Raw genomic sequence first — 72089 nt, 5'->3', positions numbered from 1 at the left:
TTTTCATCGTTTCGAAACTTCTATTATTTGCTGCTGCAGTTGTATGTCTGATAGTTCAGACTCGTCTAGCCCCTCAATCACCTCTATTGCCTCTCGAAGACGCCGTGTGAAATCTGTGGTGATGTCGACACTGAAGCAAAAGGGGAAAGGGAAGAGGGTTGTTGAGACCACATCGGAGGAAGTAGGGAGGACCAAGGCCACCAAAAGGTGGAATGAAATCCCCTGCAAATTGAAGCAGGCCGATCTCGACAGCCTCATCGCCTCTCAGGGCTTTCTCCCCCTGTTTGGCTGCATGTTGCCTGGGGCCGGGCAAACGGCGGCGGACCCGCCTGCCGGCTATATATCCCTATATAGCCACTTTTTCACCCATTGCAACCTTCGTCTCCCGATAACAAGGTTTGTGGGTGCACTGCTGAAGTTCTATGGGATTCATATATCCCAAGTCCATCCGTTTGGACTCGTGCGCGTGACTCACTTTGAGTTCATGTGCAAATCCCAACGCGAGGAGCCGACTCCTCGGCGCTTTCAGTATTTTTACAAGCCCAAGATCCAAGACAATTGGATCTCTTTTATTCCTCGCAGTCATTCAAGAGCCTTCATGACTGGTCTGAGAGGTTCTTTTACATAAGGGCTGGTGTGATCCCCATCCGCATGACCATGCGCTCTATCTCCTCTGCGCCTGCGGATGAGGGTGTCCTCAAGAACCCAACTGGCGCCTGGGTTAAGAAACTGACCGCCGAACCATCCCCCGCGAAGAAAATTCGCGAGGAGGCGCTAGTGGGGGTCGGCATGAGTAAGCTATGGGCCGACAGCGCGCTTGAACCCGTTATCCAAGTCGACGGTTTGTGTAAGTTTATTTCATTGCTTTATTTCTTTTTCTGCGCGAACATAATTATTTTGCTGATATCACTTGACTTGTTTTTGCGCAGTCACCAAGGATTATGTCCTTGCCGCTTATGATGAACAAGTGGAGGGTGGCTCCGTCGCGCTTGGCGCTGGGGAGGTTGGTTTCCCAGATCGCTTCAATGACATGTTCATCCCAGTGGATCTGGAATTCGACTTTGACAGTGACGCGCCTGGTAAGCCTTCGCACTTATGCTCATTCCTTTAGAATACCCAAGTTTATTAACAGTTCTGTTGGTTGTTTTTGCAGATGCGCTTGAAAACTACGAGCTGGAGCTCGCGGAAGAGGAGGAGGAGGAAGAGGAGGCGCCCCTACTAAAGCGCAAAGCTAAGGGGAAATCTGGCGCAGGGGCCAGTAAGAAACAGAAGAAAAATGACACCCCTGTTGCTCATCCCCATGCTCAAACGAAGGGACCTAAGGAAACCCAGGTGTTTACCACCAAGGTTTCTTTAGCTTCCCTGCCTGTGAGAGTGGGCAGACCTCCTGTCCACTTGAGGTATGGTGGCGTCACCTCCTCCGTTCGCGCGGCTGAAGAGAGAAGCAGTGCCGCGCCTGCAACAGGTATACTTTGTTTGTCTTCATCTGGTTGAATTGTTATTAAACCTTTGCTCCTTTGACTGTTTGCAGAACCGGCGACTGTAGCAGATCAGCCGCAGGCGCCACAAGGTGCTGAGGCTGCGCCGGGGGCTGCTTCGGAGTCCCCTGTTCTACCCTCTGAAAAGGGTAGAATGAACTTTAAGGCGATGTTCGCCGCGCGAACAGAATTGCGCCAAGGTATGTTTTGCACATTTGTCTTCTGATTTTTTTCTTTTGGATTCAGTCATAAACCATTTTTCCTTGTTGATTTGTTCATAGGAGTTGTAGCTGGCGTACAAGTTGCCGGTGACACTCCTGGCGCCGTTGGCGGCGCCGCTGGTTCTGGTCCTGCTCCTGCTAGTGCTGATTCTCCCCTTATTGGGGTTACAAAGGAGCAGGAAGCCGTATTGCGCGCCGAACTGGCGGCGTCGAGACCTCCCTCGCCTCCTCCTACGCGCAGCCCTCTCCGCGAGGCTGGTTTGGAGCCCCCCAGGTCGCAGGAGAAGAGGCCTATTCAAGAAGATGAGGAGGATGAGGGGGCTCAAGCTGAGGACTCCTTGGGAGACCGCGCCAGCCCTGCGATGCCACAAGTCTTCGCAGCGCATACTTCTGGTGGGGCTGGTGCTGACTTTTCTGCTTCATCCCCGCAGGTATGTTTTAATTTGTTGCTCCGCTGTGCGTACCTCCATATAAGTATGTTTATGACTTAGAACATTTCTTGTGTTTTGTAGGAAGGTGACCACGTTTATCGCCCGAGATGGAATATTAATGAAGACAGTTCCTTCCAATCCATGGGCGTATGCGAGGACTTCTGGGCTCATGCCGTGCCTCCTACTGAAAGGAGGTATCAGGAGGAGCGCACCCGCGCTGACTTGCTCAACGATCATATTTTCGCTGGGTCAGCTTTCTTTGCTGCCTCCCAAGAGCTTCATCGCGATTATATTAAAGTACGCGATGCTCTTGTGGCAGCCCAGCAAGAGGCTAAGGTGGCTGCCTGGAACCTTTCTGATGCTCGCGCACGAGCTGAGAAACTCCAGGCGGAGCTCAGCGAAAACCGAGCAAGTGCCAACACCGCCTATATTAAGCGCGGGCATGAGCTCCAAGCTGCGCGGGAGAAGCAGCAGTTGGCGGAGGCCGAAGTTGCCAAGTACGCGCGTAGAGTGCGTGTCTTGGAACAGCAGGCTGAGGCGCGTGACCAAGCTATCGTCCAGAGTATCACTGAGAAATCATCACTGGAGAGCGAGGTTGCGCGCCTGAAGAGGGAGTTGGCGGCCGCGCAGGCCGATAGAGATGAGGCCTTGGCGACGGCAGCGTCCAGCCAGGAAGCACTTGGTGCTGCGCAGGCGGAGAAAGAAAAAATTTTGGCGGCAGCAGCGTCTGATAAGGAGGAGCTAAAAAAGACCAAGGAAACCGTTGAGTTATTAAACTCCCAGGTTCCTGCCATCGAGACGTCTGTTGCTGGCCTCGCGCAGGATCGCCAATGGCTGGTGTCACAGGGCATGACTCGTTGCGCTTTGGCGATGAAATATTCCGCCGAGTTTCAGGCCCTTGTGATGGACTGCAATGCTGCCGCGCGCTTGGTGGGTCGCGCTGAAGGGTTTATGGATGGGTATGAATATGGCATGTTGAAGAAGAACCCATCCGAGTACCCTTACAAGAGCGACGCGGCCTGCGCGGACATGGCCGCGGTGGGGGGGAAGTACATGAATACTCCCATCCCCATCCTTATGCAGGTACCTTGACCTTAATGAGTTTTACTTGATTAATTTTCCAAGTGTTTTGTACTCAATACTTTTCTATTGATTTTGCAGATAGCTGCGCTTGCTGACCAGCCCGACCTCGGCGCGCTAAAGAAGTTGCTCGATGAATGCGAGAGGGCTGGTAGCGATGATGGTGGCGCGGGGGATGTTGCCCCTGCCAGCGGCTCTGGCGCTGCGAAAAAATCTGCTCCTGACACCGTCGTGATAGAAGACTCCAATGAGGAGGAAGAACTTGACTATGGTCAGTTCGGAGATGAGGAGCAAGCCACGCCAGATGCTGCGGGAGATGATGAGGGTGATGAAGTGGCTGACGTCGACGTGGAGACTTGAGAAGCCCTTCATGAAATTTTATAATTTTTTTTTTTATACTTGTAATTTGTAACTCATCATACTTGTAAATTTCAATGCTATGGAATGAAACTTGTTTTCTCTTTTTTACATCTTGCGCATTTCCATTCATCTCTTCATGTTTGCTTGTATAGATATAAGATATGCTTGCACGTTAAAATAAGAACAAGGTTGTAAGGAAATTATTCACTTAACCATAGTCCTATTTTGTAAGTGGTTTCGCAGTATCTTGTTTATGCTGACATGCGCGATAACTTTTCACAATTCCTTTTTCGCGCGTCGTTTTCGCGCGGTTTTATATGGAAGTATGAGTTTTAGCCATTACATGTCAGCATGTGTTACTCAGATACCCACTATGATTCCGAGCGCGACCTCGACCTGAGACCTTAACAACTATAATATGGCATGTACTTTGCCTTAGTTGTGTTTAAGGATTTTTATGATCAGGCTGCGCGGGATGTAAGATGGATGTTTGTGAGTGTTTTGAGCTAAGGCTCTTTGTTTTGGGCTAAGGCCCTGACGCTTTAGAGTTAAGACTCATTAACGTGTTTGAGCTAAGGCTCGCGCATGTATGTTTTACTTCGTTTTATTTTGTTTTGAAGTCAATATAGTGTTGTCATATTGCTCCAAATTAATAAAGGAAGTGTGAAACATGTATGCAAAGTTAATAGAACAAATATTGAAAGGTACCGCGAATCATCATTCATGATGGCTTAAAAGCCTTGATTACATATTTGAACTTTTACATGAAGCATTTTCTAAGCTGTGCCGCGTTCCACGCGCGCGGTATCTTTTTTCCATTCAAATCTTTTAAAGTGTACGCGCCTTTCCCCAAATCTTCTGAAATTTGATAAGGTCCCTCCCAATTGGGGGACATTTTTCCTGGGGGTATCGCGCGGCTAGCTTCATTGTTTCGAAGGACAAAATCATATTTCTTGAAGTGGCATTCTTTAACGCGCTGATTATAATATTTTTCCAGCTTTTTCTTGTATTTGGCTTCATTGATGATAGCCGCTTTTCTGCGCCCTTCAAGCAAGTTGAGGTCCAATCTTCTTTCGCGCTCGTTATCAGTCTTGCTCATCATGAGTACCCTATGGGATGGGCATCCAATTTCTGCTGGGATCATAGCCTCTGTCCCATAGGTTAGGCTGAATGGAGATTCGCCATTGCTAGTTTTGCTTAATGTCCTGTGCGCCCATCAGGACATTAGGTAACTCTTCGACCCAAGAATGGGATTCTCCCTCCAACCTTTTCTTCAGCCCATTTAACAAACTTTGATTCGCGCGCTCCACTTGGCCATTCCCCTGAGGGTGGTAGACCGAAGTGAAGATTTGGTTGATGTGCAATTCTTTGAGCCAGCTGGATATCTTCCTGTCAGTGAATTGTTTTCCATTGTCGCTCACAATTTCCATAGGAAGGCCAAAACGGCAAATGATGTGGCTCCAGATAAATTGCTTCATCGCCTCAGCTGTGATTTTTGCTAGTGGCTTGGCTTCGACCCATTTTGTGAAATAGTCTACTGCCACTACCAAAAATTTCACTCGCCCTTGCGCTTGCGGCAGGGGCCCCACAATATCAATGGCCCATTTGTGGAAAGGCCATGCGGAGGTCACTGGAATCAAGTTGTTCTTTGGCCGCATGGTGTTTGGCGCGTGGCTCTGACATGCCTTGCATTTTTGAATTTCTTTTAGCGCATCCAAGTACATGCCTGGCCAATAGTAGCCTGCGCTCATTGCTTTGGCAACCACCATGCGCGGGCCAGCGTGTATTCCGCAGATTCCTTCGTGAATCTCCCTAATCACATAGCTTGCGTCTTCAGCATCCAGGCATTTCATGAGCGGTCCAAGATAAGAGCGTCGATATAATGTACCCTCAAGTAGTTCATAGTTCTGCGCCTTGTGTCTTATCTTCCTCGCCTGCGCGCGATCGTCCGGTAACTTCCCCTCCTTCAGGAATTCCATTATTGGAGTTATCCAGGATGAAGGGGTTGTATGAATTACAAGGACCGATTGCGTTTGCACTGACGGGCTGCTCATTACTTCCACCCTGACATCTTTGCCAAAGTGATCAAAATTAGTTGACGCCATTTTACACAACGCGTCAGCGGACTTGTTTTCGCTGCGCGAGATGTGTATGATTCTGAAGAAGTCAAACTGCTCAACGAGCTTTTTTGCCTGCTCTAGATATAGAGGCATTGTGTTCTCCTTGGCGTCATATAGGCCGTTGACCTGAGCAGCTACCAAGTAAGAATCAACATGGGCCTCTAGCCTTTTAACTCCAAACTTGCGCGCAATGCGCAGACCAGCCAGCAGGGCTTCATACTCTGCCTCATTGTTGGTACTCTTGAAGTCCAACCTAATAGCATAAGTATATTCATGATTATCAGGGTCCACCAGTTTGAGGCCTGCGCCGGACCCTTCGCTGTTGGAGGCTCCATCAGTGAATAGCCTCCAAACATCTTCTTCATCATTTGCTCGCGGAGGGTCTACCTCGCGCTGAGCGTCTTCAATCTTTCCCCGTGATGAAATCCGCTAAAACTTGACCCTTTATTGCTGGACGGGGCTTATAGGTGATCGTGTGTTCACCTAATTCCAGCGCCCACTTTGTCAGCCTTCCGGAGAGCGCAGGGCGTCGCAAGACTTGCTGGATGTTGTAACCAGTCAGAACTTCAATAGGATGACCATTGAAGTATCTATGGAGCTTGCGCGACGCGTGTGTTAGTGACAAAACTAACTTTTCCATGATGGAATAGCGCGTCTCAGGGTCTGTGAGCACCCGACTCACATAGTATATTGGCGTTTGGATCCCCTTGCGATCCACCAATAATACTGCGCCGATGGCGCGATCTCCAGCTGACAAGTACAATGTAAGGGTTTCGCCAGGAAGTGGAGCTGTGAGCGCGGGCAGCTTTATGAGACATTCTTTTATCTCACTGAAAGCTTGCTCAGCCTCAGGCGTCCACTTGAATTGGCTCTTCTTCAAGCAGTTCCTCAAAGTGTTAACGAATGGAGTAGATTTGCTGGCGTGGTTCGCTAGGAACCTGTTGATTGACACCAATCTACCATTCAGCTTCTGAACCTCTTTCATGGTGGATGGTGAAGGCATGTCAAGGATGGCTTCCACCTTTTCAGGGTTCACCTTGAAACCATCCTTAGTGACCATTACACCAAGAAATTTCCCCTCTTCCGCGCCAAAAGTACATTTGCTCGGGTTGAGCTTCATGTTAACTTCCGTTAGGCGCTGAAGAGTTTCCTCGATGTCTTTAAGCATTTGTCTCTCCTCCCTGCTCTTGATCACCAAATCATCAACGTAGACTTCTAGATTTCTTCCGATCTGTTCACTGAAAACTGAATCCATAAGTCTCTGATAGGTTGCGCCTGCATTCTTTAAACCAAAGGGCATTTTTGTGTAACAAAAAACACCCTTGTCGGTTCTGAAGGCAGTATTGTCTTCGTCCTGTGGTGCCATTTGAATCTGGTGATAGCCTTTGTAGGCATCCAGGAAACATTTGAGCTTGAATGGCGCCACGGAGTCCACCTTTGCGTCGATGTTTGGGAGGGGGTAACAGTCTTTCGGACATGCTTTGTTGAGGTCCTTGAAGTCAATACACATCCTCCATGACCCGTTGCTTTTCTTTACCATCACAGGATTGGCTACCCACGTCTGGTATCGGATCGGGCGGATGATGTTTGCGCGCAACAGGTCCTCAACTTGCTCATTCATGGCCTTCGCCTTTTCATCCCCCATGATTCTCTTTTTCTGAGCAATTGGCTCCACCGACTTGAACGTGTTAAGAGAATGTTGCGCCAAGTCTCGCGGGACCCCCGTCATATCGGAGTGTTGCCACGCGAAAACCGACGTGTATTTTGTGAGCAACCTTTTCATTCTTAATCTCGTTTTGTCTGAAATGGTAGCGCCAATTGTGACCGTTTGCTCGGGGAATTTTGGGTTTAAAATCCACTTCTCTGGCGCATTGTCTGTCATTGGAAGTTTCATTCTCCCTTCCCGCGGCGTACTTGTCACTGCGCACAAATGATCGCGGTAAACAAATGTTACGCCTGTTGGTGTAGGGAACCCCAATGCGCCGTGCGCTGGCGACGGTACAGCATTAAACTGGGCAATCGTTCCCCTACCCAGGATCATATTGTGGCATGACGTGGTGGGCAAGACCAAGAAGTTGACTACTTCGGCTCGCTTGTGCTCATCATCCCCCATAGTTAATTCAAACTGAATCTGGCCTAGGGGATGGATGATTTCATTTGAAACACCACAGATTGGTGCGTTCACAATTTCGAGCCGCGCTTGGTCTGCCGGGTCTAACTTTCTGAAACATTGCTCATACATAATGTCAGATTCGCTTCCAGTGTCCACCAGGACCTTTGACACTTCGTAATGAGCAATGTGTGTGGTGATGACGAGAGGACTGCTTATTGAAGGGCCTCCCCTGATTCTTGGGAAGATGACCTGCTGCTCGCGCCAATCTCCGTGGATTTGCGCGCTTCTCTTTTTTGACGTCTGCCCTTGTCGTCCCCCCTCAGCCACACAGATTCTTTTGTATTTCTTGCTGGCAGAGGCTCCTTCCGGTTGCTCATCTTCTATTCTTTGGTTTTTCACCAAGTGAGCCAGCCTGCCTGACTTTACATCCTTCTCGATCGCATCCTTTAAATGATGGCATGCGTCGGTGTTGTGGCCCGGGGACCTGTGAAATTCACAATATTTGCCACTGTTTTGCGGTCCCTTATAGTGTAGTTGCTTGGGAGGCTTGAATTGAACATTCTCAGTACTTAACACCTGTGAAGGTGTTTTAGTGAGGGGTGTCCATATTCTTGGCAGAGGTCTGCTGGGATCTCTGCCGCCCTCCCTCTTGTCACCCTCCCCGCGATTACGAACTTCTTTTTGGGGCTGGGGTGAGCTTGGTTGCGCTTGTTTTTCCGCGGAAGAAAAACTTGTTGGCTGCAACCTGGACCATACAGAGTTCTGTTTGGCCCTCTTCTCTTTGCTGCGCGGTGATTCTGCCTGATGCGCTCTTTCTCTTGCCCTATCTTGGGCAATCTGTTTTTCATTTCTCGCGAAAACTCGCGATGCCTCCATTAGTTTTGCCCAAGTGGTGGGCATACCATCTTTGCTTACGAGAGCCCGGCGGAGTTGATCATTGTGCGCGCCTTGTATAAAGGCCACGCGCAGGAGCTGCTCAGTTATACCCCCGATTGCCAGGGATTCCTGATTGAAACGAGTGATGTAATCTTCAATCGTTTCATCATTCCTGCGTATGCAGTGCATGATGTCATCAGGATCGCGCGTGTGCCTGCGCTGCTGTACGAAGTGGGCTTGGAACTTTTCTAATAGTTCCTCGAACCCATCAATTTGCCCTGTCGGCAAGCTCTCGAACCATACCCGCGCTGCGCCCGTGAGGCAGCGAGCAAACATATGACACCATGTTGGCATCGTCCAGCTCTCTAGGTTTCCCGTGTTATAGAAACCTTGCAAAAAGTCATCTGGATCTGTTGTGCCATCATATTTGCCCAGACCACTTGGCATCTTGGTCTTGTGCTGGATGGGAGCCTGCGCGATGCGCGCAGTAAACTTTGAGTGTTTTACCAGGATGGCTGGTCTGTAGGGCGTGGTTACGTCCACTTGCCCTCTGACCGGTGGGCTGTACGGCATGTGCAGATCCAGATCTGCTCTGGCTCCAGGCGCCATGTTCATAGGCGCGCGGAGCTGCGAGCCTCCTGCATGAGTATCCCGTGTCTTCCTCATGCTATGCACTTCTTCATCACTGAACTCAGTGTGTGCAGTGTGAACAGAATGTCCTTCTTCCGGCGCGCGCGGCCTTTTTGTAGTCTGCTTATCAAAAGCTTGCCTTTGTGTTTGGTCGGCTAGCTTCTTCTGCTTGACCATTTCATTGTACTTTTCCATCAGACGCCGCTGCTCGCTTATGAGCCATTCATTCGGATCATTTGTCTCTTCTTCTGGACCCATTGGTCCTTTTAGTTTCGCGCCGGCCATATTTTGTAACGTGAGATCGTCTGGAGGAGTTTCAGTCTGGCCGTGAGGGGTTGTGACGAAGGGACGATTGCTGGTGGTACGCGTAGAATCACGCGGAACCCTCAGAACCTGCTGTCCGTCGTTAACACCCTCACGTTCAATATCCTCCAGAGCTTGATCAACGTTACGAACGCCAGAAACCATGGTGATTGATTTTTTTTTTATAGATCTGATGAGATCTGATTGCCGTTTGTTGTAATAGCGGATGGCGCCAATGAAGAAACGTGGATCTACTCACTGGTAGCAGATCTACTTTCCTCGGGTGTGATTATACTATTTCACCGATGGTTCTTCTGGATCTGTGTTCTTCCACCTACAAAATGAACAGCGCCGTTACTTACCCCTCAGAAAGGGACAGAGGGGTCCTCTTTGGGGTAACCCTCCGGCGTGAGAATCAGTATATTGTGGAGAAGATGATAATGTGTGTAAAGGAATCTCAAGGGTATTGCTGAATAGCTCAATACCCTCTGATTGTGAGACTGTGTGTTTGTATGTAACTGATTGTGAGTGAATGTAATTCAATATGATTGAATGTGATATCACTGCTTGTAACTGTCAATGATTGAGTATGAATGTGTCATCAAAGTGGAGTTGATGCTGTATTTATAATGCTAGGGTTTCCACTGATTGGGCTCAACCTCGTTGGCCTCCTCCAATCGCACTGCGCCACGTGTCCTCTGGGACACCTGGCGCTTTCTCGTTGGTTGTAATCACGTGGTAACACATGTGTCATGCTGAGTTGTCGACCTTTCATTTGGCAGCTGTCAACATCAGCATATTCTTTCTCCTTAAAAAGATGCCCTCTGGAAGGTTGTCTGATGTGCACAATCAAGGTTGCCCTAATCCTGATTTGGATAAGGACGAGGTTGATTATGTGCACGTATGATATGCGCCCACCCTGAGGATGCGCGAGGTCTTCTCTTTATTCTCACGCGCAGATATTTCATGCGCAGATGTGATATGCACGAGCATGTGATATGCGCCGCGCGCTGATGCGTTGCGCGCATATGTGATGCGCGAGCATATGTGTGCCTGGGCAGATGTGATATGCACGGGCATGTGATATGCGCCGCGCGCATATGCGATGCGCGAGCATATGTGTGCCTGGGCATATGATGCCTGAGCATGTTTTGTATGCGCCATGCGCATAGGTTTTGGCTTTGTGCCTTCATAATGTCTTTATCTTGTGGGTTGACCCGCCTTGCTCGGTGTTGAGGCGGGTACATACCTCTTCATATTGGAATAGACATGCACTCACCAGTGCGCGCATCTTCTTTGCTATTCCATGTTCTCTAGCTAACTTCACAACGAAATTGAGAGAGAGAAACCGAAATCCTATTTTATCTTATCTACGTGTCACCCTTAATAATGATGAAGCCCATAGTGTGAAGCATAGTTTGATGACGGCGAATGAATTTTCAATTAAGTATTACAAATTCTTTGTAAACTTATTCTCATTTAAGTAAATTGTTAAATGGTCATATTACATATATTTAATTGAGTTTTTAATGTATGTTAGCAAAAAAGATCGCACGCCTTACAATTTGGTAACCAACAAACCACTATTGTAACTTTTAAAAAGAACCATCCTTGTAATTTATACACACCAGTAGGCTATTGCTAATTTGCTATGCTGCTCTAGAGAATTGTGTAAGACAACATGAAATTTTAGGTGTTAAGAAAAAAGTGTGGCTTGAAAACAAGAGTTCCTGTAATTAAATCTAAAAGAAATATGAAGATTAGGAAAAAGGAAAAGAATATATAGCTTTTACTTTCAAAATAAAGTTTTTAATAACAATATTAACTTAATACATCGAAATATCAGCATCTCGTGTGTTATTTGTTAGATTTTGTATTTCACATTTGTTATTAGAGTTATACACATCATTTGTTGTATTTGTTCACCTCATGAAAAACGAGACTCGTATAAGAACTATCTCAAGTACCTATGAGGAGTTTATATCTTAAAAGTAATTAAAATAAGATAATAATAAATTCTAGTAATGTTATGCTATTAGTTGTGTATCGTTTAGAATATGTCCAAGTGTAATAAGTAAAAAAATAATGAAGTAAGATTGACATTTAGAAAGAAACTAGTAGCATTCCTTACTCAAACTTCACTCTTGATCTCTATTTTTTTCGCTCATTGGCACACAAGTTTGTTAATGGCAATAAGCAACTAAAAATTATTATACAAAATATAGACAATTATTATACAATAGACGACTAAAAATTGTTCTTTCAATTGTATCAAAGTACCTAGCTACAAGTTTGTTAATGGCGCCCACCAAATAATATAAGCAGGTTGTACAAACCATGATGCAAGGAGTGTCACACTCTAATCTAAGGCGGAAACGCCGGGGCGTGATTCGATTATTCACAGCTCGAAGATACTATCATAATATAAAAGTGACAATATCTAAATTAATTATTTTATTTCAAATATACACACAAGTTTACAAACATTACAAAGCATTTCAAATAAATGATTATAAACATTATTTAACGATTGTCTTCATTATAACCTATGGTCTTGACTAAATATCCATACTTCAATTCAAGCAACCTGTATATGCGTAGAAAACAGAGTTTGTTAGCATAAAGTTGAGTAAGAATATCACGTTGCACGTCAATATAAATAAGCATAACGTAGTAAATGCGGTAAATGATCAAACCATAAACAAGTAATGAGACTGTTGCCAAATGAATCGGGAGTTGGTCAATAGCATGAGCACCCAATACATGGGAATACGATAGACTTCTCCGAATATACGAATGAATGAATATTAACACAATATACAAATGAATGAATATTAACACAAGTAAGCATGTAACACATATATTTGATTAAGTCACTCACAATTACACGCATGCATTTGTTTGATATATATATATATAGTATGAAATACGGATAGGTACGCACATGTCCCCAAAACGTTTAGAAAAGTTGGTAAAATAGGGGAATGATAAACTCACCTTAGATTAACGACAAACGAATATAAATACTAATAAGCGAGTTAACGAATAAGCGAGTTGTCCACTACACGTCAAACGCTATAAGCAATTCAAAATCTGAGACTTTAGGATATGATAATATAAATAAAAACAAACTCATTGCTGCTGGAATCAATCCAAACGGACGTTTAGAATTTAAGTTATGTTTGTTTTAAGATTTAAGCAAGCTGGTACTGACCAGAATTCGAACAACGAGTCGGAAGTTGGATTTTGGTCAGTAGCCTTAAAATTACGTTACGAGAATAAAAGTCTTCTGGACTGAATGCTGAATCCGACCAGAAGTATGAGAAAACGTTAAGTCAAACTAGTTGACTGATTTGCCCTTTAACGAGTTTTAAACAAATTGATCAGTCAACACCCTTCAACCACCGAAATTGATTGAAGTTTACTGACTAAGGAATGTATATGAATGATTTTACATTACAACTTACCCGGAAAATGAAAGAATAAAGAGATATAGCGAGTCAACGTCCACACGCATGCAAAGTCAAACGTCTAAGAGTATGTCTTCAACCAAACAAGCAAAACCGAGAAGAATGATGACGTACAGAGGTAGGACGGCTGAGAAAGATCCTCTAGGTTTTGTGAAAAGTCTTATGGTAGGAGATTAGGGGTTGTTTATATAGGAATATAAAAAACGAACCATATTTGAAAGATTTACTCGTTTAGGAAACCGAATCGAGTTTTATTGATCAAATCACTAAAATAAACCAAAAGATTTGTTCTTGGTCAGTAAGAAACGACTTGGGACTTGTATTTTAGTTATAATATGTTTTCTTGGACCTTAATTCACTCAAATATGCCTAATATACTTGATTTGCATGCCAAAAACGAACTAGGAAAAGATAACACTTTAAACGATCTGATCAGCGACTTCACGGCGGCGCGCGGTGGGCATAGGCCACCCCAACGCGTGGCGCTCTGGCCAAAAGGAGGAGAATTTTCAGTTTTTACAAGTTTAGTCCCTATAGTTTGGAAAAAGGTTAATTATTGAACTATTTATGTTTAAAATAAGAAATAAACATTATCTAAAGTTTGAGGGGTAAGATGTGAACATTAGAAACTTAAATATTTGATTATTGATTAATATTAATAATCTAAAATATTCCCGGGTCGGGTTATGAGTAAATGAATACGGTTTAGAAAATCCAAAATGTTACAAGGAGCAACCCCTATAATTGACCGCCACACCACCATCGCCTAGGGTTCCCAAAACGGAACGCCATAACAGCCCAAATCGGAGCCTCAGACGATGCACAACGTCATGTAAAACTCCTTTTGTTCATCTCCCTACATAACACCACCTTCAAACTTCCTCCACCAGCAACCCAACACTACCGTCACCTAGGGTTGTAACCTGACAACTGTAGTAATAAAAAAAAACGTATAACAGCAAGCACAACTCCCAACACTACACCACCACACCACTGTCACCTAGGGTTCCAAAATGGAACCCTTTAACAGCCGAAATCGGAAGCAATCGAACCTCATCATTTCATAATTCAATCACAAACCAATAATATCCAAATATTACACGGGAATCGATGATGAATTTGGGTGAAAACTTACCGAGATAAAAAGGATCAAGTGTGAGAACAGGACAACGATCAAGTCCGATAACACATATAGATGTGCCACAACATCAATGCCACCACCACATATGTGTATTATATTGAGATACAATATAGCAAATATAATGGAGAAGAAAACTTGAAGATGAAACCTAATTTATATTAGACATTAATAAGCAGAATAATATATATATATATATATATATATATATATATATATATAAAAGTTATCAATTTGATTAGATTTTTTTTATTATTATTTGAGGGTTAAGCTAATTTACAAAGGGGGACAAAAATAAGAAGGATTTGTAGCCACATAAAAAAACCGCTAAAAATTTAAAAAATTAATAAAAAAACCACAACTCAAAATTTAATAAACAAACGAAAAAAGTAAAAACACAAAAATACTTCCACCGTCTTTCTCCTTCTCAAAAAAGAAAAAAAAATCCCAATGTTGAGTGAAAAACATCATTGTGCCTTTTTTGTTTATCATTGTGTATTGTGTTTATTTTCGTCATTGATTGTGTCTTTTTTCTTTGACATTGCGTCTGTTTTTTTCTTTATATTTTGTTATATTACTCAACATTATGTTATATTTTGTTTGGCGTTGTGTTATATTTTGCGATCGATTGTGTCTTTTTTAGTTATAATTGTGTCTTTTGTTCATTTTCGTCATTATGTCTTTGATCTCGGCATTGCGTCTTTTCGTTAGTTTTTTTTTATGGGAGAAATATTTTAAATTTTTAAATTTTTTCATTTTTAATTTATATTTTGACTTTTGATTTTTTTATTATTTTTTTTGAATTTATTTTAAGAAATTTTTTTGTATGGTCACAAATTATTCTCGCACTTCTCATTTTTGTCTTCCTTTGTATTTTAACTTTATCCCATTATTCGATCTCCTGTTTATGATGATGCTTACTTTAATTAATTATATGTTTATTGTACTTTATATTATATTTTATGTTTATTTTTTCATTAAACAATTATTAAACTTTATAAAAGTTTTCTAGTCAATTATCATGTTGTTAATCGTTTTCATAAAGGCCATTAGATTTTAAGATCAGAATGGATTACATTCGAGTATCATTTTCACCATTATAACTTTTACCTACTAATTAAATCGTTTCATTGTTTCAAAGGGTTTTATGTTTCAATAAAACTTAGCCAGGTAAGCGTGTGCAAATAAATGACGGGCCCCACAGTAAGTTAGACAGTGTTCCATACTGTTTTAATAAATTTCAATAAAGTGTGTCTTAATTATTAAATCTCAGCTCGAGCTCGAAGACTAATTCATGCTTTGCCAATTACTAATGTTATTATTTTACTATGAGTGGTTACTCTATCAATTAATTGATATGAATACATATTTATTCATAGTAATAAATCAAACATGAAAACTAAATTCATTTGCGTATAAGCAACTTAAAAGAAAACCTAAAACTACAATAGGGAAGGATCCATATGTAAGTCAGCGAAAGCACCAAACCTTATAAGTTAGGTTACAAGTCAGACAACATAAGGTACAATAGTTTAATGCGAGAGAAGTTCATAAAAAAAAAAGACTATTAATCGTTACAAGCAAGCAACAAGTACTGAAAATCTGAAACAATGACAGTGTCACACCTTCTGGTAACATTTTAGATCACACCGAGTGAGTACAACCGAACAGAACAGAACAGAAGAGATGCAACGATCCACCCAATCAACCATCATGAGATCAATTGAATCCCGACACTGACGGAACGACAGCCGATCAAATCGCAACTTTTAATTTCACTCCAATTTCAACCTTCACAAACAATCGCATGGCCAATTGCTTAGCTCAGTTTCTGTCTATCAAAAACTCATGCGAACGCGTCGTCATTGCTGGTACATTCGATTAATTAATTAATTCACTGGTTATGTGTTGTTGCTAGCCCTTATTTGTGCTCCTATGATTTCATAGTTAACTTCAACTGATCAGATCAAATTACTCTTGTATTGTTAATCAATTGTGTTTACATTGCAGAATTGTAAACCCTAGTATAATTACATTGAGCATTTGAATTCATTATTCAGCCCTAGTACTTTTGAAATCAAACTTCATATTAATATGTTTAGGTTTTTGCTACAAGTTTTGCTTACATTTCTCACTATTGATTATTTGGGAATTGAGACATAGGCTATCGCGGTGGGATATCGGTGATTTTAATATCATGGAGAATTGATATATGTAGCAATTTAAAACAATTCAGTAGGAAGTAGGAGCTGATTAAGACCTAAGATACTATCATTAGACACTAACAATTGACAATTAACACTTAAAACACTCTAATAGCAGCAATAAGAAGAAAGACGAATGGAAGAACTAAGAAGAAAGGTAGTGATATAGGGAAAATTGGTGATATATCGGTCACTGATATTATCGGTAGTCGGTACCAAGTATTTCACATGGGGACCGGTAAACGATATAGAACCAATATTAAATGCATATTGAAATCTAAAAAACTTGAAATTTAATCAATTCCAGTTAAAGATGTAAGTGATTTGTGTAAATGTAAACCCTAGTATAATTACATTGAACTTTTTGAATCCTTATCCAGGCCTAGTACTTTTAAACTCAAAATCTGTATACATATATTTAGGTTTTGGCTACTAAATTTCCAGATTGTAATGATTTTTTTATAGGTTAATGTTGTGTGTCAAAATATCAAGTTGATTTTTTATTAGTTTGCTATTTGCTCATATGTTGTTTTGATACTGAAATGTTAAAAACTTGTAATTTAATTGATTCCAGTTGAAGATGTAAGTGATTTGTGGCCACTTGTCAAGAAAGGATTTGAAGAAAGACTTCCTTTTAAAAGAGCTACATTGAATAACAAAACGCGTAATCCGGTTTTCGTGGAAAATCTGCCAGCTGAGTTTATACTAACAACTGACGCACGGCTTCGCAGTCGGTTCCCACAAGAACAGTTATTATTTTCATTCCGAGAACCGTATGCAACTGTGGTTCTTGTGACTTGTGAGGTGACTTACATTTCGTATTTTTGGGAGTTAACTTTGTAAAGGTTTGGTTTCATATCGTTGTGTTTCAACAGGATCTGGATGAGTTCAAGACAATCCTAAAACCACGTCTAAAGTTAATCGTGCAAAATGATGAACGAGAGTGGTTTATTGTCTTTGTGTCCCGGGCCCCACCCCATAATGACCAAGCAACGAAAATGGCAAAAAAAGTTTATGCTAAACTTGAAGTTGATTTTAGCTCAAAGAAGCGGGAAAGGTAAAGTTGTGAAGCTAATAAATGTACATAAATCATGTATTTAGATTGTATTCTGTATAAAGGTGTAACATTAGATTAAAATCCTTGTTGTAGGTGTTGTAAACTGGATTTAAATGGACCTGAAGCAGGTTTTTGGGAAGATTTGGAATCCAAAATCACCGAGTGTATTAGAAACACTCTTGATAGGCGCATCCAGTTTTATGAGGAGGAAATTCGTAAGCTTAGTGAACAACGTTTTAAGCCTGTTTGGAGCTTCTGTAACTTTTTCATTCTAAAGGTAAACTGTAACAATCATTAAGTTTATTGAGGTTTTATATTCGTTAATCAATTAATCAATAAATTGTTAATTTGAATATAGGAGAGCTTGGCGTTTATGTTTGAGATGGCTCATCTTCATGAGGATTCGTTACGGGAATATGATGAACTAGAGCTCTGCTACTTGGAAACAGGTGTTTAATGATTTATATGAAGTTACATTTCTATTAATTGAAGTCGGTTATTTTAATATGCTAACTTATTTGACAATGTGGACTTATGAAATCTATTACTTTATGTGCAATCAGTTAACATAGGCAAACACAGGGATTTTGGAGGAATGGAACATGGAGATGATCAGGCTGCACTGTTGAATCCTGCCAAAAAACCACTAACACAGATTGTTCTAGATGATTCCTTTAGGGAGTTTGAATTTCGACAATATCTATTTGCTTGTCAAGCAAAGGTAGGTAGGATTTAATCTGACCGTTTTTAGTAATCAGGTAATTAATACATAATGGAACCTCTTGCAGCTATTGTTTAAGCTAAACCGTCCGTTTGAAGTTGCAGCAAGGGGATATTCATTTGTAATTAGCTTCTCAAAAGCATTGGCTCTTCATGAGGTCTGCCATCCTCTTTAAACTCACCACTAAATGTTTTTTATTTTATTTCTGATTAGTTTTCTTGCTTCTTGTTTATGGCTTCTGCAACAGAGTATATTACCTTTTTGTTTGCGTGAAGTTTGGATTATCACTTCTTGCTTGAGTTTAGCAAATGCAACAGCTGCTCATTATAGTAGTGGACTTGTAGCACTTGATATTGAAAAAGAATATTATCGTGTGCGTGGGGAGTTATATTCTCTGTGTCGAGCTAAGGTAAGACTAACAGGTTACAAAACATCAGTTTTAAATAAAAATGCGCATTTTCAGAAACATATGACAATGAAAACATTGTTGAAATTGGCAGTTCATGAGGCTTGCGTATTTAGTTGGCTATGGTTCTGCTATAGAAAGAAGTCCTGTCAACAGGTAGGCACTTTGTTTTATATAAATTTTACTTTCTGTTTCTTTCATTTATGGTAAAATATTTTGTTTTTCGTGTACAGTGCTTCACTTAGCATGCTTCCTTGGCCTAAACCAGCAATCTGGCCTTCTGTTCCCCCAGATGCATCATCTGAAGTTCTTGCTAAAGAAAAGGTATGTAGTGCTATGTTATTATTTAAATTTTAAATCCCTTTTGATAAAAAAAATATATGTTATTATAGATGAATCTTCAAGTTACAACAAGAGTCAAGCATTTTGGTATTCAGAGGAAACCGTTACCACTCGAGCCTAACTTTCTTTTGAGAGAGGCTAACCGCCGGAGAGCTTCTCTATCTGTTGGAAACGCTTCTGAAATATTTGATGGGTATGGAATAGCCAACTGTAACTATTACTATTACTATTACTACTACTACTATTATTATTATTATTATTATTATTATGTGTTGAAACACTACTCTGATCCACTTGTCATATGCTGCCAGCTCAGGATCATTTCCTGCCATGTCACGGACCAATTCTACACCTGGAAACTTTGAAAGCTCAATTGACCTACCTATGAAACTTGCAGAAATCTTTGTTGCTGCTGAACACGCTCTTCAAAAAACAATTTCTGATCCTGATTTATGGGCATCATTTTCATCCTTAGATGAATTTGAGGTATATGATTCAGAAACTCTTTATCATCAAATAGTGTGCATGGGTTGGTTTGGGTCGGTTTTGGGCTCAAACTGAAAATTCGGTTTTTGAGTTTCTGAAATTCGTTCGGCTTTTCAGTTTTGGTTTTAACATTAATTTTTGGGCTCAAAAAATGAACTTGGGCCTAAAACTTTGGGCTAAATCTTTTTGTTAATTAAAGATTAATTGATTATTATACATTTGGGGCTAAAATATATGGGTTACACTATTTATAAATTTTTAATACTTACGTAATATTTAAAATGAAAAATGTAATATGAAAATCCAAAAATTTGTTTTAGTTTGGTTTGTCCAATTTTTACAATAACATTAAACCAAACTATCGGTTTTATCTGGGTTTGGTTTTTTCGGATCGATTTTTTTTTGGTTTATTGGTTAAAGATCGATGTTTTCGGTTTCATGTGCACCCCTATTCAAAATTGGTACATATCATCTCATTTCATCATTTGTGTTCATCAGAAAAAATATCTGGAACTGTCAAAATCTGCAGCAGAAAACTACAATAATTCATGGTGGAAACGACACGGAGTCGTTCTTGATGGAGAAATTGCTTCGGTTTGTTTTAAACATGAAAACTATGATTTAGCTGCAAATTCATATGAGAGAGTTTGTGCTCTTTATTCTAGTGAAGGCTGGGAGGATTTGTTAGCTGATGTGCTTCCTAATTTAGCTGAGTGTCAGAAAATACTTAATGATCAAGCTGGCTACTTATCGTCTTGTGTTAGGTTACTTTCGCTTGATAAGAGTTTGTTCTTATCAAAAGAACGCCAAGCGTTTCAATCTGAAGTTGTTCGTCTTGCACATGGTGATATGGAGCATCCTGTGCCGTTAGATGTGTCATCATTAATTACATTTTCTGGTAATTCTGGACCGCCTTTGGAGTTATGTGATGGTGATCGGGGAATTTTGTCTGTTATTTTATGGAGTGGGTTTCCTGATGACATCACTCTTGAATCACTCAGTCTGACTTTGACTTCTACCAGTAATGCTGATGAGGGCGTTAAGGTAAATTTGCTTGTTTGCCCATATAGTTGTTGTGAGGTTAAAACTCGTGAATTTTGATATTTTGGCTAATTTTCAGGCAATAAGGAGCTCTGGTGCTACAATATTAAACCCTGGTAGAAATACAATCACACTTTCTTTGCCACCTCAGAAAACTGGCTCGTATGTGTTGGGTGTTCTTACAGGGCAAATTGGTCACTTACGGTTCAGATCTCATCGTTTTGCTAGAGGTGGTCCTGCAGAAAGTGAAGATCTTTTGAGTTATGAGAAACCAACTAGGCCGATTCTCAAGGTAGTAGCACCTAAATGAATCAAGATTCGTGAAAGATTAGCAGTTTAGTGTTCGTATTTGATACCCTTACCCAACAAAAAAAGACTTGTTTTTAAGATTCAAGAATAACTAGCGCGGGGGAGGGGGGGGGGGGGGTTATTTGATACCATTTTCAAGAATGACTCAGTTTTTTTTTACCATAATTTCTCAAATTAGGAAAACAGAAGCTAAAGATTTATAAATATAAGCAACTAGGTGGGTTCAATTTGATACCCAATTCCAGAAACTCAGTGTTGAACCCAAATGCACCATACTTACCTAAAAGGAGGCTTGTTACACCTTACATATTCATGAAAATAAGTAATTGAGAGATCCTATTTGATACCCAATTCAAGAAACTCAGGTTTTTACCCTGAATTCCTAAAAAAATAGCTTAAAAGAAACCAAATACACCTTCAAGATCCAAGAATAACTAGCAGTTGGGGGCGAGTAAGTCTTAACAATAAATTCCGGAATTAGCTAAAAAAGAAGCTAATTGAACCTTAAAGATTTAAGGTTCATGAAAATAAGCAACTGTGTAGTCCTAATATGATACCCAATTCGAGAAACTTACTTTTTAACCCCTAAAGTCCCTAAAGTACCTAAAACGGAAACCTATTACATTTTACAGATTCAGACTCATGAATATAAGTAACCGAGGGTCCTATTTGATATTGAATTCAAGACTCTCAGTTTTTAACCTCAAATCCTCAAAATGAGCTAAAATAGAAGCTAATTACACTTGAAAGATTCAACCTTTTGAAAAAAAAATATTTAACACCCAAAAATGAAAATAAATGATGCGGCTAAGATATGTTTGTTTGTGGTCTGTTCTAACTTTAGGTACACAAACCAAGGGCTCTTGTTGATCTTGCTGCAGCAGTTTCATCTGCATTATTAATGAATGAACTCCAATGGGTTGGAATAATTGTAAAACCGATTAATTATTCTCTCAAAGGAGCTGTTCTACACATTGATACTGGTCCTGGGTTGAAGATTGAAGAATCACAGCCCATTGAAATGGAGATATATGATAAGGATACTGATAAAAGTAATACTTCTACTGTCACAGAAACACAACTAACTTTAAAAGATGGTTGCTTAGAGTTACCGGATTGGGCAAGCAACATAACGAGCATGCTATGGGTTCCCGTTCGTGCTATCAATGATGGATTAGCAAGAGGAACATCTGCAGGTGGTTATTTATTTATTTTTACATTTAATGTTATCCGTTTTCTGTTAACATTTGGCATTTGTTTCGAAAGACCGAGTGTAGTGGATGGATTAAGAACAGTGGCTTTAAAACTTGAATTTGGAGTATCACATAATCAGACATTTGAGAAAACTATAGCTGTTCATTTCACCAACCCATTCCACGTCAGCACACGTGTGGCAGATAAGTGTAGTGATGGCGCTTTGCTTTTGCAGGTTATTATTATAGTTATTATTCTGACTTCATGATCATTAAGTAAGCTTGTACATGAACCAAAAGAATATGAATTGAGCAAACAAATGATCGAACAAGAACAACTAATCGTGGACAATTAATCGAACTTTTTCCGTGTTCGTTTGTTAAGAAAAACATGTTCGTTTATGTTCGTTCGTTAACAGTACAAAGAAACTGTTCACGAATGTAAACGGATGAACATAACTGAACATAGATGATTGAACATAATTGAGTGTTGGGCCTAAAAAGTTTTTGAAACTATGCTCATTGTAATGGACCAAAAATATTTATATGAATATATTAACAAACAGACTTAAAACAGGCGTAAGCTAACAAACATAAACAAATTTAAGTGAACAAATGTTCACGAGCACACATGAAAGAACGAGACGTGTGTTCATATTTGTTTGTCTATTAATAAATGAACATAAACGAACTTCCCACCAAACGGTTTACGAATTGTTTATTGAATGCTTGGTGCATATACAGGCCTGCCTATAATATTTTCTTTTATTTATAAGAACTTTGTATTTTTATGGGCTTGTTCTTTTCAGGTCATACTACACTCACAAGTAAAGGCCCGTTTGACCATTCATGATGCTTGGTTAGATGTACAAGACGGTTTTGCTCATTCTGGTCAAACTGATGGTAGACCAACATCTGCTTTCTTTCCCCTTGTAGTTCCATCAGCTTCTAAAGCAGGAATCTTGTTCAGTATATCCTTGAAAACCTCAATTACTGAAGGTAATTATCTAATTATTTTCTATTTTAAAAACTAGTCATCTGCAAAGAAAATGATTTGTTTCTTGATAATACAGATGAAGCTAAAGAGATGAATCCTGATACTATATTAAACATTAGCTACAAAATTGACGGGAATAGAAATCTTGGATCTCATACTCCTGTGTCTGTGGGGACCAATGGATCTGATGCTGATGTCACACAGTTGACTTTTAGGAGTGCGATTGTTTTGCAACGACCTGTTCTGGAACCTTGTTTAGCAGTTGGTTTTCTTCCTCTTCCTTCAGGCGGTCTTAGAGTTGGCCAGCTTTTTACAATGAAGTGGCGAGTTGAAAGATTAAAATATCTTGAGGAAAACAATGTAAAGCTTTCCGTTCTTTTTAACTCTCGATAATCTTTAATATAATTTCTAAAATGCACAGAAAACCATGATTTCTTGATATGTGTGGTATATAATCCTAATTTAGTTAATGAAAAGAAAAAGGGTATTTGATCACATGCTTGTAGGCATTATGTGTTTAAATATCATCTTGATTTTTATTTAAATTGTCTATTTGATTTGCAGCAGGATGAAGTACAGTATGAAGTGAGTGCAAGTTCTGAGCATTGGATGATTGCTGGGAGGAAGCAAGGTCATGTGCCTCTCTCCATAAAACAAGGTGCGTGAAACTAAACTCACTTGTGTTAAAACGAATCACTTTGGGTTTTGATTTTGTTGAAAAGTGGTCAAATGGATACGATAGATTTAGTTAGCTATATACTTGTTGAAAGTGACTTAAATGTGTACTTAAAAGCTTACAACCTCTTTAACAGACAGGCTATACGAACACCACTGATACACTATGTCACACTATCCACACAACATTGACGTGTCACATGGCATGCATAACCTTTTCCCCATATTATACGGTCTGTATGATATGTGAAAAATGCTTATACCGCATATATGATATGCGGAACATGTTTATATGACATGCATGATATGTGGTAGATGTTTGTGCGGCCTGTATGATATGTGGTAGATGTTTATGCGGCCTGTATGATGTGGAAAATGTGTATACGAATGTATGATTTGTGAAAAATGTTTATGCGGCCTGTATGATACGTGGAAAATGTATATACGATTGCATGATATGTGGAAAATATTTATATGACCCGCATGGTATGACTGAAGCTCACAGATGTGAAAGTGGTGTGTGCCACAGAAGTCATACAGCCCGTATAATATGTGGTGGTGGTGTACATATTGTAGCACCCTCTTAAATTGTTTAATTTAAAAAGCATTTGATTTATTAGTTAACAATATAGTTTTATGTTAACTCGATATAGGTTCAAGAACTGAGATAACAGTACTATGTGTACCACTGGCGGCTGGATATGTCCGTCCACCACAACTGGAGCTACCAAACATCGGTGAGGCGAATATAAGTTGTAACCCAGCCGGGCCCCATTTGGTCTGCGTCTTTCCTCCGCCCCTGAGCTCGTCTTACTGCATTCCGGCCTGATAAATCAAATCACACGGTTTTCATTTCCCGGCGACCGGAGATCGGTATAGAGTTGAAAACGGCAAGTTTTATAGCATTTTCAAGACTGCTTTTGTTCTAATTTTGGGGTGACAGTGGTTGTTAGGTCATGTATTGGTGCATATACAAATGGGATAGTGGCATTATAGTGAAAACATGGCACAATGACTAATACAGTGTTGCAATCCCTTGGTGTGTTACTGTGTTATATGTTTAATGATCCCAACTTTGTGTCCTTGTTATGAACTGTGTCTTACGTATTACCAAAAATTGTTTTGTTTGTGGTTTTTAATCAGCATGCATTAAAGAATGCATTGATTATTTGATTTAAATGAGTTTATGGTTTTTACATAATATATAACGAGTTTAAGCGAGATAATTAGGGGTTGTACAACGGTTCAGAACCGCTGGAACCAGAACCAAAAATTACTGAAAATTAAAACTGGAACCGAACCCTGGTTTGGTTCCAAAACTGCTAAAATTGGTTCCTCGCTATTCAGTTCTGGGCCAGAACCGGTTGTGCCGGTATTGTTATCGAGTAGTTCAAACTTTGCAAATGGCAAAAATCAAAAATTAAAATTAAATCAAATAAAAAAAAGTAGTAACATTCAAACTTTAAAATTCAAGCCATCCAAATTAAATATAGCAACAATTAAAGATTTCAACTTAATTGGGTCGGGCTTAAAAAGATAATTGTTTACTATTTATTATTAACACAACATAATCAAATAATTTATTATCAATTATAACATTATGAATAAGCATGTTTTGATCATTTTTTTTGTATGTAACTAATCATATAGTTTTTCTTTTATAAATAATGAAGATTTTATAAACAATATTAAGGTAAATGCCGAACTGTATTAGCTAAATTTTGAAACAATTAAAGCCTCATACGTATAGGCTAGAAAACTAACAAACCCTAATAACAATATGACTATAGTCTATAGTCTATACTATCCTTAACGAATTGTTGGCATGTACATGCCTTTACCTATCTAACTATGTCTTATTTCAGCGACTCATCGCGATCATCATAAACGTTATTGTTGATTTGACGCTATGTAAATCTTTATAACAGTTTATCTAAACGACTATCTAAAAATGTTCAAGCAAAACTGATAGAATGGTATAAAATTATTTTGCATCAACGAAAACAACATTACCTAATTTCAAATATTTTAATTATTAGAATAACCAATAAGAGAAAAATATGTGATCATGTCCTATTTCATGTTTCTTAAAAAGAAATCATGGTTTGTTGAGGAACATATATTATTAACAAATGACAAGAGCATGTTGCATCAAAACGTTGTCGTTTATATTCTTTGCATGCAAAAGTCTCCCTCAATCATTCCGTCTTTCACTCCATCACAAACGGTGCTTTTTATTAAGTCGTTGCAACAATCGTTGATTTGGTAATAGTCACGTATCTTCTTGACAAGTTAATCAATATGTTTTATTGTCTTTACGAGTTTTAAATTATTATTATACACGTATGTTAAATCCTTATATATATGAATAAACTAGTTTTAGAACTCGTGTGATACACGGGAAGCTTAAAAGAAATACAATTAAACTATATAATTTAAATAATTAAATTAAAAAAGAACCTTATTTTATCAAATTAAATACTTTAATAAGTTCAATCAAATTAACTAATGGAATATTCACGCAAATACCTGGTGCATTGTCACGCAAGTTCTTCATAATCACGAAAAAGATGCACTTATCAATATAAGTTGTAATTATATTTTTTAATGGAATAACGAATTCTAACAAAAGATGATAAAATGTTTCATTATAAATGACACATAAAAAGAGAACATCATATATAAAAATTAGCATGACTAAAACACGTTTTTGTATTACAGATTTGAAAGAGAAGGATGAGTACTCCATAGATCCATGGAGGTTGAAAAAATACTTAAGAATAAAATTGATATTCATTCATAATTCTTAAAGCTGTAAATACTGTTCATTAATCTTTATCGCATTCATCTCATACACTGTAAAATGTTTATAAATTGATTTAATATAAAAAAAGGTAGATGCGATTTCATTAAAGATATAAATATTTTTATGATACTGACATAAATACCAGCATATTTTTAATCTTTATAATTTATGTGATTAGTTATTTGATTAAATTATGGATTGATATATTTTGATTACTCTTACATAAATAAGTTTTCATTAAAAATAGGAAAATCGTTTGAGCAGAAAATTTTGGCTAAGAATGAGTTTTCAAACGACATGTGTCATCAGCTATTTTAATTGATTGGAATATAGGTAGATACGTAACTTGGGTGTCACATAGCATTCTTTCTCAATATTTCCTTTTGAAATATTCTTAATTTATATCTAATAAATATAATTATGCCAAACTTCCAAAAATAAACGAAAATTTAGAAATTCATTGTTCTAAAATATTAATGAAAACTTGAGGGTTTTTCCCCTAAAAAATAGGGTTGAGGGAAAAACTATTTACTAAAATAAGTGATTTAAAAACTATTTATCAAAAAGGTTTTATTTAAAACCTTTTCTCTCTTCAAATTTCATTTGATAAAAACTAATCCATTAAACACCATATGAAAAATAAGGATTTATATACCACCATTATTTGATATAATGAAAAGTACATATATAAATATTAAAAATGACCGGTGCGTGGTATTTCACTTTTGTGTTTAAAGCTCATTACTATTTTTTTTTTCATTTGTTTCCTTTAAATTTTTTTTCAACGGAATGAGAAGTAAACAATAACATAATAAAAGATACTGAACTATTTCTGTCATTCGTTTTCAATATAATGATTTTTATAATAATTAGTTGAATTCTTCGCGCGATGTTGCAAGAATTTGGTTAGTTATTGAAATCGTCATTTAATGTTTATATTATATATATATATATATATATATATATATATATATATATATGAGATTTCAATTAAGAATCCTTTTGAGTTTTAAGAACTCGAAAGAACTCAGTGTAACGATTTTTATTTTGAATTTTTTTACACATGCGTAATATATGTAAGTTACATACACGTAAAAAAATTACAGAATTTTGTACGCAACGAGTCGACTTTTTACACATGTGTAACAGACGTAAAAGTTAGTGTAACCACTTATATATTTATTCTCTCTCATACTTTGACTTTTTTGCCAGATTTAATCTCAACTACATATTCCAATCCATTTAATTAAATGTGTGGCATAGAATGAAGTTCTTAAGTTCTTAAAACTCAACATGGTTCTCAAAATATCCCTCCCCTATATATATATATATATACCCTATATATATATATGCTAAGTATAAAATAAAAACCCACTTGAGTTGTGAAAACTCTAGAAACCCATTTTCAACCACATATTTTTAATTAATGTTTAAATCTTGTGCTCCACAATTAAAGTGAATAAAAAATGTAAATATAAATTTAACTTTTTCTCTTTGCTGAAAACATATATAAAATTTAGTAAAAAAATGTTAAAAAATAGCAAAATAAATTTTTTTGATGTTTTGATATTTTGTATTAAATGTTACAACATATATTACATGTAACAAAAAAAAACCGATGTTACAGAGGGTTTTCACAACTCAAATGGATTTTCAATTTAATCTTACCATATATACATATATATATATTATTTTGTTTTTATTAAACGCCGTGTACAATTTCAATACGTACATAAATCATTATGCTTCATTTACTTTTTAATAAATTTTGTCCAATGGAATATGGAGAGAGAGAGAGATAAAAAAGGTTTTTCAAAAATACTTGTTTTGATAAATAATTTTCAGATCACTGTTTTGATAAATACTTTTTGAAGTTTTTCATCAACCTTATTTTATGAGTTAACTCATGAAAAGTGAATCATGTTAAACTATTTATATTTGAAAAAGAATTTCAAAGTTCAAATTTTCAAATCCCATAAACAAACATGCATTCAATTCTAATCAATGAATTACAATACAATTATTGCGTTCATATTTTTCGTTTAAGTATGTGTGTTATCAATGTTTAGCATCAATTCGACCTAGGTTTCATGTGCATTAGGTGTTTTTGCAACCTAGTGCTCGGTTTTGGTTCGAAATCTTAGGATCCAGTCGTGAGAGTGGTCTAAATTAGTTACTATCTATACATTCATACATCAGTTACTATCTATATATTCACATAAGTAAATATGCTTACACTAAAAAAAGTAAGGTGTTGTTTCTTTTCTAGAATTAAAATGTATGCAATTTGCGAACCATATATGCAAACATTTGTGGAAGAAGAGGTGGACCAAAGCTCTGCAATATGTAAAAAGAAGATTGTTTTTTAACATCTGTAGATTGCTAAAATAAGCTAGTAGTGATGTACAAATTGTGGTAGTGGGTGGTGGTGGTGCTAGATGGTGATAGTGGTAGTGGTGGGTGGCAGTGGCGGACGGTGGTGGTGGATGGTGATAGTGGTAGTGGTGGGTGGTGGTGGCGGACAATGGGTGGTGGTGGACGGTGGCGATGGTGGTAGAATGCGGTGGTGGTGGTGGCGAACGATGGGGGGTGGTGGTGGTGGGTGGCGGATGTGGTGGTGACGAACGGTGGGTGGTGGTGTTGGACACTGGGTGTTGGTATGGTGTGGTGTTTTAACGCTCTACAGACCTTCGAAGATCTCAGAAGTGGATGAGCCAAGTCTGCACCAAGAAGAGTTTGCGTGGAAGATTTTTAATGAAACGTCTTTGAGAAATCAAACAGTCTGTAGATGGCAATGTCTGCGCGTGGTCTGCGTGGCGCAGGCAAAAGAACACGCGAAGACTTTTTTCAGAAAAACAAATAACATCTAACTAAAACTAGATCAAGGGTAACTAGTATTACATTAGAGTTAAGTGCCATTTTAGTACATGTGGTTTGTCCAATTAAGAAACTTTAGTACCGTCTTTGAATTTATTGCAAATGACTACCTCACTTTTCTAAAATTTGCAATTTTAGTACTTTTTTCTAACCCCATCTATTTTGTCTGTTAAGTCAGGGGTAAATTAGTAATTTTGATTATTTTATTTATTTTCTCTTTTAGCTAAGCGCCATTTTCATACATGTGGTTTGTTCAATTACGTAAATTTAGTACCTTTTTTGAATTTATTGCAACTAGATACTTTGATTAGTTTTGGATAGAAATACAAACCAAGAGAGACAATACATATTACAATTAAAAGATCATCGCTAACCCTAACGAACAGGTCAACCCCCCTCCTTGCGCTCATTGATCCTTCAAACCCTAACCATTGTTCATCTTCAAGTTCAATGAATTACGGTATATTGTTTTGTCCATGTGATTCGTCAACCGTCATTCTTCTAAAAGTTCAATTGATATTATATTAAGAGGTGCGAAGTTGTGCGGTTGTTATTTGGCTTGATCCTCCGATGTGTTAAAGAGCTATTATTATCATACCCCAACTTTTGAAAAAAAAATCAATGCACATAAGAAAATACAAGAAAATGGCTAAGATGAGCTCGGATCTTGAGCTACTAGAAGTAAATTGACAATAAAGAACAAAATGCTAAAAAATATGTTATATATTTCATGTTGTTTTTCATCTTCTACCATGTATTTAGTTATCTTTTAATTGTAATTTGCAATGTCTCTTTTGGTTCGTCTATCTATCCAAAACTAATCAAAGTATCAAGTTGCAATAAATTCAAAAAAAATGTACTAAAATTGCATAATTGAGCAAACCACATGTATGAAAATGACACTTAGCTTAAAAGAGAAAATAAATAAAATAATCAAAATTACCAATTTACCCTTGACTTAACGGAAAAAATAGACGGGGTTAGAAAAAAGTACTAAAATTGCAAGTTTTAGAAAAGTGAGGTAGTCATTTGCAATAAATTCTAAGACGGTACTAAAGTTGCGTAATTGAACAAATTGCAGGTACTAAAATGACACTTAACTCATTATATTAACTACTTTTTAACATACACAGTATATTAATAATAATTAGAGCAAATTACACAATTAATAAAATCTTTTTTGAATTGGAAGGACTAAAGTGAGTCCTCACAGTTTTAAAAATACAAAGCCTTATCTAACGTATTACAATGCTAATGCTAAGCTAAATCGCCTAAGGTTAATTTTATTTTGTTAATAATGTAGAAAATCAATTTTTGTTAACCACATTGTCAACTTTTATCAATGTTTGCATTTTGTATGACAAGGGTGTCCTTTTAAGGATCTTCCCACACGCACACACAAGCAATAAAAAAACACAGAGATTTAATTGGTTGTGGTCAAAACTGACCCATGTTCATTAGTGACAACTAGATATTCTTTATTGAGTGAAACAATTACAAGTGTATTCACATGTCTAGAACAACGTCTGTAACTTATTAAATAATAAATCACAATCGAGTTGAGCTTGGAGCCAACCACTCCGCACCCGTATCCTCTTTCGACTGAAATGAACCAGGCTAAACAAACACCTGCAACGCAACAATTTGATCGCTGAATTCTCATAATTTCTAGTTCATAAAAGAAGTATTCTATGCATGAAGCACTATAGTATTATTATAATGCTACTAAGGACCACGATAACGTATGCAGATTTTTGTAAAAGACGAATAAACATTAAACAGTTTAAAATGTATATAATCATAAACATCCTCTTAATCAGAAATTATAAAAGGATAAAAAATCCCCTAATATGGGTGACCCGTATTAGACGGTCACAATATGCCACGTGAAAAATAAAAAGCCGCGTTGAGGTGGCTCCCGCTTGACCCTCCCTTAATAATATAGAAAAAGGATTTAAATACAAGTTTTTTTTGTTGACCTTCCTAGATTATTTTGCTTTATATTTAGCATATGTTATAAAATGGTTTTTAGTTGTTTTATTTGTTAAAGTAGTTATTTATATTATCACTAGGTTGTCATGTTTATCTGGTTAATTTACATGCAACATGCTTATTTAGATTGTATTAAAAATAAACTGATCGACAAACATGTTAATACTTTAAATAGAAATAAATCACTTTCGTAAGTTCAACCTTTCAACCCATTTAGGACATGCATATAATTTGATTGTAACAAAGCAGCCCATCAATTGGGTTACCTGTTTGAGTGTGTTAGGGTTAATATTTGACATAAATTAACACACAAGTTGTGTTCATGCTAATTAAATGATCTATCTTTCAACAACAATGCGTTTTTATTAAGGTCATAGTTTGATTCCATATGAATTACTTCTAATAGTAACATAAATTTAGAAATGTGATAAGATCATCAAATTTTGATTTTGATCAAAATAGCATTATCAAATTTTGATTTTGATTAAAATAGCATTTTAACTAAAAATTTTAGAATGAGTATAATGTAATCACATTTTTTGTTTTTCTTATTTTTTAATGGTGAAAGTTCCTCTACCCATACTAACTCCTAAGTTATACTATAAGACTTATTTGATATTTAACCCAATACCTGCCACCTAAGACCTCTCGTTGTGGGTTGCAAAGGGAGGTGGCAAAGTGGTGTGGCATGGCTTTAAAGCCCCTCCACTCCGTGTCAGAGCGGTAATAGAAGGGCTTCAATGCATTACCGAATGCCAAAAGAGTATATTCAACATGGTGGGGACCACGGTTAAAAGGGTGGAGTTTTAAATAATAAAGGATGAGCTTTTAACATGACGTGACGCTTTAACTTGGGCTTAAAGCCCCTCCACAATAACCAACGTAAGAGACTACACCTCTACCATTTGGGTTGGTCCCATAATGTGACATTTCAAATTTATTAATCTCTCTAAAATATATATAAATCCACGTTATATAACATTTATTTAAGGCGGAATGTATCACTTATAAGTTTTCTTTTTTATAAATAACTTTTATCTAGAACTCTTGAGTCTTCTATAACTATAATGAAAAGATAAGATCCAATTTATAGAAATGTTAAAACATGCAAATGAACAAGGGGGCATGATTGCGCTACAATCCAACTTGCATACAAAGGTGAGTTCAAGACTGCTAATTAAACAAAGATCGAGGCCATAATTATGAAATAAAAAGAGTTTCATAGAAAAAACTTAAATACAGACGCGCTTTAACTAAATGCCCAGCCCCAATTTATAGAAAGGTTAAAACATAATGTACGCGATAGAGGTGGCACAATTGCACCACAACCCGACTTCAAAACAAAGGTGGGCTCAAACCATTTGGTTCATCAAAGATGGGGGCCAATATTGGGAAAATACAAAAACTTAAATTCATTTTTAGTAGATGAACTGCTCAGTGGCAGAACTTTCATGGCTCTTTCCTAATTAATACTGACCCAAATCAATGATACGGTAGCCATAAATTAAATTAAATGAAATGAGTAGTAAATCATTTTACACTACACCAGCTGTTTTGATTGAATGAAACCGGTATTATTATGGGCTACTTGATTCTTTACAGTTTGTTTGTGGGCCCACCCACCCCAAATCTTTGGCAGCCTGGAAAGAGCTGTGTCAACTTCAGTGTAACACCTTCATTCCTTATAATCTATCTATCTTTCATGGCTTCCTTACACAATATTAAGATTATTCTCTTCACATTCATTCAATCATCATCCCACATCAAATTCCAAGAATTTTACTCTGGTTTTTGAATTATTTTGGTCTTTGGTGTCAAATTGGTTCACCCAATTTGATCTTTTTTGTGAAATGTGGAATCTTTGAGGTGTAATTAAAGTGTTGTTGTGCTGATTTGGGGGTTTAGGGTTCTACACTGAGTTCTTGAATTGGGTTTCTGAATGAAGCATTTGCAGGGGTGGGTTCTTTAGGTTTTCAAGATTCAAACTTTATTGAATTATTTGGGTTTTGGGTATTAAATTTGGATTACCCATTTGCTTATTTTGGTTTCTAGGGTTGAAAAGTTGAGTTTCTTGGATTGGGTGTCAAGAATCTTGATTCATAAAGTTACAATAACCTCCATTTTCAGCTAATTTAGTGTTAAAAATTGAGTCTTTTTAAAGAATCTTGATTCATTAAGCCTCAATTTTGATTGACTGTTACCAATTTCAAGAAAATGATGAGTTTTTTAATACATTCTGTTCTTGTTCTTGTATCTTTATATGTCCACCAATCATCTGCTTCATTCACTCCTACTGATAACTACTTGATCACTTGTGGTTCTTCACAAAACATCACATATCTTGGCCAGATTTATGTCCCAGATTCAACCCAATCATCATTTGATCTAGAAACTGAAAAAGATACCAATATTGTGAACTCAAATTCACCAGTTCCATTAGCAATCCACCAATCTGCTAGAGTATTCACTTCCACTTTCACCTACAAATTCAACATCCAGAAACAAGGCCGCCATTGGATCCGACTCCATTTCTACCCGATCCCGGGCCACAACCTCGATTCAGCTTCGTTCACAATAACCACTGAACAGTTTGTCCTGTTAAACAGTCACAGTTTCAAAACCGACTCGAAATTCATTTCGAAAGAGTATTCAGTCAATGTGACAGCAGACGCATTGCTTCTGAATATCATCCCATCAAACAACTCAATCGCATTCGTTAACGCCATTGAAGTTGTCTCGATTCCTGACGAGTTAATCCCTGATCAGGCAACTGGGCTGTCTCACAACCCGGTTAACGGGCTGTCGGAACTCGCGTTCGAAACAGTCTACCGTTTAAATATGGGCGGGCCGAAACTGACTCCACAAAATGACACACTAGGAAGAATTTGGGAAAATGATGAGAAGTATCTTCATGTTAATAGCTCTGCTGCAAACGTGTCGATTGACCCTTCGACTGTAAAGTATACACAAGATTTGACCCCTGAAATCGCACCGAATTGGGTGTATGCAACGGCTCAAACTATGGGTGATGCAAATGTCGCGGAACTAAAGTTTAACATCACATGGGTTCTTCCGGTTGACCCGGATTTTGCATACTTTGTTCGGGTTCATTTCTGTGATATTGTGAGTAAGTCACCGAATACACTTTTGTTTAATGTGTATATAAACTCGGATAATGCTTATCCTGATTTGGATATCTCGAGCCTCACGGGTAACTTAGACATGCCTGTTTATAGAGATTTTGTCACGAACTCGACTTACGAGGCAAACACTTTGACCGTTAGTGTTGGGCCCAAACAAGATGCCGATGAGCCGAATGCAATTTTGAATGGGCTTGAAGTTTTGAAGATTAGCAATGGAGCCCGAAGCTTAGACGGAGCTAGTGCGGTTGGGGATCTGGTTGTTTTTCGGGCCAAAAAGACGATAAAGATTGGCGTCGTGGTGGCAGCAGTGGTAGGAGCTGCAGTCGCATTGGCGATTGTTTTGGGTTTGTGTTATTGTTGCGTGGTGGGTCGTGGGTCGAAAAAGACGGGTGATTTGAAATCTTCGTGGTTTCCGCCTCAGTTTTATGGAAATTCGGTCACTATGACGAAAACGACGATGACTGCGAGCTGCATTTCTTTAGCTTCGTGTAATCTTGGAAGAAACTTTAGTTTTCAAGAAATCTTGGATGCAACGAATAAGTTTGATGAAAGTTTGTTGCTTGGAGTTGGTGGATTCGGGCGGGTTTACAAGGGAACGATGGAAGACGGGACCCACGTAGCGGTTAAACGAGGAAACCCAAGATCCGAGCAAGGTCTCGCGGAGTTCCGAACGGAAATCGAGATGTTATCGAAGCTCCGACACCGTCATCTGGTTTCACTAATCGGGTATTGTGACGAACGTTCGGAAATGATTCTCATCTACGAGTACATGGCAAACGGGCCCCTCAGAAGCCATCTGTATGGTTCAGATCTTGCGTCGCTGTCATGGAAGCAGCGTCTCGAGATCTGTATCGGGGCCGCCAGAGGGCTACATTATCTTCATACCGGTGCATCACAGGGTGTGATCCACCGAGATGTGAAGACAACCAACATTCTGTTGGATGAGAATTTTGTGGCGAAAGTTGCTGACTTTGGTCTGTCGAAGGCGGGTCCCTCCCTCGACCAGACCCATGTCAGCACAGCTGTCAAAGGTAGTTTCGGGTATCTTGACCCTGAATACTTCCGACGACGACAGTTGACTGAGAAATCAGACGTCTATTCATTCGGGGTTGTTTTGATGGAGGTTTTGTGCGCCCGACCCGCTGTGAACCCGGTTCTTCCTAGAGATCAAGTCAATATTGCTGAATGGGCTTTAACATGGCAAAGAAAGGGTAATTTGGATCAAATTATAGATCCGAATCTTGTGGGCAAAGTGAACTCTGCATCTTTGAAGAAATACGGTGAGACTGCTGAAAAATGTTTGGCTGAATATGGCGTTGATAGGCTGTCGATGGGTGATGTTTTATGGAACTTGGAATACGCTTTGCAGCTTGAAGAGACGTCGGCTATGGTGGAGCCGGAAGACAGTAGTATGAACCATATTCAGGGGATCGGGTTGGGTTCGCTTGAGCCGTTTGATAACAGCGTGAGTATGATTGATACGGATAAGTTTTGAGCAAGTAATGAAGGGGGAGATGCTGCAACAAGTGGTGTGTTTTCTCAGCTTTTGCATCCGCAAGGAAGATGATCGATGGCTAATGAAATGTGGTTCTTTTGTTTATGAGATTTATGTGCATTGGTTAATCGTCGTTCAATTCTTGTTTTTGTTACAATGATTTGAAACTGGATATATATAATATAAAGCACAGTGTTCATCTTGATTTAGTTGAATGTTTTGCATCAATGTAAGTTGTTTTGTCGAGCGTTCGGTCTCCGTAAGGCCTAGAGGACAGTCGACTAGAGGGTATCATATTCTGGGCCCGGTCCAGTGGGCTTAAGCTTGTTACCTGTTGGCCCATTCAGGTTTGACCCACTTTCCCATTAAAGCTCAAGCCCATCACCGCTTGGCCCATCTCACGCCTGATCATCGCCATTGACGTCAGCTTGAGTCTGCTTCGAACACAGATCTTGCTAGCGTTCTGGCTTTTCTTGTCGATTTAGGTAGAAACCGTTCATTCCCTCCTCCTTTCTTCCTTTGTAATCTTAGACAAACACTATGCTAAAGTTAATAAACACTGTTACAAAGTTTAGTGTTTGATATATAAAGCCGGTTTTTTGGAAAGACTATAAGATCAGGTATTGAGATATGGCCTATGGGTCACTTTCTATGCATGTTCTATTTGAGCAAGGCAGAAATAATATATCCCTAAAATAAAATGATGATGGTGCTGGTTGACAATGTTACATGTGCCGATGGATGGCCTCTTGATGATCACGGGCCACAACACACGTAGTGGTGGTTGATCATGTTTACGTGTGCCAACGGGTGGTTTGTTGGCGACGGTGTTGATTGTGGACATTCGTCGATAGATGAAAGGATCAGTGGTTGAAATGTAGACAGTTTGTAGTAACCTAAGTTTTATAATAAAATAATTTTAAGAAAATAAAGCATCTTACAGTTTTTCTTTTTAAGGATAACTCATTTTCTTCTTTTTTTCTTAACGACTAACAAAAAAAAAACTTTATTAATACAATCAATTAAATACTAACGGAGCCTACAAACAGAACCCCCCCCCCCCCCCAAAGATTCTTTAGTTACCTTACATGCATGAATATTAATTGCGGCTCCTACAAAAAGTATCTGTCTTCTAAAGTAAACTACCGCCAATTCTCCCATGTTATATCCGTCCTTTTTAAAGGCAATATTTATATTTTTACTCTTTCATTCATTTTAGCCACCATGCAGCAAAGAAATCGTCAGTCTTGGTAAATAAGCAAATGGAATCTCAAATCACCAATTATGAAATCAATCTATCCAACAAATCACTTTGATTATTCCTAATTTTGGCTTTGTAAAGATGAATCGTAAAGAGCAAACCCTGATCGGTTCAGGAGCCTGCGTAGCGATCACACTCATTTGATCATCAAAACTACTCATCGATCACCTTCTTTTACCGGAAGAAACAAAAGGCGATCATAGTTATCATCCTCACGGCACCTATCTATGCCATTAATGATTCCTATGTTGGTTTTATCCAAATTCATTTTCGAGATTTTGGATTCCATCAAAGAATGCTATGAAGGTTTGGTAAATTGGTAACAACTAACCATTGGCAGTTCACGGGCTGAGCCAGGCTTGGTTTTAAATCGAGTAGGCTTGAGTTTTAAACCAAGCTGAAAATATGCTTATTGGAATGTAATTTTGAATTGCAGCCTCATAAAGTCTATCTGAAGTTCTGAACCATCACGAACTAAAACTTCTCAAAGTGTTGGACATGGCAATTTGTAGTGATCCGACCCGTTTGCTCTTTTGCAATGATTCTTCTTCAGCTTCTTGAAACATACCCTGATTGGCTGACTTGTACATTTACTGTAATCTTGGATATATCAATCAGTTTCATTAGCGTTGTACGCCCTAGTGCTTTTCTACCATGTGTTCGATAAAGATTAGCACCACATAAACCTCTTGCGAAGTTCTTATGAGCCAAAGGGATTGCGTTCTTCTGTTTTTGGCAGGTGCGGTTTTGAGATATACTCAATGCTGATAATTACCGGCCACATGTGCAACAAGCGACGCCCTGCTTGCGGTGCGCGCATATAATGTATATATGCGTGAACCCTCAGGTGGGCAAAAGTAAAATTGCACTAATTTTGACATTATTTTATTAATCTCATGAAAATAACGTTAAAAGTGGCGGAAGGTTAATCAGGCATCATGTGGTGGCGTTGATAGCCGAAAGACAAGGGCACATGCACCAATCAGCCGGTGTCCCGATGATTGAGTGCTATGTGCCTTATGTCCAAGGCTTGATGCAAAAATACTATCGAGCCGGGGGTCTCACCGGAAGCAGTCTCTATATCCCTATGGGATAGAGGTAAGGTTGTCTACATCTTACCCTCCTCAGACCCTACCATAGCATTGCTATTGGTGGGATATACTGAGTACGATGATGATGATGTGCAACAAGCACTTCAAAACATCTTTTGTAATCTGTTACTAGCTAGGTAAAATAATTTTTACTAACATTATTATAACCGAGTTCATTGATATGATAATTACTACAATGTTCTCCAAATTTACACATCATTTGCAGATATGTATGCAACAGTCAAATAAAAACTATGATAAGATGTCTACCCGTTTTTGTTTTACATACGACTACAGGCAATATTAGCCTTTTCAGGTTCGTCTTTAACTAAGTCTTGAGAGCTTAATTTGCTGTTTTGAGTGGAACTTTCTGGTTGTGAGGTTGACTTCATTCCATCTTTAGCCTTCTCAGATCCACCTTCACCTGCATTTTCAGAGCTTAATGTCCCGGTTCGGGTTAAACTTTCTGGTTGTGAGGTTGATCTCATCAAGTCTTTCTCCAATTTATCCCCCTTTGCTTGCACTGATTTCATCCCATCTATTTTATTTTGTTGTTTTACATCACGCATTGTGTCGGAAACCAACTTAGACGCCACGGTTGCACCTACAAACGCACACATAATTCATTACCGCAAGACACAAGGTTACATTGAACATCTCAAGAATTTTATGTAAGGAATACCTAAAAACACAAAAGAGGTACATAGCATTCTTTTTTCAGATTATGCTGCCGTGTCATGTGATAATCAATTGTTTATTGTGTATTTATAATAACAATCAACAAACACACGCACTAACCATCGAATCAGTGTTGTAAAAGTCGCTTCAAGGCGGCGATGAAATCGCTAACGCTGGCTGCCATTGCGATGCCAACTAACCGGACCATAAAATCGGTAATCGGTAAGGCAGTCAAAATGGGCCACAATCGGCAAAATTGCAGTCAAAACTGGTAATATTTTGGTCAATTTTCCGTCAAAACCGGCCAAAATTCGGCCGTTGGTCAATGATCTTTTAAGTATATGGAAAATTATACTTATTAATCCAATCCGCCAATCCGATTAACATTTTTGAAAACTTATATATAAAATTTTGAAAATTTTTGTATATTATAGGTTTGAAAACAACATATAAAACACCAATCCGATGGCGGACTAGCATCTGAGCTTTAAAACATTGCATCTAACATTATGTAACCACCTAAGTGTAACAAACGTAACTAATACGTGATGATATGATCAATAGCTTAAAATAAAGAGAATGAAACCAGGAATGATGTGTTTGAAGCCTTCGTAGGCGGCGTATTTGGCGGTGTTCTTAGCAAGCGTGGTGGTGAAAACAGCGATCTCAACTCTCTTTTCATCATCGGGCCAGTACTTCTGGATGCCATCGACTCTGGCCACTTTAGTGACGGCGGCGGAAGTGTAACCGTAAGCTGCTCCACCGGCACTTTTAACTAGATCGCAGGTGTAGTATACGGTGTCCCAGAACCCCATTTCTTCTTCCTTCCGATGCTTTGTGTACTGTGCTGTGCCAAAGAGTAAAGTAAAGATACTCGATTCAAAGGGCGACCTTTTACTTTCCAATATCAAAGCATTCATTTAACTTTATATATTTGTTTTCTTTAAATTAGATAATTTTTTAACACTTTTCTTTGGGATTGAGGTTGAAAAAGCGGTTTTCTAAAAGCTCCAAATTCTAGCTTTTCAAAATGTCTTTTTGGAAAAACCAATAAACCAATAAGCATTTTTCTAACGCAATCCTAAACATGCTCGGCCATCTACATTTCTAAATTACATCTAACAGATTACATCTGAGTTAAGATTACAACTTCTAATGCTTGGGCAGAGCCATCACGCTATTTGAGGGCGAAACAATGCTTGGGAAAACAAGCTCGAGGTTATATGACAAAACAAGAGAGAACTCGAGTGGATGAATGAAAATGAAATCTCAAACATCTTATTTATAGGGCTACCTAAGGGACTTGTACCGGTCTATGGCGATTAGCAAGTTGATTAACTTGAAGAAGCACCGCACTAAAAGAGCTTTGATAGTTTTTTATGTAAGCGTTTGAGAATTGTGAGTTTTTGAGTGTGTGTTTTTGAAAGCTAAAAGAAGTGTTTTGATCAAACCAATACACGCAATACCTATTTATACAAACATATGGGGGCAAAATGGTTTAAAAAATTGGCTTTAATATAAACGACTAATTTTAAACCAACGTCAGTAGCTTTTTAATCAGCTATTGACCTATTAAAAATTGATTTTGGTTAACTGGTTGCTATTCCCACTTGAAAGATGGTTCATAACCTACTGTTTGCATCGATTAGAAAATGGTTTCTCAATAACAAGTTAATGAATCGTGAACTGAAACCGGTTTTGATTAGGTTACCACATTATCGGTTTTTTGCACCTCTAGGGTAAGTTGCATTCAAATAAGAAAAAAACCAAAATTGGGCTCACTAAACCCAATTATTTAATTCAAATCGGGCCTAAACACAAAAGATGATTTATAAGTTATAACCTGATTAGATTTAGCCCACGACATAATATATATACTATATATAATGCATGAGACAATAGCAAATTAAGACACTTGATTTTAAGAGTTTTACACATTTTAATGCATAATGCACATGTATAAACAGGGAAAACTTGTCTTTTAAACACAATTCAACCAATTTACAAGTTTACTCCTCATCTTTAATCATATTATATTTTTTTATTTCAATTTCAAACCAACCATCCCCTAAGAACTTTAAAAGACTCGAACTTTTTCACACGTTAGTTTTTTTTACAAAAATTGCACCATAAAACGAGATTTTTATGCTCTTTAATTTGAGTATGATATTATTATAGTTTTTTCAATTAAAAAAAACTGATATGCTACCTAAGGGTGTTCAATGCTAGTTTTAATATTTTTAAGTTAAACATATGAGCTCAACTGTTAGTAATGATTTTTTTATTATCGAAAATTAAAATTGAACAATCGAAATTTGAAACTAAACCATTACTAACGGTTTGGTTTTGGTTTGGTTTCACAGTTTAAGCTTCAACAGTAAATTTAGTTTAAGGTAATTATAATATAATTGCGCCATCAATTATAACTAAAGACCAACAAAATATGATACTTAATAGGATCATAATATAAATATTGAAAATGTTTGTCACATAAATGGTAAATTTTAATGGAAGACGCAACAAGAATACATATTACAAAAAAATATATTAGAATTGGATTAATTTAAATATGTAATAGTCAAGTTTACTTGTATTAAAAAAAGATTTTGTTCAAGTTTTATTTTAACTATATCTAATATATCTATACTATATATAATGCTTGTGATATGGGCAAATTAAGACACTTGATTTTAAGAGTTTTACACATTTCAATACATAATATACATGCATAAAAATGGGTAAACTTATCTTTTAAACATAATTAAACCAGCTTACAAGTTTACCCCATCATCTTTAACCATATTATATTTTTTATTTCAATTTCAAACCAACCACCCTTTACGAATTTTAAAAGACTTTAATTTTTTCACACGTTAGTGTTTTTGTACAAAAACTGCACCATAAAAACAAGATTTTTATGCTCTTTAATTTGAGTAAGATATTATTATAGTTTTTTCAATTTAAAAAAAAATTGATATGTTACCTAAGATTGTTCAATGCCAGTTTTGATATTTTTAAGTTAAACATATGAGCTCAACCGCTAGTAACGATTTTTTTATTATCGAAAATTAAAACTGAACAATTGAAAATTGAAACTACACCATTAATTACTAACGATTTGGTTCTGGTTTGGTTTAACAGTTTAAGCTTCAACAATAAATTTAGTTTAAGGTAATTATAATCTAATTGCACCATCAATTATAAATAAACACTAACAAAATATGATACTTAATAGAATCATAATATGAATATTGAAAATGTTTGCCACATAAATGGTAAACTTTAATGGAATACGTAACAAGAATACATATTACAAAAAAATATATTAGAATTGGGTTAATTTAAAGATGTAAAAGTCAAGTTTACTTGTATTTAAAAAAAGACTTTGTTCAAGTATTATTTTAACTATATCTAATATATATAGGATTGTGATCATATGAGAACCATTTTGAAATTGATAAATTTGAGAACCATTTTAGACCACAAAAAAAAACACTTTTTAAGAAAAATAAAAAAATTTTTAAAACAAATAAAAACGCAAAAATAAAAAATAGTAAAAAAACAAAAAAAAAATCTTTCATCCTGATTTCATAAAAAATAAAAAAAAATATCAGTTCATCAAAATTATACATATATGTATAATTTGTACTTTTTAATTTTATACATGTTATTTATGATACATATATGCATAATTAAGATAAATGATAACGTACATATGTTTACATAATTTAAATTGAGATTAAATAAAAACATACATATGTGTAAGTTAGGGTTTATTTTTAATGAAACATGGATGAAAAATAAAATTTTTTGGTTTTTTTACCTTTTTAAAATTTTCTTGTTTTTTGTTCATTTCATAATTTTTTTATAAATTTTAAGGGGTTTTTTTGTGACACAAAATGGTTTTTTAAGATCTCAATTTCAAAAAGTTCTCTTTAGATTCTCACCCAACATATATACGTGTGTGTGTTTGTATCAAAACATATCTAATACTAAACAATCAAAAAGATTAAATGCATTAAACATTCACAGTATGGTTGGGTTTCGTATGACGGTTTTCGTTATAAACTGCAAACTAAACAGTTCACTACATTTTGAAAATTTTGAACACCAAAATACGACCACGGTTTCAAGATTTTAAAGCAAATCATGAACACCCATAATTGTTACGTGATTATCAAGACATGTTTTCAAATACCCACCGCATCGCACGGGCACCCAGCTACTGATAGTAAATATACAACATTTACAACTAGTATTTTACCCGTTCGGTGGACGGGAATATCAAATGGGAAGCCGAAGACTACATTAATTTAATAATGAATGAAGAAACTTACAAAACAAATAAAGAGATCAGAACATTTTCTTAAAGAGCCAAAAACAAACAAAAAAAAGAAAAAAAAAACAATAAAACTACCCTAAACAATTTGAATAAGCCCTTATGAAACTAAAATCGGGCTCGTCCCTTATACATTTTTTTGAATCTCAAAAAATTATCTAAAAGATAAAAAATACCCACTAAGTTCCCAAACAACCAGGAAACCCATTGAGAAAATCCATCGAGGTTTTGGTTATACAAAAGCCGATTTTATATATCTTTATAACTAAACCCATACCCGTGTAGTTATTTCCATACACCAAGATCGATAACAAAAAAATCTGAGCAAGAATAACAAAAAAATAAAAGCACAAATAAGCTAGACTACATTTCTACAAACATGTAACTTATGTCTCGAGGATGTGCAAAAGGTTTCAACTCAAGTGCTTTTATGTTAGATAACTAGCTTTTGAACTCATGTATCATACGAGATTTGTCAAATGAAAATAATAAGAAAAATTAGATTTAAATAATCTAAACTATTGACAACTGGCCAATAATAATCCCAACTAACAATATGACAGATGGTAATCCCAGCTTTGAATTTTGTTGCTCATAATAATCCTTGTCTAATAAGTCATTAACTTCGTTAGTTATATTTTTTTCAAGTTAGTGTGAAATTATGAAAATACCAAAATGCCCTTTATTTAAAATGAAAATAAAAAAATAAAGACAACCATCACCATCTTCATCTAGCTAACCTTTCATCACCGGTGACAACCCCCACTCTGGCAACCACGGAAAACCCACTCCGGCGGCCATTCACCGCATACCCGAACTCTTCATCATTCTCTACTGGTTTCCCAAGAACCACCATCTCGATCATAGTCAAACCCTCACCCTTAGTATGCCTTGCGATTTTTCGACGAGGAGGTGCTGGGCTGGTTGCCGGCGAGTTTAAGATCTTTCGGCCACGGTGGTTAGTCGGGATATGACGGTCTTCAACATCGTTTTAGGCGACCAAATCTGAACTAATTTGGGGCTAGGGCTTCAAATCATGCAAACTAGAAGAACAAATCTAACTGAGCTAACAGTTTGTTAGACTAGGATTGTTATGAGCAACAAAATTCAACGTTAGGATTATTACCGGTCATATTTTAGTTGGGATTATTATTGGCCAATTGTCAATAGTTTGGATTATTTAAATACAATTTTCCAAATACTAATAATAATAATAATAATAATAAAATCCATTATTTGAAACAAAGACTTAAAATTAAAGGTGAAAAAATGAAATATGCAATACAAACAATAAGAATGCAAGAATTTGGTTAGTTATTGAAATCGTCATTTAATGTTTATATTATATATATATATATATATATATATATATATATATATATATATATGTGTGTGTGTGTGTGTGTGAGATTTCAATTAAGAATCCTTTTGAGTTTTAAGAACTCGAAAGAACTCAGTGTAACGATTTTTTTTTGAATTTTTTTTACACATGCGTAATATATGTAAGTTACATACACGTAAAAAAATTACAGAATTTTTTACGCACTGAGTCGACTTTTTACACATGTGTAACAGACGTAAAAGTTAGTGTAACCACTTATATATTTATTCTCTCTCCTACTTTGACTTTTTTGCCAGATTTAATCTCAACTACATATTTCAATCCATTTAATTAAATGTGTGGCATAGAATGAAATTCTTAAGTTCTTAAAACTCAACATGGTTCTCAAAATATCCCTCCCCTATATATATATATATATACCCTATATATATATATATATATGCTAAGTATAAAATAAAAACCCACTTAAGTTGTGAAAACTCTAGAAACCCATTTTCAACCACGTATTTTTAATTAATGTTTAAATCTTGTGCTCCACAATTAAAGTGAATAAAAAATGTAAATATAAATTTAACTTTTTCTCTCTGTTGAAAACATATATAAAATTTAGTAAAAAAATGTTAAAAAATAGCAAAATAAATTTTTTTGATGTTTTGATATTTTGTATTAAATGTTACAACATATATTACATGTAACAAAAAAAAACCGATGTTACAGAAGGTTTTCACAACTCAAATGGGTTTTCAATTTAACCTTACCATATATATATATATATATATCATTTTATTTTTATTAAACGCCGTGTACAATTTCAATATGTACATAAATCATTATGCTTCATTTACTTTTTAATAAATTTTGTCCAATGGAATATGGAGAGAGAGAGAGATAAAAAAGGTTTTTCAAAAATACTTGTTTTAATAAATAATTTTCAGATCACCTATTTTAATTAATACTCTTTGAAGTTTTTCATCAACCTTATTTTATGAGTTAACTCATGAAAAGTGAATCATGTTAAACTATTTATATTTGAAAAAGAATTTCAAAGTTCAAATTTTCAAATCCCATAAACAAACATGCATTCAATTCTAATCAATGAATTACAATACAATTATTGCGTTCATATTTTTCGTTTAAGTATGTGTGTTATCAATGTTTAGCATCAATTCGACCTAGGTTTCATGTGCATTAGGTGTTTTTGCAACCTAGTGCTCGGTTTTGGTTCGAAATCTTAGGATCCAGTCGTGAGAGTGGTCTAAATTAGTTACTATCTATACATTCATGCATCAGTTACTATCTATATATTCACATAAGTAAATATGCTTACACTAAAAAAAGTAAGGTGTTGTTTCTTTTTTAGAATTAAAATGTCTGCAATTTGCGAACCATATATGCAAACATTTGTGGAAGAAGAGGTGGACCAAAGCTCTGCAATATGTAAAAAGAAGATTGTTTTTTAACGTCTGTAGATTGCTAAAATAAACTAGTAGTGATGTACAAATTGTGGTAGTGGGTGGTGGTGGTGCTAGATGGTGATAGTGGTAGTGGTGGGTGGCGGTGGCGGACGGTGGTGGTGGATGGTGATAGTGGTAGTGGTGGGTGGTGGTGGCGGACAATGGGTGGTGGTGGACGGTGGCGATGGTGGTAGAATGCGGTGGTGGTGGTGGCGAACGGTGGGGGGTGGTGGTGGTGGGTGGCGGATGTGGTGGTGACGAACGGTGGGTGGTGGTGTTGGACACTGGGTGTTGGTATGGTGTGGTGTTTTAACGCTCTACAGACCTTCGAAGATCTCAGAAGTGGATGAGCCAAGTCTGCACCAAGAAGAGTTTGCGTGGAAGATTTTTAATGAAACGTCTTTGAGAAATCAAACAGTCTGTAGATGGCAATGTCTGCGCGTGGTCTGCGTGGCGCAGGCAAAAGAACACGCGAAGACTTTTTTCAGAAAAACAAATAACATCTAACTAAAACTAGATCAAGGGTAACTAGTATTACATTAGAGTTAAGTGCCATTTTAGTACATGTGGTTTGTCCAATTAAGAAACTTTAGTACCGTCTTTGAATTTATTGCAAATGGCTACCTCACTTTTCTAAAATTTGCAATTTTAGTACTTTTTTCTAACCCCATCTATTTTGTCTGTTAAGTCAGGGGTAAATTAGTAATTTTGATTATTTTATTTATTTTCTCTTTTAGCTAAGCGCCATTTTCATACATGTGGTTTGTTCAATTACGTAAATTTAGTACCTTTTTTTGAATTTATTGCAACTAGATACTTTGATTAGTTTTGGATAGACATGCAAACCAAGAGAGACAATACATATTACAATTAAAAGATCATCGCTAACCCTAACGAACAGGTCAACCCCCCTCCTTGCGCTCATTGATCCTTCAAACCCTAACCATTGTTCATCTTCAAGTTCAATGAATTACGGTATATTGTTTTGTCCATGTGATTCGTCAACCGTCATTCTTCTAAAAGTTCAATTGATATTATATTAAGAGGTGCGAAGTTGTGCGGTTGTTATTTGGCTTGATCCTCCGATGTGTTAAAGAGTTATTATTATCATACCCCAACTTTTGAAAAAAAAATCAATGCACATAAGAAAATACAAGAAAATGGCTAAGATGAGCTCGGATCTTGAGCTACTAGAAGTAAATTGACAATAAAGAACAAAATGCTAAAAAATATGTTATATATTTCATGTTGTTTTTCATCTTCTACCATGTATTTAGTTATCTTTTAATTGTAATTTGCAATGTCTCTTTTGGTTCGTCTATCTATCCAAAACTAATCAAAGTATCAAGTTGCAATAAATTCAAAAAAAATGTACTAAAATTGCATAATTGAGCAAACCACATGTATGAAAATGACACTTAGCTTAAAAGAGAAAATAAATAAAATAATCAAAATTACCAATTTACCCTTGACTTAACGGAAAAAATAGACGGGGTTAGAAAAAATACTAAAATTGCAAGTTTTAGAAAAGTGAGGTAGTCATTTGCAATAAATTCTAAGACGGTACTAAAGTTGCGTAATTGAACAAATTGCAGGTACTAAAATGACACTTAACTCATTATATTAACTACTTTTTAACATACACAGTATATTAATAATAATTAGAGCAAATTACACAATTAATAAAATCTTTTTTGAATTGGAAGGACTAAAGTGAGTCCTCACAGTTTTAAAAATACAAAGCCTTATCTAACGTATTACAATGCTAATGCTAAGCTAAATCGCCTAAGGTTAATTTTATTTTGTTAATAATGTAGAAAATCAATTTTTGTTAACCACATTGTCAACTTTTATCAATGTTTGCATTTTGTATGACAAGGGTGTCCTTTTAAGGATCTTCCCACACGCACACACAAGCAATAAAAAAACACAGAGATTTAATTGGTTGTGGTCAAAACTGACCCATGTTCATTAGTGACAACTAGATATTCTTTATTGAGTGAAACAATTACAAGTGTATTCACATGTCTAGAACAACGTCTGTAACTTATTAAATAATAAATCACAATCGAGTTGAGCTTGGAGCCAACCACTCCGCACCCGTATCCTCTTTCGACTGAAATGAACCAGGCTAAACAAACACCTGCAACGCAACAATTTGATCGCTGAATTCTCATAATTTCTAGTTCTTTAAAGAAGTATTCTATGCATGAAGCACTATAGTATTATTATAATGCTACTAAGGACCACGATAACGTATGCAGATTTTTGTAAAAGAAGAATAAACATTAAACAGTTTAAAATGTATATAATCATAAACATCCTCTTAATCAGAAATTATAAAAGGATAAAAAATCCCCTAATATGGGTGACCCGTATTAGACGGTCACAATATGCCACGTGAAAAATAAAAAGCCGCGTTGAGGTGGCTCCCGCTTGACCCTCCCTTAATAATATAGAAAAAGGATTTAAATACAAGTTTTTTTTGTTGACCTTCCTAGATTATTTTGCTTTATATTTAGCATATGTTATAAAATGGTTTTTAGTTGTTTTATTTGTTAAAGTAGTTATTTATATTATCACTAGGTTGTCATGTTTATCTGGTTAATTTAAATGCAACATGCTTATTTAGATTGTATCCAAAATAAACTGATCGACAAACATGTTAATACTTTAAATAGAAATAAATCACTTTCATAAGTTCAACCTTTCAACCCATTTAGGACATGCATATAATTTGATTGTAACAAAGCAGCCCATCAATTGGGTTACCTGTTTGAGTGTGTTAGGGTTAATATTTGACATAAACTAACACACAAGTTGTGTTCATGCTAATTAAATGATCTATCTTTCAACAACAATGCGTTTTTATTAAGGTAATAGTTTGATTCCATATGAATTACTTCTAATAGTAACATAAATTTAGAAATGTGATAAGATCATCAAATTTTGATTTTGATCAAAATAGCATTATCAAATTTTGATTTTGATTAAAATAGCATTTTAACTAAAAATTTTAGGATGAGTATAATGTAATCACATTTTTTGTTTTTCTTATTTTTTAATGGTGAAAGTTCCTCTACCCATACTAACTCCTAAGTTATACTATAAGACTTATTTGATATTTAACCCAATACCTGCCACCTAAGACTAGAGGTGCACAAACCGGTTTTTTTAAAAAAACCGGTTCGGTTATTAACCGGACCGGTTTTTTTGGCCCGGAAAAAACCGGTTCGGTTAATAACCGGACCGGTTAATAACCGGTTTTTTGCTGTCAAAACCCTAACCGGTCTAACCGGTTAGGACCGGTTTAGAAACCGGTTAGGACCGGTTTAGAAACCGGTTTTTTTATTAACCGGTTTTTTTTTTTTTTTTTTTTTTTTTTAAATTTCGCGGTTTCAAATACGAATATTTGTTTTTTATATTTTGTACTTAATGAAGACCATTATTTTTTCACAGTATAAACAAACCGGTAACTACAAGGCAAAACGGTAACTACAAGGCAAAACGGACTGACCGAAGCCATTCTTTGCTTTCGTTGTTAGGGTTCTTTGCTTGGAAGATGAGTATGAGTGTGTGTTGGTGAATGTGTTTTCAACATTAGGGTTCTTTGCTTGTTAAGTTTACACCAGTTTGTAAGTTTGAAAAGTATGAAATTAGTTCGGATTTAGCGTTTTTCCATGCTTTAAGACAATCTCTTCTAAGGGTCGAACGACTTACGTGTTGGTAGCGTGGTTGAACATAGTTTTGCATCATCTCCGTGAATTGAGGGTTGTCGAAGTGGTTGAAAGGAAGTGTTTGTTGAATCACGAAGTTTGAAAACTGTTGACGTACCGCTTCAACGTCGTACGTAAACACCGCTCCTTGATTCGTCATCTCCGGCTGCGAACTACTTCCCAATTCGTCCTTCAAGGCCTTGCAAAAGGGCCTTTGTACATGCGCTTTTAAAGTGGAGTTTGCATCTTTGCCATAAAACTTCAAACAATGTTTGCATCGAGCTTTTTGGCTACTGTTAGACATTTCGCATAGGTCGAAATGTTGCCAAACATCATGGTTTCGTTTCGTGGGGATGACCCGAACGACCGTTTCTCCCGTGTTCGAGGCACCCATGTTGACGGATGAAGCAGCACTTTGGGAGGCCATGATAATCGACTACGAAATAAGAGTGGTATACTCGAGTATGAAATAAACGACTACGAAATAAGAGCGTATGGAGTGGTAATGTGGTATAATTGAGCGTGAGATAACAAAATAATCGCGTATGAAATAAAAGTTTAGAGCGTTTGGAGTTGTATAATCGAGTGTGATCTAACCAATATCCAACCTAAACTATATATAGATGTTTGTGGGGGTAAAATGGTAAAAAAAAAAAAACGGTCCAAAAACAAAAAAAACGGGCATATAGCCGTTATAAACCGGTTTTTTTATAAACCGGTTAACCGGTTTTTCCATAACCGGTTAATAAAAAAAACCGGTTTTTCCATTAACCGGTTCGTTAACCGGTTTTGGATCTAGAACTTGTAACCGAAAGACGAACTCTAAACCGGTCAAACCGGTTTTTAAAAAACCGGTTTTCGTAAAAACCGGTTTCCGGTTTAAACCGGTAAACCGGTTCCCCAACCGGTTTTTTTGGCCATGTCTACCTAAGACCTCTCGTTGTGGGTTGCAAAGGGAGGTGGCAAAGTGGTGTGGTGTGGCATGGCTTTAAAGCCCCTCCACTCCATGTCAGAGCGGTAATAGAAGGGCTTCAATGCATTACTGAATGCCAAAAGAGTATATTCAACATGGTGGGGACCACAGTTAAAAGGGTGGAGTTTTAAATAATAAATGATGAGCTTTTAACATGACGTGACGCTTTAACTTGGGCTTAAAGCCCCTCCACAATAACCAACGTAAGAGACTACACCTCTACCATTTGGGTTGGTCCCATAACGCGACATTTCAAATTTATTAATCTCTCTAAAATATATATAAATCCACATTATATAACATTTATTTAAGGCGGAATGTATCACTTATAAGTTTTCTTTTTTATAAATAACTTTTATCTAGAACTCTTGAGTCTTCTATAACTATAATGAAAAGATAAGATCCAATTTATAGAAATGTTAAAACATGCAAATGAACAAGGGGGCATGATTGCGCTACAATCCAACTTGCATACAAAGGTGAGTTCAAGACTGCTAATTAAACAAAGATCGAGGCCATAATTATGAAATAAAAAGAGTTTCATAGAAAAAACTTAAATACAGACGCGCTTTAACTAAATGCCCAGCCCCAATTTATAGAAAGGTTAAAACATAATGTACGCGATAGAGGTGGCACAATTGCACCACAACCCGACTTCAAAACAAAGGTGGGCTCAAACCATTTGGTTCATCAAAGATGGGGGCCAATATTGGGAAAATACAAAAACTTAAATTCATTTTTAGTAGATGAACTGCTCAGTGGCAGAACTTTCATGGCTCTTTCCGAATTAATACTGACCCAAATCAATGATACGGTAGCCATAAATTAAATTAAATGAAATGAGTAGTAAATCATTTTACACTACACCAGCTGTTTTGATTGAATGAAACCGGTATTATTATGGGCTACTTGATTCTTTACAGTTTGTTTGTGGGCCCACCCACCCCAAATCTTTGGCAGCCTGGAAAGAGCTGTGTCAACTTCAGTGTAACACCTTCATTCCTTATAATCTATCTATCTTTCATGGCTTCCTTACACAATATTAAGATTCTTCTCTTCACATTCATTCAATCATCATCCCACATCAAATTCCAAGAATTTTACTCTGGTTTTTGAATTATTTTGGTCTTTGGTGTCAAATTGGTTCACCCAATTTGATCTTTTTTGTGAAATGTGGAATCTTTGAGGTGTAATTAAAGTGTTGTTGTGCTGATTTGGGGGTTTAGGGTTCTACACTGAGTTCTTGAATTGGGTTTCTGAATGAAGCATTTGCAGGGGTGGGTTCTTTAGGTTTTCAAGATTCAAACTTTATTGAATTATTTGGGTTTTGGGTATTAAATTTGGATTACCCATTTGCTTATTTTGGTTTCTAGGGTTGAAAAGTTGAGTTTCTTGGATTGGGTGTCAAGAATCTTGATTCATAAAGTTACAATAACCTCCATTTTCAGCTAATTTAGTGTTAAAAATTGAGTCTTTTTAAAGAATCTTGATTCATTAAGCTACAATTTTGATTGACTGTTACCAATTTCAAGAAAATGATGAGTTTTTTAATACATTCTGTTCTTGTTCTTGTATCTTTATATGTCCACCAATCATCTGCTTCATTCACTCCTACTGATAACTACTTGATCACTTGTGGTTCTTCACAAAACATCACATATCTTGGCCAGATTTATGTCCCAGATTCAACCCAATCATCATTTGATCTAGAAACTGAAAAAGATACCAATATTGTGAACTCAAATTCACCAGTTCCATTAGCAATCCACCAATCTGCTAGAGTATTCACTTCCACTTTCACCTACAAATTCAACATCCAGAAACAAGGCCGCCATTGGATCCGACTCCATTTCTACCCGATCCCGGGCCACAACCTCGATTCAGCTTCGTTCACAATAACCACTGAACAGTTTGTCCTGTTAAACAGTCACAGTTTCAAAACCGACTCGAAATTCATTTCGAAAGAGTATTCAGTCAATGTGACAGCAGACGCATTGCTTCTGAATATCATCCCATCAAACAACTCAATCGCATTCGTTAACGCCATTGAAGTTGTCTCGATTCCTGACGAGTTAATCCCTGATCAGGCAACTGGGCTGTCTCACAACCCGGTTAACGGGCTGTCGGAACTCGCGTTCGAAACAGTCTACCGTTTAAATATGGGCGGGCCGAAACTGACTCCACAAAATGACACACTAGGAAGAATTTGGGAAAATGATGAGAAGTATCTTCATGTTAATAGCTCTGCTGCAAACGTGTCGATTGACCCTTCGACTGTAAAGTATACACAAGATTTGACCCCTGAAATCGCACCGAATTGGGTGTATGCAACGGCTCAAACTATGGGTGATGCAAATGTCGCGGAACTAAAGTTTAACATCACATGGGTTCTTCCGGTTGACCCGGATTTTGCATACTTTGTTCGGGTTCATTTCTGTGATATTGTGAGTAAGTCACCGAATACACTTTTGTTTAATGTGTATATAAACTCGGATAATGCTTATCCTGATTTGGATATCTCGAGCCTCACGGGTAACTTAGACATGCCTGTTTATAGAGATTTTGTCACGAACTCGACTTACGAGGCAAACACTTTGACCGTTAGTGTTGGGCCCAAACAAGATGCCGATGAGCCGAATGCAATTTTGAATGGGCTTGAAGTTTTGAAGATTAGCAATGGAGCCCGAAGCTTAGACGGAGCTAGTGCGGTTGGGGATCTGGTTGTTTTTCGGGCCAAAAAGACGATAAAGATTGGCGTCGTGGTGGCAGCAGTGGTAGGAGCTGCAGTCGCATTGGCGATTGTTTTGGGTTTGTGTTATTGTTGCGTGGTGGGTCGTGGGTCGAAAAAGACGGGTGATTTGAAATCTTCGTGGTTTCCGCCTCAGTTTTATGGAAATTCGGTCACTATGACGAAAACGACGATGACTGCGAGCTGCATTTCTTTAGCTTCGTGTAATCTTGGAAGAAACTTTAGTTTTCAAGAAATCTTGGATGCAACGAATAAGTTTGATGAAAGTTTGTTGCTTGGAGTTGGTGGATTCGGGCGGGTTTACAAGGGAACGATGGAAGACGGGACCCACGTAGCGGTTAAACGAGGAAACCCAAGATCCGAGCAAGGTCTCGCGGAGTTCCGAACGGAAATCGAGATGTTATCGAAGCTCCGACACCGTCATCTGGTTTCACTAATCGGGTATTGTGACGAACGTTCGGAAATGATTCTCATCTACGAGTACATGGCAAACGGGCCCCTCAGAAGCCATCTGTATGGTTCAGATCTTGCGTCGCTGTCATGGAAGCAGCGTCTCGAGATCTGTATCGGGGCCGCCAGAGGGCTACATTATCTTCATACCGGTGCATCACAGGGTGTGATCCACCGAGATGTGAAGACAACCAACATTCTGTTGGATGAGAATTTTGTGGCGAAAGTTGCTGACTTTGGTCTGTCGAAGGCGGGTCCCTCCCTCGACCAGACCCATGTCAGCACAGCTGTCAAAGGTAGTTTCGGGTATCTTGACCCTGAATACTTCCGACGACGACAGTTGACTGAGAAATCAGACGTCTATTCATTCGGGGTTGTTTTGATGGAGGTTTTGTGCGCCCGACCCGCTTTGAACCCGGTTCTTCCTAGAGATCAAGTCAATATTGCTGAATGGGCTTTAACATGGCAAAGAAAGGGTAATTTGGATCAAATTATAGATCCGAATCTTGTGGGCAAAGTGAACTCTGCATCTTTGAAGAAATACGGTGAGACTGCTGAAAAATGTTTGGCTGAATATGGCGTTGATAGGCTGTCGATGGGTGATGTTTTATGGAACTTGGAATACGCTTTGCAGCTTGAAGAGACGTCGGCTATGGTGGAGCCGGAAGACAGTAGTATGAACCATATTCAGGGGATCGGGTTGGGTTCGCTTGAGCCGTTTGATAACAGCGTGAGTATGATTGATACGGATAAGTTTTGAGCAAGTAATGAAGGGGGAGATGCTGCAACAAGTGGTGTGTTTTCTCAGCTTTTGCATCCGCAAGGAAGATGATCGATGGCTAATGAAATGTGGTTCTTTTGTTTATGAGATTTATGTGCATTGGTTAATCGTCGTTCAATTCTTGTTTTTGTTACAATGATTTGAAACTGGATATATAATATAAAGCACAGTGTTCATCTTGATTTAGTTGAATGTTTTGCATCAATGTAAGTTGTTTTGTCGAGTGTTCGGTCTCCGTAAGGCCTAGAGGACAGTCGACTAGAGGGTATCATATTCTGGGCCCGGTCCAGTGGGCTTAAGCTTGTTACCTGTTGGCCCATTCAGGTTTGACCCACTTTCCCATTAAAGCTCAAGCCCATCACCGCTTGGCCCATCTCACGCCTGATCATCGCCATTGACGTCAGCTTGAGTCTGCTTCGAACACAGATCTTGCTAGCGTTCTGGCTTTTCTTGTCGATTTAGGTAGAAACCGTTCATTCCCTCCTCCTTTCTTCCTTTGTAATCTTAGACAAACACTATGCTAAAGTTAATAAACACTGTTACAAAGTTTAGTGTTTGATATATAAAGCCGGTTTTTTGGAAAGACTATAAGATCAGGTATTGAGATATGGCCTATGGGTCACTTTCTATGCATGTTCTATTTGAGCAAGGCAGAAATAATATATCCCTAAAATAAAATGATGATGGTGCTGGTTGACAATGTTACATGTGCCGATGGATGGCCTCTTGATGATCACGGGCCACAACACACGTAGTGGTGGTTGATCATGTTTACGTGTGCCAACGGGTGGTTTGTTGGCGACGGTGTTGATTGTGGACATGCGTCGATAGATGAAAGGATCAGTGGTTGAAATGTAAACAGTTTGTAGTAACCTAAGTTTTATAATAAAATAACTTTAAGAAAATAAAGCATCTTACAGTTTTTCTTTTTAAGGATAACTCATTTTCTTCTTTTTTTCTTAACGACTAACAAAAAAAAAACTTTATTAATACAATCAATTAAATACTAACGGAGCCTACAAACAGAACCCCCCCCCCCCCCCAAAGATTCTTTAGTTACCTTACATGCATGAATATTAATTGCGGCTCCTACAAAAAGTATCTTTCTAAAGTAAACTACCGCCAATTCTCCCATGTTATATCCGTCCTTTTTAAAGGCAATATTTATATTTTTACTCTTTCATTCATTTTACCCACCATGCAGCAAAGAAATCGTCAGTCTTGGTAAATAAGCAAATGGAATCTCAAATCACCAATTATGAAATCAATCTATCCAACAAATCACTTTGATTATTCCTAGTTTTGGCTTTGTAAAGATGAATCGTAAAGAGCAAACCCTGATCGGTTCAGGAGCCTGCGTAGCGATCACACTCATTTGATCATCAAAACTACTCATCGATCACCTTCTTTTACCGGAAGAAACAAAAGGCGATCATAGTTATCATCCTCACGGCACCTATCTATGCCATTAATGATTCCTATGTTGGTTTTATCCAAATTCATTTTCGAGATTTTGGATTCCATCAAAGAATGCTATGAAGGTTTGGTAAATTGGTAACAACTAACCATTGGCAGTTCACGGGCTGAGCCAGGCTTGGTTTTAAATCGAGTAGGCTTGAGTTTTAAACCAAGCTGAAAATATGCTTATTGGAATGTAATTTTGAATTGCAGCCTCATAAAGTCTATCTGAAGTTCTGAACCATCACGAACTAAAACTTCTCAAAGTGTTGGACATGGCAATTTGTAGTGATCCGACCCGTTTGCTCTTTTGCAATGATTCTTCTTCAGCTTCTTGAAACATACCCTGATTGGCTGACTTGTACATTTACTGTAATCTTGGATATATCAATCAGTTTCATTAGCGTTGTACGCCCTAGTGCTTTTCTACCATGTGTTCGATAAAGATTAGCACCACATAAACCTCTTGCGAAGTTCTTATGAGCCAAAGGGATTGCGTTCTTCTGTTTTTGGCAGGTGCGGTTTTGAGATATACTCAATGCTGATAATTACCGGCCACATGTGCAACAAGCGACGCCCTGCTTGCGGTGCGCGCATATAATGTATATATGCGTGAACCCTCAGGTGGGCAAAAGTAAAATTGCACTAATTTTGACATTATTTTATTAATCTCATGAAAATAACGTTAAAAGTGGCGGAAGGTTAATCAGGCATCATGTGGTGGCGTTGATAGCCGAAAGACAAGGGCACATGCACCAATCAGCCGGTGTCCCGATGATTGAGTGCTATGTGCCTTATGTCCAAGGCTTGATGCAAAAATACTATCGAGCCGGGGGTCTCACCGGAAGCAGTCTCTATATCCCTATGGGATAGAGGTAAGGTTGTCTACATCTTACCCTCCTCAGACCCTACCATAGCATTGCTATTGGTGGGATATACTGAGTACGATGATGATGATGTGCAACAAGCACTTCAAAACATCTTTTGTAATCTGTTACTAGCTAGGTAAAATAATTTTTACTAACATTATTATAACCGAGTTCATTGATATGATAATTACTACAATGTTCTCCAAATTTACACATCATTTGCAGATATGTATGCAACAGTCAAATAAAAACTATGATAAGATGTCTACCCGTTTTTGTTTTACATACGACTACAGGCAATATTAGCCTTTTCAGGTTCGTCTTTAACTAAGTCTTGAGAGCTTAATTTGCTGTTTTGAGTGGAACTTTCTGGTTGTGAGGTTGACTTCATTCCATCTTTAGCCTTCTCAGATCCACCTTCACCTGCATTTTCAGAGCTTAATGTCCCGGTTCGGGTTAAACTTTCTGGTTGTGAGGTTGATCTCATCAAGTCTTTCTCCAATTTATCCCCCTTTGCTTGCACTGATTTCATCCCATCTATTTTATTTTGTTGTTTTACATCACGCATTGTGTCGGAAACCAACTTAGACGCCACGGTTGCACCTACAAACGCACACATAATTCATTACCGCAAGACACAAGGTTACATTGAACATCTCAAGAATTTTATGTAAGGAATACCTAAAAACACAAAAGAGGTACATAGCATTCTTTTTTCAGATTATGCTGCCGTGTCATGTGATAATCAATTGTTTATTGTGTATTTATAATAACAATCAACAAACACACGCACTAACCATCGAATCAGTGTTGTAAAAGTCGCTTCAAGGCGGCGATGAAATCGCTAACGCTGGCTGCCATTGCGATGCCAACTAACCGGACCATAAAATCGGTAATCGGTAAGGCAGTCAAAATGGGCCACAATCGGCAAAATTGCAGTCAAAACTGGTAATATTTTGGTCAATTTTCCGTCAAAACCGGCCAAAATTCGGCCGTTGGTCAATGATCTTTTAAGTATATGGAAAATTATACTTATTAATCCAATCCGCCAATCCGATTAACATTTTTGAAAACTTATATATAAAATTTTGAAAATTTTTGTATATTATAGGTTTGAAAACAACATATAAAACACCAATCCGATGGCGGACTAGCATCTGAGCTTTAAAACATTGCATCTAACATTATGTAACCACCTAAGTGTAACAAACGTAACTAATACGTGATGATATGATCAATAGCTTAAAATAAAGAGAATGAAACCAGGAATGATGTGTTTGAAGCCTTCGTAGGCGGCGTATTTGGCGGTGTTCTTAGCAAGCGTGGTGGTGAAAACAGCGATCTCAACTCTCTTTTCATCATCGGGCCAGTACTTCTGGATGCCATCGACTCTGGCCACTTTAGTGACGGCGGCGGAAGTGTAACCGTAAGCTGCTCCACCGGCACTTTTAACTAGATCGCAGGTGTAGTATACGGTGTCCCAGAACCCCATTTCTTCTTCCTTCCGATGCTTTGTGTACTGTGCTGTGCCAAAGAGTAAAGTAAAGATACTCGATTCAAAGGGCGACCTTTTACTTTCCAATATCAAAGCATTCATTTAACTTTATATATTTGTTTTCTTTAAATTAGATAATTTTTTAACACTTTTCTTTGGGATTGAGGTTGAAAAAGCGGTTTTCTAAAAGCTCCAAATTCTAGCTTTTCAAAATGTCTTTTTGGAAAAACCAATAAACCAATAAGCATTTTTCTAACGCAATCCTAAACATGCTCGGCCATCTACATTTCTAAATTACATCTAACAGATTACATCTGAGTTAAGATTACAACTTCTAATGCTTGGGCAGAGCCATCACGCTATTTGAGGGCGAAACAATGCTTGGGAAAACAAGCTCGAGGTTATATGACAAAACAAGAGAGAACTCGAGTGGATGAATGAAAATGAAATCTCAAACATCTTATTTATAGGGCTACCTAAGGGACTTGTACCGGTCTATGGCGATTAGCAAGTTGATTAACTTGAAGAAGCACCGCACTAAAAGAGCTTTGATAGTTTTTTATGTAAGCGTTTGAGAATTGTGAGTTTTTGAGTGTGTGTTTTTGAAAGCTAAAAGAAGTGTTTTGATCAAACCAATACACGCAATACCTATTTATACAAACATATGGGGGCAAAATGGTTTAAAAAATTGGCTTTAATATAAACGACTAATTTTAAACCAACGTCAGTAGCTTTTTAATCAGCTATTGACCTATTAAAAATTGATTTTGGTTAACTGGTTGCTATTCCCACTTGAAAGATGGTTCATAACCTACTGTTTGCATCGATTAGAAAATGGTTTCTCAATAACAAGTTAATGAATCGTGAACTGAAACCGGTTTTGATTAGGTTACCACATTATCGGTTTTTTGCACCTCTAGGGTAAGTTGCATTCAAATAAGAAAAAAACCAAAATTGGGCTCACTAAACCCAATTATTTAATTCAAATCGGGCCTAAACACAAAAGATGATTTATAAGTTATAACCTGATTAGATTTAGCCCACGACATAATATATATACTATATATAATGCATGAGACAATAGCAAATTAAGACACTTGATTTTAAGAGTTTTACACATTTTAATGCATAATGCACATGTATAAACAGGGAAAACTTGTCTTTTAAACACAATTCAACCAATTTACAAGTTTACTCCTCATCTTTAATCATATTATATTTTTTATTTCAATTTCAAACCAACCATCCCCTAAGAACTTTAAAAGACTCTAACTTTTTCACACGTTAGTTTTTTGTACAAAAATTGCACCATAAAAACGAGATTTTTATGCTCTTTAATTTGAGTATGATATTATTATAGTTTTTTCAATTAAAAAAAACTGATATGCTACCTAAGGGTGTTCAATGCTAGTTTTAATATTTTTAAGTTAAACATATGAGCTCAACCGTTAGTAATGATTTTTTTATTATCGAAAATTAAAATTGAACAATCGAAATTTGAAACTAAACCATTACTAACGGTTTGGTTTTGGTTTGGTTTCACAGTTTAAGCTTCAACAGTAAATTTAGTTTAAGGTAATTATAATATAATTGCGCCATCAATTATAACTAAAGACCAACAAAATATGATACTTAATAGGATCATAATATAAATATTGAAAATGTTTGTCACATAAATGGTAAATTTTAATGGAAGACGCAACAAGAATACATATTACAAAAAAATATATTAGAATTGGATTAATTTAAATATGTAATAGTCAAGTTTACTTGTATTAAAAAAAGATTTTGTTCAAGTTTTATTTTAACTATATCTAATATATCTATACTATATATAATGCATGTGATAAGGGCAAATTAAGACACTTGATTTTAAGAGTTTTATACATTTCAATACATAATATACATGCATAAAAATGGGTAAACTTATCTTTTAAACATAATTAAACCAACTTACAAGTTTACCCCATCATCTTTAACCATATTATATTTTTTATTTCAATTTCAAACCAACCACCCTTTACGAATTTTAAAAGACTTTAATTTTTTCACACGTTAGTGTTTTTGTACAAAAACTGCACCATAAAAACAAGATTTTTATGCTCTTTAATTTGAGTAAGATATTATTATAGTTTTTTCAATTTAAAAAAAAATTGATATGTTACCTAAGATTGTTCAATGCCAGTTTTGATATTTTTAAGTTAAACATATGAGCTCAACCGCTAGTAACGATTTTTTTATTATCGAAAATTAAAACTGAACAATTGAAAATTGAAACTACACCATTAATTACTAACGATTTGGTTCTGGTTTGGTTTCAAAGTTTAAGCTTCAACAATAAATTTAGTTTAAGGTAATTATAATCTAATTGCACCATCAATTATAACTAAACACTAACAAAATATGATACTTAATAGAATCATAATATGAATAAATATTGAAAATGTTTGCCACATAAATGGTAAACTTTAATGGAATACGCAACAAGAATACATATTACAAAAAAATATATTAGAATTGGGTTAATTTAAAGATGTAAAAGTCAAGTTTACTTGTATTTAAAAAAAGACTTTGTTCAAGTTTTATTTTAACTATATCTAATATATATAGGATTGGGATCATATGAGAACCATTTTGAAATTAATAAATTTGAGAACCATTTTAGACCACAAAAAAAAACACTTTTTAAGAAAAATAAAAAAAAATTTAAAACAAATAAAAACGCAAAAATAAAAAATAGTAAAAAAAACAAAAAAAAAATTCTTTCATCCTGATTTCATAAAAAATAAAAAAAATATCAGTTCATCAAAATTATACATATATGTATAATATGTACTTTTTAATTTTATACATGTTATTTATGATACATATATGCATAATTAAGATAAATGATAACGTATATATGTTTACATAATGTAAATTGAGATTAAATAAAAACATACATATGTGTAAGTTAGGGTTTATTTTTAATGAAACATGGATGAAAAATAAAATTTTTTGGTTTTTTTACCTTTTTAAAATTTTCTTGTTTTTTGTTCATTTCATAATTTTTTTTATAAATTTTAAGGGGTTTTTTTGTGACACAAAATGGTTTTTTAAGATCTCAATTTCAAAAAGTTCTCTTTAGATTCTCACCCAACATATATATGTGTGTGTGTTTGTATCAAAACATATCTAATACTAAACAATCAAAAAGATTAAATGCATTAAACATTCACAGTATGGTTGGGTTTCGTATGACGGTTTTCGTTATAAACTGCAAACTAAACAGTTCACTACATTTTGAAAATTTTGAACACCAAAATACGACCACGGTTTCAAGATTTTAAAGCAAATCATGAACACCCATAATTGTTACGTGATTATCAAGACATGTTTTCAAATACCCACCGCATCGCACGGGCACCCAGCTACTGATAGTAAATATACAACATTTACAACTAGTATTTTACCCGTTCGGTGGACGGGAATATCAAATGGGAAGCCGAAGACTACATTAATTTAATAATGAATGAAGAAACTTACAAAACAAATAAAGAGATCAGAACATTTTCTTAAAGAGCCAAAAACAAACAAAAAAAAGAAAAAAAAAACAATAAAACTACCCTAAACAATTTGAATAAGCCCTTATGAAACTAAAATCGGGCTCGTCCCTTATACATTTTTTTGAATCTCAAAAAATTATCTAAAAGATAAAAAATACCCACTAAGTTCCCAAACAACCAGGAAACCCATTGAGAAAATCCATCGAGGTTTTGGTTATACAAAAGCCGATTTTATATATCTTTATAACTAAACCCATACCCGTGTAGTTATTTCCATACACCAAGATCGATAACAAAAAAATCTGAGCAAGAATAACAAAAAAATAAAAGCACAAATAAGCTAGACTACATTTCTACAAACATGTAACATATGTCTCGAGGATGTGCAAAAGGTTTCAACTCAAGTGCTTTTATGTTAGATAACTAACTTTTGAACTCATGTATCATACGAGATTTGTCAAATGAAAATAATAAGAAAAATTAGATTTAAATAATCTAAACTATTGACAACTGGCCAATAATAATCCCAACTAACAATATGACAGGTGGTAATCCCAACTTTGAATTTTGTTACTCATAATAATCCTTGTCTAATAAGTCATTAACTTCGTTAGTTATATTTTTTTCAAGTTAGTGTGAAATTATGAAAATACCAAAATGCCCTTTATTTAAAATGAAAATAAAAAAATAAAGACAACCATCACCATCTTCATCTAGCTAACCTTTCATCACCGGTGACAACCCCCACTCTGGCAACCACGGAAAACCCACTCCGGCGGCCATTCACCGCATACCCGAACTCTTCATCATTCTCTACTGGTTTCCCAAGAACCACCATCTCGATCATAGTCAAACCCTCACCCTTAGTATGCCTTGCGATTTTTCGACGAGGAGGTGCTGGGCTGGTTGCCGGCGAGTTTAAGATCTTTCGGCCACGGTGGTTAGTCGGGATATGACGGTCTTCAACATCGTTTTAGGCGACCAAATCTGAACTAATTTGGGGCTAGGGCTTCAAATCATGCAAACGAGTTGCAGGTTCCGACAGTTACCAAAATTCTTGATTTTCCGGTGGATTCAGGTTGTAGAAGATGAGGTTCAGGCAGTGGGTTCTTTTTGGTTTTTTTTAGGGTAATTTGGTAATTACATAATTACATACTGACTTAGAAGAACAAATCTAACTGAGCTAACAGTTTGTTAGACTAGGATTGTTATGAGCAACAAAATTCAACGTTAGGATTATTACCGGTCATATTTTAGTTGGGATTATTATTAGCCAATTGTCAATAGTTTGGATTATTTAAATCCAATTTTCCAAATACTAATAATAATAATAATAATAATAATAATAAAATCCATTATTTGAAACAAAGACTTAAAATTAAAGGTGAAAAAATGAAATATGCAATACAAACAATAAGAATGCTAGAATCTCAATTTACATTCATATGGAAAACATAAAGGCGAATTGAATATTGATTATGTGATAGGTGTTTATGAAGTAAAAAAGAAAAAGAAGAAATTAAGGTAGCGTTTGTTATACAAGAATGATAGTGGGAATGGAATGATTTATTGTGTGGGAATAAAAAAGTAGTGTTTGGTTGCTCAAGGGAATGGAATCATCCATTACACATGCAATCTCATTCCATCAAAACCATTCCTCACCACCCATCTTTTTTTCATTCAATTCTTCCTTCACCCTACTTTCTCAACACCACCACCACCTAACAACATCCACAACTACCATCGGCACCACCACTACCTCTGCCGCCACCGCCACCACCACCTTACCACCATCATCGCCGCTGCAAACGTCGCCGTAACCATCGCAACCATTGTCACCACCACTGCCTGACCATCACCGCCACCACCAATGTCGTTGCCTGACCACCACCACCATATCATACTACCATTGCCATTACTACCAATTCTACCACCGCCACTCCTGCCGCCTGATCAGCACCATCACCATTTTCGTTGCCGGAGCTACCACTATCGCCTTTGTAGTTTTAGTTTTTTTTTTGTAAAAAGTGTTTTGAGATAGAAGTGTTTTTATTATTTTTATTCATACAATTTTTTTTGATACCAAACAACATAAAATAATAATTCATTTTATTCCCATATGTTAACCAAACAAGACAAAGAAATGTAATGATCCATTTCATTCCATAGTTCATTCCATTCCTCATTCATTTCATTACCTCCAACCAAACATAACCTAAAGGTTTCCAAAAAAGTGAACAACTCGGATTTATAATTTTTCAGCAAAAAGCATGAATTGTATGACTCCAAATTTTTTAGGTATAATTAATCATGGTTTTAATGTTTAAAAGTTCTTTTAGAATGATTATGCTTAGAATATTAAATTTAAGATTCAAAATTAAATAATCACATAATTGGAAATTTAAATTAAATAACATAACTAAAACTTTATACATAATGAAGCGAGAAGCTTTGCATAATTCAAACTGATTCATGAGTTTTTATTGTTAAAAAATGTTGACTTCTTTAATAAAAACTACGTTGAGCATAATTATATTTTAAAATATTAAATTGTTATAAATGATCATTAATGTGTACACAATATCTTTAAATATATTAAAAATAGGGTAATTCATGGGTTAGACTATTTTCACCCATGATCCATGGATAGCATGGATTAAGAAAAAGAGAGATTAGAAGATTTATTATAGGATTGAATGTGATTAGGACAACTAGCCATCATTATTTTTGTTTATTGACCATTCGATGCTTGCTACAGTTAAATGTAAAAATGAGAATTTTAAGTTTTAATTAGATTTAGGATCTAATTAAAGGGTTGTTTTGAGTAAATAACTATATCCAAACAAAGTAAAATTGTAATTAATTTACCTCACTAACTAAAACTATCATATAAGCTAAAAGTTTGACCGGTTGTTGAATTCGAAGTGCTCACCAAAAAATTTTCATTATTGTCTGCAAATTTAAAATTTTTAAACGTTAAACCATACATGATACATGAACTTTTAAATCTTGAAAGAAAAATATAATTTACCTGAGATTGATAGGCATCAGGAACAGACCTATGCATCTTTTCATTAATAATCACAACCTCTATCCATTCTAAAAATCCAAGATATTATCAAAACTTAAAAAATTCACATTTTATAACTACACTGGGAAAATTCAAAGAAAATTTAGGCACAAACGTCAACTTTCGCTGGAGTTTCATAAGAACCTTGAACATCCGTTCTGCATAAATAGATTTAAGAAAAAAAGAAAAAGAAAATCAGGTCTAACTATAGGAAATCAATAACAAAATAAAACCCAAGATACAACAATCAGACATGCACTTCAAATTAAAGGATCGAGTAAGAGCATTCCCAATGGATTCTCTAAATTTTTGTGAGTGCATTCTTCATCTTTTAGAGTATGGTTGTGAGTGGTTGTGAGTAAAGGATAAGGAAAATTTACTGTTCATGGTTAAATTTGGAAAAACACTTTTCATACTCTAAAATTTTTTAATATTTTTTTATAGTGGTTGTGAGTGGAAGAAAGAGAAAATGTAATGATAAATGTATAAAATAATATTATTTAATTGAAAATAAGAGAGAAAATGTAGTGAATATGGTGAAAAAAAAAAATGAATATAAAATCACACCTAAACTTTCATACATTTGATATTGATAAAACCTCCCATCCATCTAGACCTTGTTCAATTTAAACACCAAGATTTAAAACTGTCCTAAATATAGAAACAAATTAAAGAAGCAACATCTCATATGCCTAAAAGCTCTTATTTACATCCTTTCACTACACACACAATAAATGTAATTCTATTGAACATGTATATGTAAGTTTTGAATGAAATTAAGAGTCAGCCAACCTATATCAAGTATGGTGTCGATGCCTTTTTGTTTTGGTTTCATTTTAGTTTATTTGGATTTTGCTTTTTGATTTTAGTTTTTTTTTTTTTTTGGTTTCAGTTCAGATTTAGTTTTTTAAGATTTTGGTTTCATTTCGGTTCAGTTTCGATTGTTTCAACCACCAAAGCTTGAAGAATATGAGCCCCTAGATTCCCTTAGTATGACCTCTATAACCTACATAACAATTTTGACCCACATAACATGTTTGAGCGATGAAACTGACCCGTATGGCCTACAGAAATGATTTTTACCTTAAATCAGGTGAGACCCGTTCAATAGTTAACTATTGAACATGTCGTGGTCGCTTTATAGTTTTAACCCACTATATATTTATGATCCGTTTAACTACAAACAATCTCTGACCTGTTTTTCTGACACATTTAACCGTTTTAATCCATAAAATATTTATGGCCCTTTTAACTACAAAATAATCTTTGACCAATAGTATTCACTTTTACCTTATCAACGTTAGGAGGTTTCATGGTTTTAAAGTATTAAATGGGTCAGACCTACAACTCAGAAGATTATTTTGGTAGCTTAGCTTAATAGAAGCAGCCCCTAGCCTAGTAGTAGCAAACAATAACATCAACCCCTACTACCAACTGAGAATACAAAAAAAATTAAATAAATAAATAAAAAAAATAAATAAAAAAAAAAAAATAAAATAAAATACTAATCAGGACGAACCAAACACGTTAATATAGCATATCGGAAGTAAAGACGATCTACATGAATGTATGCTTGTGTTTATCAATTACCAAAAACACATGGTGCCTAACAATTTTAGTAAGAAAATTGTGCGTTTTAGCATAAACACGAATAGATCATTAATGTCACTATGCCAAGTTAAAAGAAAACCCATAAAATGTGTCCTCAAAAAGTCACTTTTAACTTGTTTACTTACCTGCTATGTTTATAATAAGGCAGTTTATTTAAAAAAATTTTACATTTGACATAGAAGTTACACAAATAGTTTATGTACACTCTGTAAAAGCATATTTTAAAAACAGAAAAACCATTTAAGATTTATAAAGCGAATTTTAATAAGTTAAATCGGTCAACCTGCGAATACGTAGGGCTAAAGCAAACATAACCCATTTAAATCAACCTGCTCGTGCTTTCATCCTGAAACAAACCCGAACCCATGTAGACTTTGTATTGTGCCAAAGAAAATGTCAAAGATGTTTAATAAACTACCAACCATGGGCTAAGAAAAAATCATTTAAACATAAGTTTGACTTCTAAAAGTCAAAACATCAAATTTCCTAAATGTACATTGTAAAAACTCTACCCAGAATTCTGTAAAAGCAATTACGCTCAAAACCACGATTCCAATAATACCCTTTTACCTGTATATTTAACAATCAAATTCAGCCATTCAAGTAAGAGCAAAAGCACTTGAAGTCTTACAACATATAATAGATACTTATCATGATGAAAAGTGCGACATAGCTACTATTGGTTAGTGAATAACTGAATATTATTCCATTTTAATAATACTTTTAAGGAATTTGAAGTCTTACTTGCAATTTGTCATGGGGAGAGGATGGAAGGCTGATGTCTCTGATGCTAAAACACGAAAATTTTGGAGGTTTTTTGGTGGCTTTGCTCCACTTGCAAGAAAAACACAAACAAATGATATTTAAGATGTTATTATAACAGATAAAATACTGAAAACATACTGCAAAAACGGAAACACTTGATGATTGATGGCCATAATCTCTTTGGCAATCAGTTTTCATCTATCATCATGAAATAGCTGCACTGAACAGTTGATTTATCCATCTTCTCACTTCTCGTTTTTCTACTGATCAATGCCACTAATGGCACAATATCACGATGCCGATGCCTTTCTACCCTACATCTAATAACTTCTCGTTAGTCTACCGATCAATGTTACTTCAGGAACATGCTTACTTTATCAATTATTTGAAATTCAACTTAAATTCAAATACGCAAGTCTCATCATTTTTCAACAATTATTATCACTGTTGTATATCTGAACCATGCCATCCTCCAAATAATGAATCCGTGCAAAGAGAAACTCGTTACCAATTTATAAAATAGTCATGCAATTTTATAGATTCATTAACTAAAATATAAGTGCACACAAGAAAAATACTATAGAGAATCTACATGCTACAATAAGAAATTCTAATCTCTTTTGGACTTGTAGAATCGGAGAAGCTCAACAACATAGCAATAAAGAATGTTTTGAAGGTATTGGCATTGTGATGCTTATAAAGGCAGCCAAGCTGGCAGTGCTGCGGCTAGTTATCGTCCAATTCCGCATACCAGAGCAAGCACATACCCAACATTAGACCAGGACCCAATATTTTACTTGACCAAAATGAAAATAGTATTTCTCATTTTTAGTTTATATAGCGGGCCATTTTGGGTCACTGCTAAAAAGAGTGCTTAGAATGGCTCCGGGTGTGCGTCGCCACAACCCAAAACAAATTGAGACCTTTAGACAAGTTGTGGCCCGAACTCATCACGCAGTGACCGAAGTCATGGATCCAAAATTTTTCGGGTCGATGATTTGGTTCATGTCAGTGGTTCGGTTCGGATCGATGATTCGGTTCGTGTCAGTGGTTCGTTTTGGGTCGGATCAAACAATATGACACCTATATATCTAATTTTTTCCATCCATTCAAAAACGTTTGTTCTTACAATTAAAAAAAAACTAGACCTATAATATTCATAATAATGTGAAAGCCCAGAGGAGGGGTGAGTACCAAAGAAGAATTACAAAGCAGCTCGACGACCTTTAAGATTTTTCAATTCCTGAATTATGGATTCCGAATCAAATGCTTCAGCAATTAATCAAATGCTAATTAAGAAGATTCAATAGGGTGAGTTAAAGTAAATTTCACCGTACAATACCAATTACAAGCTTAATTGATTAATTTCCTCAAATCCCCAATTCACAATTACAAACTTTAATTTTATAACCCTTGAACATAAAGATGAACTATGTTTAACAACAACACAAAGATAGAACCATTACCTTGCTACCAGGGCCGAGCAAAGGGCGTAGGCGGTCCGGAGGTGGACGGCGCGGCGGTGGACGGCTGATGGTGAGCAGAAGAAGGCCGCAGGTAATGTGGTTGGGTTTTCTAAAAGAATCCCGATCTTTTTTTAACATAGTTTTTATTTTTACAATTCACAAAAAACCCCCTCAATTATGAGTTTTATAAAAAAAGGTTTTTTTATTATTTCTGTAACTTTTGTTTATAAAAACTGTGAGGTTTTATAAAAAAAAATCAACTGATGCGGTATTATATTTAAAAAAAATCAGTGGTGATAGATAGCATTTTGCAAAAATACATTGGGGGTAACCACACTTAATACCTATAAATTTTTTTAAAAAAAATCACGAAATTTACCATACTAGCGAAAAAAAGGCAGTGACCGGGCCACCCCGGGCTCCGGTCGTCAAGATGCTTACACTCCTCTTCATGTTGAGATCTCAATTCCATTAACTCAGCATCATGTTGATTCTTGAGTAACTTGGTTTTTTAGATGAATATGAAGTCGGCCAATTTATAAGTGCAATATGCATTCATCATGAATCAGTCATCAAAACTATAGATAAGGATTCAAGTACTTCTCAAAATTCTTTCTTAGCATGGGGTCGCATCTTTTTTATACACATAAACACAATATAATACGCAAGAGAGATAATAAATGAAGATGAACACGCGAGATTTACGTGGTTAGGTCGATTGATCTACATCCAATGGCTGCAGCCAGGATATTTTTATTATTGCTTTCAGCCTCACTTGTGATGAGGATATTACAAAAACAAGACTAAATATATATAGACACGAGATTAAGGTTTTCTACTTGTTTACCAAGAAAACTAGCATGCGCTATAATTAAAACAAAACGGGCCAACCCATTTGATCTTCTAATATTCTACTCTATAGTTCTCTTGAATCGGGCCTAGAACAATCGAGCCTCCACATTTGACCCAACAATCTCCCACTTGGAGGCTTGATAAACTTTAAATTGCCTTCTGCGATGATCACTTGTACCTCTTGTTTCCTCATTTTCGTGGTTGCAATGCCTTCTCATGAGTTAACCTGAAGGCCTATTGAAGCTCCCCCGTGCTCTAACACATCGGTCATGGCTACAACTGCCACTGACTCATTCTCTGTCCCTACCGGCTCTCACTTACCTGAACTGCTAAGTCATGGAATACCTTCATAATAAACAACACTCTCCATATTTAGCAGGTAATCTCCTGAAGTGACTTTAACCGTTGGAATACCGGTTCTGTCTGTGCTGAAGCTTTAATAACTGGCTGACTGCCAATGTTCCCAATGCCATGAAATTCCTGACTGTGTTTTCTGAACCTTTTCTAGAATGTTCAACTTGAATCTAACCATTGGCTCTGGATTTATCTTTTGCCCACTAGACTCTATGAACTAGGGGTGTTCAGCGACCGGTTTAAAACCGTGAAACCGCCCAAGCCGGTCATCGGTTTGGCTTCGCGGTTGGTTTTTTTTGACATTCGGTCGGTCGGCTTCAAAATTTTCAAACCGTAATGAACGGTTTGGCTTGCGGTTTTTATTGAAAACCAGCCGTGAAAAACCGGACGGAACCGTAGGATTTATCTATACTATATATAATATACCACTTAAGGGTAAATTAAAACGCTTGGATTAAGGGATTCACAAGTAATGAAGCATATAATACAAGTTTAAATAAGGACAAAAGGGTCATTATAACATCAAAACTCATGTGTTTTTTAATTTGTTTTAAAATAGTTACAATTTTCCCCCCTCAACTATAATCATCTTTCGTAAATTTAATGTATAATTACAATTATTACCCTTAATCTTTCACTCATGCTTTATTTATATTTTCATTTTAACCCAACTCCCCCTATGATTGTTAAGCGTTAATAACTTTTTCATATGTGAATATTTTTTTAAAAAAATTGTACTATAAAAATGAGCATATTTTTCTCTTTAATTTGAGTATGATATTGTTATATTTTTTTTCAGTAAAAAAAATAACATTTTGCGTAGGGGTGTTTGCGGTATGGTTTTGATGGTTTTCAAGTTAAACCGTGAACTAAACTGTTAGTAACGGTTTTTTTTGTCGTCGTAAACCAAAACCAAACCATTGAAAATTGAAAACGACTGGCCAAAAGCTAAAGAAAAAAATCAACTGGGAAATCAAACCACTGACCGGTTTGAACGTTTTTACGGTTTAATCAAACAATGAGCACCCATACACTTGTTACGTGATTACCAAGTCTATGTTTCCCACTGCATCGCGCGGGCACTCGTCTAGTTTATATATAAAATTTATTAATTTATATAGATTTATATAATTATTTATAATATATCATATGTTTTAAAATTGGGCTTCTTGTCTTAGCCACTATAAAATGTTAGTGTGTAATTTATCCCAACTTTACTAAAAGTCCAGTATCCCGTCAACTTGTAGTAAGCTTTTGTGTATTTTGACCATATGTTTCAGGCTTAAATTCTAGACAATATGATTAGTTATGGGGAACTTGCATTTTGGTTATTCTACTTTTGGACAACTTGAAAACTGAACTTGTAAATTAGAGTTTAAGTTTTTGACAACAGCATATTAAAGCCTAAACCGTGAAACCGGCCAGAGCCAAACTGTTAGTAACGTTTCGGTTCGGTTTGGTTTTTATTTTCAACGGTTTGGCTTCGGTTTTTTATTAGCAAAAACCGTACTAACGGTTTGGCTTACGGTTTGACCCAAAAACCGTCAAAACCGGACCGTGAACACCCCTACTATGAACTGGATTTTGGTCTTATCGATGTGACAACCTTCATTTTCCAAACTCGAAAATCTGACCTGTTTTAAACTTTTGTTACGTTTCGGATCCATTTAAAATATATGTTCCAGGTTATATTGATACTATATCTTATCGTGTTGTTATATATTCATTTCGGGCCTTAACTCGCTTAAGTTCGACTTGAAATCGACTTTAACCAAAGTACAGGGACCAAAATGGTTAAAAACCAAA

The 72089-nt window shown here is 36.3% G+C and overlaps 3 protein-coding genes across 5 annotated transcripts; all 3 read left to right on the top strand.

Annotated features, from left to right (window-relative positions):
* Positions 1–16024: 16024 nt before the first annotated feature.
* LOC143551319 (trafficking protein particle complex II-specific subunit 130 homolog) lies at positions 16025–24656 on the top strand. Its single transcript, XM_077041783.1, has 19 exons — positions 16025–16091; positions 16999–17228; positions 17300–17481; positions 17575–17758; positions 17840–17930; positions 18045–18202; positions 18270–18359; positions 18450–18611; positions 18703–18764; positions 18842–18932; positions 19001–19143; positions 19262–19436; positions 19935–20480; positions 20557–20769; positions 21631–22215; positions 22789–22978; positions 23053–23336; positions 23541–23634; positions 24305–24656. The coding sequence occupies exons 1-19, from the start codon at positions 16028–16030 to the stop codon at positions 24478–24480; spliced, it is 3720 nt and encodes a 1239-aa protein (XP_076897898.1). The 5' UTR covers positions 16025–16027; the 3' UTR covers positions 24481–24656.
* An 8873-nt stretch (positions 24657–33529) lies between these two features.
* On the top strand, positions 33530–36130 carry LOC143551318 (receptor-like protein kinase THESEUS 1). 2 transcript variants are annotated; one of them, XM_077041782.1, is made up of 2 exons: positions 33530–34453; positions 34547–36130. In XM_077041782.1, the coding sequence occupies exons 1-2, from the start codon at positions 33541–33543 to the stop codon at positions 35962–35964; spliced, it is 2331 nt and encodes a 776-aa protein (XP_076897897.1). In that variant the 5' UTR covers positions 33530–33540; the 3' UTR covers positions 35965–36130. The 2 variants fall into 2 exon arrangements, with proteins under 2 accessions (XP_076897897.1, XP_076897896.1); XM_077041781.1 differs by having other exon boundaries at positions 33530–36130.
* Positions 36131–52203: 16073 nt separating this feature from the next.
* Positions 52204–54961, top strand: LOC143551317 (receptor-like protein kinase THESEUS 1). 2 transcript variants are annotated; one of them, XM_077041780.1, is made up of 2 exons: positions 52204–53266; positions 53360–54961. In XM_077041780.1, the coding sequence occupies exons 1-2, from the start codon at positions 52354–52356 to the stop codon at positions 54775–54777; spliced, it is 2331 nt and encodes a 776-aa protein (XP_076897895.1). In that variant the 5' UTR covers positions 52204–52353; the 3' UTR covers positions 54778–54961. The 2 variants fall into 2 exon arrangements, with proteins under 2 accessions (XP_076897895.1, XP_076897894.1); XM_077041779.1 differs by having other exon boundaries at positions 52204–54961.
* The last annotated feature ends 17128 nt before the right edge of the window (positions 54962–72089 follow it).

This window comes from Bidens hawaiensis, unplaced genomic scaffold (assembly GCF_021521415.1).
Source record: "Bidens hawaiensis isolate Kalapana, Puna unplaced genomic scaffold, B.hawaiensis_p1.1 tig00016363_1, whole genome shotgun sequence".
Taxonomy (NCBI): Eukaryota; Viridiplantae; Streptophyta; class Magnoliopsida; order Asterales; family Asteraceae; genus Bidens; species Bidens hawaiensis.
This window is presented reverse-complemented; position numbering and strand designations above follow the sequence as displayed.

Excerpts from the sequence above, each read along its gene's own strand:
- LOC143551317 (XM_077041779.1), top strand. The coding sequence starts at position 52,354 with ATGATGAGTTTTTTAATACATTCTGTTCTTGTTCTTGTATCTTTATAT.
- LOC143551318 (XM_077041781.1), top strand. The coding sequence starts at position 33,541 with ATGATGAGTTTTTTAATACATTCTGTTCTTGTTCTTGTATCTTTATAT.
- LOC143551319 (XM_077041783.1), top strand. The coding sequence starts at position 16,028 with ATGGCCAATTGCTTAGCTCAGTTTCTGTCTATCAAAAACTCATGCGAA. Across the intron at positions 17,759-17,839 it reads GTAACTTTTTCATTCTAAAG|GAGAGCTTGGCGTTTATGTT; the intron begins GTAAACTGTAAC and ends ATTTGAATATAG. Across the intron at positions 22,216-22,788 it reads ATGGCGCTTTGCTTTTGCAG|GTCATACTACACTCACAAGT; the intron begins GTTATTATTATA and ends TGTTCTTTTCAG.